We start from the raw sequence: 67,382 nt of genomic DNA on the forward strand, positions 1-67,382 counted from the left end.
AAAGCATGAAATCAGTCCGGCTAGATGTTACGTTATCAGTCTGCTTTAGTTTATAAAACGACTTACGGTTCGTGTAGTTCCTTGACTTTTAAATACCTGGCATTGAGCGTTCCTGATGAAGGTAAATGCAGAAATCGCCTCGGACGCATGAAACTCATTATGTGTTGTTTTAATATTTTGTTTTAAATCTGCCCTTTTCATCTTGAGCTAACTCGACATTTGTTTTTGATCAGTGAGTGAGTTTCGATATTGAATGCATTATTGTATTGTTTACAACAAAAATAGACTTATCTTAAAAATATAACACAGAAACCACAAAAATCTAAAATATGAATATCAAAACATGTGCACAAATAATGTACAATGGGTATTGGTGAACTATAGCTGTCCCATTGGCATATACCCAACACTACCTTCTGTACAAAATAACGAACTTTGCAGGTCTTGCTTCTCATTAGAACATCCAAAAAAGATATCCTCTTTTTCACTATGTTTTAACAAGCGGATGACAACCGTGTTCGTTTACGACTTGTATATAATTTATCTAACTAATTTTACGTCATCCGTGTATCATCTTACCTAAAATGGAGAGACACAGCTCCCTTTTGCTGCCCATTTTGAGTAATCCTCTTCCAAAATTGTCACCTGTTCTATGGATTTTGGGTTAATAAATATTTTTCAATGTCTTACAAATCAATGTACCTGTATTCATAACCACTGAAAAAGTCACACAACCCTTATAAGTATAAATAAAGCATAAAAGCCCTAAATTCCAAAACGTTTTGCAAAATACAGCTCAAATAATCATTTTTTTGGCAAATAATCCTCAGTACTGAGTGAAAAAAGTTCATTATGCCATTTTTCACAAAAGGGAACAATGCCGACGTATTTCCATCTTAAAACTAAATACAACTTATAATATGACATGATATGAAATGACAGCCAGTGACTTTTATATCTCCAAAAGATGAGTTTACTTACATATTGTATTTCTGATCATATACAGAAACAAGAGGTGTTTTAAAAATTCCATGTTCTTCTCAACAATGGCACAACTAGTTTTAAACTAAATTTCAACATGGAATAAATGTTGTACTAGGGAAATCTCGTAAATATACTAATATAGAAAGATTAAAGTGTGCGTTCGGGAAGTACAGTGGGCTTTTTGTCTAATTTACTGACGGGGTCATACTAATATTGTTATACAGATTTACGGAACATGTCTGGAGATCGAATCTGTCACATAAATCTGTATTTGAAAAAGATACGGTTAATCTCATCGTGATTTACTAACGTTACATGACTTCCAGTAAGATAATGTTTATTTCATGCTTGTTTTATGGTGTACAAAAGTTAACATTTTCTACATTAAGAACGTTTATATTTTTTGAAATCAAGTTTTTTATTTCGAAAATATAATAGACTTAAAGCGGGCCATTTGCATTTTTATATATCTTTTAAACACTCAGTTGTGTTGAAGGTCGTTAATCGGCCTCTAGATAACTCTTGGTTTCCTGTGGGTTGTTTATGTTTTGTTGGGGTTAAGGGAATTGTTATGGGTGTGTTTCTCACTTAATGAATTTCTTCTAACATTTATTTCTATTCAATCTTACTTGTAATACTATTGTGCCGAAATAAATTATAGCAAAATAAACCGTAAATATCAGTCTTTTCATTCGTAGGTTTAAAAGAGGTGAAAGAAACCGAAGGGACATTCAAACATAAATAAAATGGAAACATGAAAAGACAAAAGACTACAGGCTCTCAAGAGCCTGTCTCGATCACCTGATTCTATACTTGGGATTTTGAAATAATACTAAATAATGTAAAAAAAATTGTAACAAATACTAATAATGATGTTTTAGGCCATACCGTGTCAACTGGGAGATATACAGGTGCTACAAGAATGTTGCTACATAGAAATGAATCAATTCTTTCAACTTGTGTTTCAATTTTTAATTATGAAATTTGTGTAGAGGGTCCAATATAGAATGCTTAATACCAATGCAAGAAACAAAGAAACCTAGCGTGTATGTACCCTAAAAGATCTTTGAATTGTTTAAGTGTTCTCAAGAATAGATAGTTTCACAGTAACTTTGAAGTTCAGCTTACAAGTTATAGTTGCAAAAATTTATTTTGAACAGATACATGATTTATAAAATGCAACTTACATCATTTATCATAAAACGAATTTAAAGGTAATTCGCAAAAATAAAACAAACTTTAAAAATAATCTTTTAGTTTTTGCGAAATTGACGATTTTGAAACAATTCTTATAACAATTTTCTAGATTTTGTGTGCATTATATTTATTTAAGTTCATTGCCCAATAATATGTCACCAACAAAAGCGTTAACTATGACTATCAAACAGAGGTTTACTACTGTTGCCTTTATATAAGTATATCCGTATCTTTAAAACAAGTAGTAATTACTGTTAGGTGCAGCTTAAACTATAGCTGTGAATATACAGAAGCATCTTACATTTTTCAAAATTGTTTCAAGATTATAAACTCTGTATCGGATTTTTTAATAAACCCTTAAATAACAGAATATAATGTTTAATAAGATATGAAGAAGGTCATATAATTTCCTTCATCAGTACAATAGAAATAAGCAAATACTTCCACTAGTCTCATTGTATGGACATTTTACTTTACAAAAATACTGAATTATAGTTCGAGGCATTGTGAAGATTTATGTGGTGCCATTTAATCTATAAGGCTATTTTTTTTTTTATTAAAACAGTGTATTTATACTAATGCCAGTAATTCATCTTATCATGGTTGAGGTTTAATAAATGAGACAGTTTGATCAACAGAAAAACACTTATACTGTTCCAGTTTAAAAGGTGAAGTACCTTGATTGTATTGTAGATTTTATACTTTTATTTTCTGATTTACGGTTAACCTTTTTGACATGTTAAACTGTTTTTTTCTGATAGTCACCAGGAAAAGTTTAAAGATCATCAAACTCCTGATCTTCCTGTGTGACGTTACTTACATTTTATTTTAGTGGTTTTCAGTTTCCAAATAGATTTTATTTATAAATGTACTAGTTTTATATGGATTAAATCGAATTAACGAATGTTCATATATATTCAGAACTTCATTGGTGATTATGGAAACAAATTGTGGCAGTTCAATGTTCTGTTATGTTCTTCGAATGGCCACTTGCACGTACATGTTCTGGTAAATTGTAATAATAAAAACGGATAATAGTTTTAAAGTTATAAGCAGTTTTCACGTAATGTTATCTCGCATTCCACAATAAACAAACCAAATAAAAAAGGAGACTTTTGGAGAGAGTTAGCAGATCAGGTTTAATTTATAACTATGCGAACAGAATTACTAACGTATCAAACTCAAGTCTTTGCTTTTCATTTGGTTAATGTACCATGGAAGCATGCATAAACTCCGTTATTGTCCGAAGCTAGATAAGAGAATTCAAACCAGTTAAACAAATAAAATAAAAAATATGCAGCAAAGATTAAAACTCTTTTTTTTCTCCTTGACTAAGGGAATGTTTAAAGCAAAAATAGAATGTCAAATTGAAAGACAAAACCATTCAATTTTTTTTAAGAGTGTACAAAGCTTTAAGTTTTTACAGTAAATCTAACAAACATTCTAATATGACGTGCTTCTTTAGCTTTGTAAAGAAACCATACTTTATTATCCAATAAAATAAGTTTGCACATGCGTATATTGACTACGGCAGAAAAATGAATTTCGTCAAATTGGTATGGATGTAATGTTTTTCCTTAAAATTAAAACACTTTAAAACACTAAAATGATACATATTTTGTTACTAATACTTTTACAATAACAACAATGTGTTCATATTCGTAATTGAAAATAGTTGACCTAGATACCGCAACGTTCATGTTGGCTGTTCTAACTTCAAAACCCCTCCCTCTAAAACACGTTTCATCTCTCCTGTTAAAAAGGCATGTCATTGTATAGATAATAATTTCATTGAAACATATGTTTCGACTACAAAATATAAATAAAGAATAAGTTACTTTTACTGTTGTACTGAAGTGACAAAATTGTTTCATATTTCTGATAAAATAGATTAACCCTAGCAAGGAATCGAACCCCATTCTCCTATAAAAAAAAGAAAAATAGGCGTACTTACCAATATACCACCAAGGTTTCCAATCCATTTTACAAATGCAACAAGATTGTCACCCAGTATTAATTTTAATCTCATGCAGCATTTAAAATCGGCAGATGCACAAAGGCGTGCCCTTTGATCAACTTTACAAGGTGTAGCCACCGCAAGTATTAAATGAATCTCTGCCAAAGCCTCCTTAGTCTCGAATGTCAGCACAACTTTATAATGAAATCCTCTATCAGATATAAATTTTTGACAAATGCTACAATATTAACCAGTGGCCTATTTACGATTAATTTAGTAAATAAAGACTTACCCGATTCTCCTTGAATGTGCGTCCATCGCCATTGACGACTGACCTGAAAATGTGCGTGTCAGAAATTAACCTCAAAGGAAAAGACTGTTGAAATATAACTTCACTGTTATATTGTGACACAAACATTGTTTTAGTTAATAAATTGATTTGTTAATTTCTGTTCCAATTTTTGAATTTTAGAAAAACAACTCTGCCAAATTAAACTGGTTTGAACTAGTTGGATAAAAATCGACAGGAAGGTTGATGGAAGAGCCTACACAAATACCGTACACTTTAAACACAACGAACATAGATATTACCGTAATTGTCCTAATCAGAATCGAAATAATTGATGCCAGCTATACTTTATTGTAGTTTTAACATGGGTAGGTATTATATTCGTGTTATTTTAGCCCTCGCTATCGCTCTGGCAAAAATAATCACGAATATAATGCCTACCCATGTTAAAACTACAATAAAGTATAGCTGGCAACAATTATTTCTTAAATAAACAATAGACAGGTGTATCAACAACTTTTGTGGTTCAAAGTCTTCCTGTTTCCTGCAATCACAACAAAATGTATACGGGTTTGTCTACCATCTAACTTTGACTATAATAACATGTGCTTTTTGTCTTCTCGTCGTTATGGTCAATTCAGTCAACCATATATCTTTGTATTTTTAAAAATTATTTAACAGTTGATCTCGCATGAACAAGAACAAAACACGTTTTTCAAAGTATCTTTATTAATCACAGCTACTACCTATTGTGTGAATAGTACGGTGACGAATAAGGTAAATTAACAAATTAAATGGACCCAAATACCTTTTTGCTAATTTTGTTCATATTTAGAAGATAAATATAATACCCTTTGATAAAGGGCTGTCGTAGAGAAGATTTTTCAAAACGGTAGTCAAATATCAGAGGGGGGATTGTATATTTTTGTAAATTTCTCGGTAATCCTTCATGATAACTGAGAATAAACGCATCATAGATACCAGGACCAAGTGTTATATATACGCCAGACGCGTGTATTTCGTCTACAAAACACTCATATTAGTGACGATTGAATAAAAAAATGTTTGAAAGGCCTAATAAAGTACGAAGTTGAAGAGCATTGAGGACCAATAGTTTCTAAAAATTATTCCAAATACGGCTAATGTAATCTATTCCTGAAATAGAAAAGCCTTAGTTTTTCAAAAATTCAAAGTTTTATTAACAGTTAATTTATAATTATGAACATATCAATGATAACTCAAGTCAACACAGAAGTGCTGACTACTGGGCTGGTAATACCCGCGGGGAAATAAATATCCTCCAGCAGTGGCATCGACCCAGTGGTTGCAAAAAAAACCTCATCATAGATACCAAAACCACACGCCAGACGCGTGTATTTCGTCTACAAAACACTCATATCAGTGACGCTCGAATAAAAAAATGTTTGAAAAGCCTAATAAAGTACGAAGTTGAAGAGCATTGAGGACCAATAGTTTCTAAAAAAATATTCCAAATACGCTAATGCAATCTATTCCTAAAGTAGAAAAGCCTTAGTTTTTCAAAAATTCAAAGTTTTGTTTACAGTTAATTTATAATTATGAACATATCAATGATCACTCAATTCAACACAGAAGTGCTGACAACTAGGCTGTTAACATCCTCGGGGAAATAAATCTCCTCCAGTGGCATCGACCCAGTGGTTCAAATAAACTCATCATAGATACCAGGACCAAAATTTTATATTCACGCCAAACGCATGTGGGATTATTTATCAAAAACACAGCTTCTTTTTCTATTCCATCTTATACAATATTTGCAATTTCAAGACATCTTTTCGGCGCTTTGCAACAGGTAAGAAAACACCATTCCCTCAGTACTTTGATATATCTATGAATACTGTTCATATGGTTTAAGGTTTATGTGGACCTTTTGGCTAAAATGGGTGCATTTTTACCTCAGGCTTTACTCTGAGTACAGACAAACATGTGCATCTGGAAAGGTTTTCAGGTACAGCATGCCCTAATAAATTCAAATATGTTTCGTGCTTTAGTAAATAAAAACTTAACAGAATTTTGCAGTGCAATTTTTCATTCCTGCAGAATGTGTCAAAATAAACGAAGTTGGGAATTCAGGTAACAAGTCAGGTAATTATTTAAGTGAGCTGTATCAGTTGACATGAACAACTTTCAAGAAAGAAAGAGGTTGTCACCATACTATTGTACTCTTCGTCCAAATATCTATAAATATCAACAATTGATGAGCTCTAATAATTATATTGTTCTTGAAAAACTTTGTAGATTTATAAAAATTATAAATGTGAGGGTCACTCCTCCTGGTTAGTTTGTAATTTAATGTTTATTTTTGTATTGTTCAAATGTACTTTTTGAATTGCATAAGGTGTCGTCAATCAAAAAAGCAGGCGGGTTTATAGGTTGTATATGCTTGCATACTGTCCAGCACCAAAAACTTTACATGTATTCATGTCAGAAATACATTAAATATTGTACCTTGTCCAAACAATGAAGCAAAATATATTAAACTGATTGGCAATACCCTTTGATTACAATTTTGAAATAGGAAGAGATGTGTACTGTACTTGTTTATATACTCTTTTAATTTGTTACGAAGACAATTGATTTCTCATAGTCATGTATGAACATTATCTTCGCTGTGCCCCCAAAACAAGACAAGTAAAAACAAATTTTGATTTAAAAGTTGTTTAAAAGGAAACATAAAAAGGAGTTATGAAGACTTGTATTAGACATAATATAAAAAAGAAGATGTTGTATGATTGCCAATGAGACAACTATCCACAAAAGACCAAAATGACACAGACATTAACAACTATAGGTCACCGTACGGCCTTCACCAATGTGCAAAGCCCATACCGCATAGTCAGCTATAAAAGGCCCCGATAAGACAACGTAAAACAATTCAAACGAGAAGACTTACGGCCTTATTTATGTAAAAAAGAATGAACGAAAAACAAATATGTAACACATAAACAACAATACTTTCCCTTCAAGGATTCACACCACGAATTTTACTCTAGGATGAACGACCATCATTGGACTAATTTAGCCATAAAACAAGGTATGTTTTATGCTGTCCCCTAGTGCCTTACTGGTGGCTTTATGTTCTCTAACTAATTAAAATCAAATGAGATAGTTGATTTTGTATCTCATCGAGAAAAAGAGAGATACTTGTATTGTGGAAATATATGTTGATATGTAATACTACTGTTTCAGGTAATCGTGAAAATTGGCTCGTGCTAAATAAAGGCAACAGTAGTATACCGCTGTTCAAAACTAATAAATCCATGGACAAAAAAAAATTGGGGTAACAAACTAAAACTGAGGGAAACGCATTAAATATAAGAGGAGAACAACGAAACTAAGACGTAAAAACATGCTGTATGTGTTTGTTATTGTCCTAAGCCAAGAACATGTTGTTCAGCGGTTGTTGTTTGATGATGTGGTTCATAAAAAAACTCATCAAAGATACCAAGATTAATATTCAAGTTACGCGAGACGTGCATTTCGTCTACAAAAAACTCAGATATTGACGATCGGATCAACAAACGTTACAGAGAACAAATAAAGTACAAGTTGAAAAGCATTGAGGACCAAACAGTGATAAAAGTTTTGCCAAATACAGCTAATGTAATCTAGGCCTGAGGTAGAAAAGCCTAATTATTTCAAAAAATCAAATTAAGTTTTAGTGTTTCTCGTTTTTTATATACATGTTTAGACTGCTTACACTAGTCATTATTTTGCATAACTGTTTTAGTAACCCCATATTTCATCCTTGCAAAATATGACATAATTGGTCCTTAGGTAGTCGTTTATTTGTATTAGGACAAACGTTGAATAAAGCCTGTCGCACTTTAATTTCTGAATGGGAATGTATTGTTTATGATATTATATCCTACATTTTATTGTTCCGGTAATTTTTTTTAATAATAAATCAATTTTTCTGTTGTACAATAAAACTGCTGAATTCTGATTGTATTCGCAATGGTTACCAAGACTTACGTCTTATAACTAAGACGAGCGTCAACTCAAACAAGTTTATAACTTTATGAATATATTTCCTGACGTCGCAAATATAATTGTTGAAGAGACGAAATCGCTTTGTAAGATTTGATGAAATGTCTGAATTGAACATCATTTTATCATTGATATGGTTATATTGATAAATTAAAAGGTTACAGAATTTTGAATATTTGAAAAACTAAGGCTGTATTACCTCAGGCATAGATGATCTTAGCTGTTTTTGGCATAACTTTTAGGAATTTTGGTCCTTAATGCTCTTCAACTTCGTACTTTCCTTGGCCTTTTTAACTTGTTTTGATTCGAGCGTCGCTGATGAGTCTTTTGTAGACGAAACGCGCGTCTGGCGTATGTAAAGTTTTAATTGAATGAGAAGTGAACGCTTAATAACTTCAAATAAGTTTTGTTATGACCTCTTTGATGAGCTTTTTTATTTACCTGTTTTTTTTTGTTTGGTTCATTGCCTCCATGATAACATAAACGGTACCAATCATGCTATACCAGTTGCGCATTTCGACAGTCAATGTCTCTTCAGTGATACTCCTGACCATAATATTTGAAAATCCAAATCTTTTTAAAAAGAAAGGAGAAGTACTATCAAATAAAAAGGACAAAAAGTATAACACAAAGGTCGAGCAAGGAATACGAGCTTTGAATGATGGATAAATATTCCTTAATTCATAACATTTTAATAATCATCTAACTCGTTACTTGCATCATACTGTATACTTATACTAGGAAATGTGTGTTTTCTTTTGATTCACACGTCCCCAACTTTCAATTGACATGTTACTTGCATCTAGGTCAAGATGATGATAAGATTAACGTATTAATCAATATCCTGAATTTATGACAAAGTTTTGTTTCAGTTCTTAAATGTTACAGAAGTAACAGAAACAAGAAATGTGGTGTAAATTTGATTTTTTTGTTAGTTGTTAGTGGCTTTGAACTAGCTGTCAGATAACTGCGAGTACTCTCAGTCCTGTTCATTGCGTCTTTTTGTGTCGGGATGTATAAGTACCCGGCCACGTCAACTTGTATTTTTGTCCATATGATGGGTTAAGCCTTTTTCAACTGATTTCATAGTTCGTTCAAATGTTGTATAGTTATACCACTGTCCTAGGTTAGGGGGGTTGGGATCCCGCTAACCTGTTTAACCCCGCCACATTTTTATGTATGAATCTGTCCCAAGTCAGGAGCCTGAAATTCAGTGATTGTCGTTTGTTTATGTGTTACATATTTGTTTTTCGTTCATTTTTTTTTTACATAAATAATGCCGTTAGTTTTCTCGTTTGAATTGTTTTACATCGTCTTATCGATGCCTTTTATAGCTGACTATGCGGTATGGGCTTTGCTCATCGTTGGAGGTCGTACGGTGACATATAGTTGTTAGTGTCTGTGTCATTTTGGTCTTTTGTGGATAGTTGTTTCATTGGCAATCATACCACATCTTCTTTTTTATGTATAATGTTTCATTATAATTACTGATTACTTGATTTTTATTATAGGAAGTCTTCAAGTTAATCGGAGAAACACTTTCTTATTAAATAACATGAAGAAGTAAATTAAGTCTCGTCTTATATTCTGGAGCTCATGGTATGATCATAAAGAGATTTTCGGTATTTGAAAATAAGACAACAAAGGTGGATCAAATTGTCTGCCCATTATATATTTCAGGTTTAAGGCAATGCATGAAAGCATATCAGTTGTTGAACAATATATGGGAAAAAGGTTTGTATTATATAATATTATACTGTGTGAGTTAGAAAGTGAAATCATTAACTCGGGGTTGATTGAAAAGAGAGAGTTGATCAAGGAAAACACAGAACAAAACTACACGAACTCAGCGAAACATAAATTGATCTAAAATGATGATTTATTAAAATAATATGACATATATACAGACAGCCAATAAGATACGTTTATTTGTAAGGAAGTATGTTTTTCTAATTGTATTTAATATTAACTGACGGATTACCCAAATTAAAGAGATCCGGAGTTTAGTCAAGTTCCGTGTGTCAGCAAGTTTGCAGCCAGTTAGAGGCTTATATCATTGAAATTGAATTAGGTTATATTTTTTTTTCTTAGACATTAAAAAATTTACCCTTATAGAATTTGAAAAGGCTTTTTCATCTCAAATATGCCTTTGCTCTTACATTTCATTGATGATTCTAATCTCATATTATGAATTCCCTTATATTCCTTTGAATAGGTCAATTTTTTCTGTGAAACTACCTCAAACAAATATAATTATTTATATAGAATATTGTGAAGTATATTGCATTAAAAAAGGAGGAACGTAATGAATAAAGTATCTTTTTATAACACTTTTAAGTCAGAGATGATGAGATAATTTATAGTCCTTATTCCACTTATTTTTTAGTTTTTGTCTTTGGAAAAATATTCAATGTGATTAATAATCTAAGGTGTAATTTGTGTAATATGCATTGCATATTTTTGGCAGTAAACAGAATACTTGTTTAAAAACTTGGCACTTGTTCTTAAATTATAGATTTTGTAATAAAGAATAATGTACATATTGCATGTTTAGTATCAAATAGGGGTATAAGTTACTGTTAAACAACCGTATTCCAAAACAATTCTAAAAAGTACTATAGGCAAAATGGGGTAAGTCGTTTTAAACTTGAAAACGTATAATGAACTAGTACGGTTTGGTCGATGTAAAATCAACAAATGAATTGTAAACGTATACTCAAGCGGCAGAGTTAATTTTGAAGCAAATAAATAACTATACATGCAATTATTGTATTCAATTTAGTCCTCGGGTACCTGAACATTTGCATTCGTGATTTCATAAGATAGTAACTACTTACAAGAATCAAAGTGTTTCTTGTTTCTCGTTTTTTTTATCGATAAGACCGTTGATTTTTCCGTTTGAATGGTTTTAACCTATATATTTTTTGTGTCCATTACAAATTGCTGTTCGGTGTGAGCCTGTGTTGAAGATCGTACATTGACCCATAATGGTTTGCCTTTATAAATTGTTATTTGGATGGAGAGTTGCCTCATTTGCACTCATAACACATCTTCATATATCTATCCACTGATTTTATTAAATGAATTCTTAAGGTACCTGAACATTTTCATCGGATAACTACTACTCACAAGATACATGTAAAATGTGTTTTGGAGCTGATCTCCACAATTTCAACATCTGTACCTTTAACTCTTATGATTCAATGACACCAACAAGCTAAGTCTCCTATAGATGAACCGTGTCCGCCGTACGACATTTTAATATACAAATAAAGAAGATATTGTATGATTTTCAAGGAGATAACACTTCACAAGATAAAACTATCGTAGAAACTATATATAGATCACTGTATTGGTTTTGAGCAAAACCATGTGCTTCCGGGTGCTTTTCTGGACTTACCATATTCGAAATAGATCGAACCAGGTTAAAATTCAATTCAAATTGTTTCGTGAGTGAAATTTTGGCACCACTAGGTCAATGCCATTGATAGTGATAAATTACCTCAATAGGGAATAACAAATCTAGAAATCAGTAAGCTTATTCTGACATTTATTATGATTGATAGATCATGAAACACACAAATGTACTGATTATAAAAATTAATAAAATCATTAGAAAATTTTATATTTTCTAACTTAGATTGATGACCATAACCAGAGCTATGAATTTCAACACATGACACACTAGTTAATATAATATCTCTCCTTGAAATTGCATTTTTTAAATTTGATACATCTGGGGCAAATTTCGTGTTAGCCTCTTTCGAACATAAACCCAAATTTAAACGAATTGAAGTTTATGATGTATACGAAATTTGGATACGTAAGGTCCGATAAAACAAACAGGGAACTAAAAGATTATTCGTTTTAAACCAGGGTCAACCAGGGAAATTATTTTAAGATAACAAGCATCTAGTAATATTTGTCATTTTTTTGTTATTTCTAGTTTTCTAAACGTCCTTGTGTTATCCTTTATAATGTATGTGTTGGGAAACATGCATCTAACAGATGGACATACATGTAGTAGGACATCCGGTCTAATGAAAAGCATCCAATATCAGCTAAAACTTGTAGAGGAAGGCAATGGTAGATGTGACTGCAGCCACCAATACAGTATATATTAATTATTTAACTTCATCAATTAAGTGGTATTTAAATAGGAGACGTCAGTTTTGTTGTTCATTCAATAATAATTCAAAGCTATCAGTGTATATTACGACAATATGCTAATAATTTGAGTTGTAGATCGACTAATTTAAAAAATAAATTTCAGTTCAGGTTGGAAATAAAATAGAAAGTTGATATAAAAATAAAATAATACCACGACCGAAAACACAGACGTTAATAGATGCGGCTTGGTGCATAATTCGATCTATAATTAATGAAAGATCTTTATGTTTTTTCAATTTACTCATCTTGCTATTTTTTTATTTATAGATACGCATCAAATTGGATTTATGGTGAGAATGAAGTCTAGTTTTGCAAACAGACAAAAAGGATCCGTTGTCATATATGATGAGGTCATTACAAATGATGGTAATAGCTATAATCCATCAACAGGAATATTCACAGGACCTACAGAAGGACTTTACTCTTTCTCATGGACAACTACTACTGCAGCTAACAAATACTTCTACACTGATCTGACTGTGAATGGAAATATGATTGCAAGGAACCATGCTGGACACGATAATGTCAATCTATCAGCAAGTCAGACTGTTGTTGTTCATTTGAAGAAAAATGACAAAGTCAACATTAAGGTTCTTGATAGTAAGGTCGGACAGTATATCTATGGCGACGGATGGTCATCCTTTTCAGGTTTTATGATATGAGTGTGTTTATAGTTGCTTTGTGTTAATCTCAAATAGAATTGAAGCATATGTTTGCATGAATATGACTGATTTCATTCTTTATGTAAACTGCGTGTTAATTAACCTAAGAGGTTGCATAATAAAAAAAAATAGTTGTGCAGTTGCATTATAATTGTTATATTCGTGTAATTGTCCTAATTGAAGCGATTATACTGTATATGATTTCAGTATGAGTTGTGTTTAAAATTGCCTTTGTATATAAATAAGGCTGTTAGGTTTTTTGTTTGAATTGTTTTACATTGTCTTATCGGGGCCTTTTATAGCTGACTATGCAGTATGAGCTTTGGTCATTGTTGAAGGCCGTACGGTGACCTATGGTTGTTAATGTATGTGTCATTTTGGTCTCTTGTGGACAGTTGTCTCATAGGCAATCATACCACATCTTCTTTTTTATATTTAATACATCATTATTTTATTTAGTTTAAGTCACACGAAATACTGGTAAGGTGGACTTTTAATACAAGTCATTACACTTTTATCCAATTGAAATCAAACGATCTAACGTTTTATAAACACTTAGTACATCAGCCTCAACACGGGTGTCATTTTTTTATATTCGTGAAATGGAGAAATATACAGAAGGTGTCCATCAGAGTATTATCGAATTTAATGTAATCTTAACATATCAGCATAAATCTGTAGTGAGCATTTGTGAATACATTTAAAGCATCTGTGTTTTGAAATCAAATAAATGTAAGATAAAAGACTTGTAAATTACAAACTAATTTTCATCTTTAACCCATTATAAAAGAATTGTATCATTATTTTGCATAACTGTTTTAGTAACCCCATATTTCATCCTTGCAACATTTGACATAATTGGTCCCTTATGTAGTTGTTTATTTGTATTAGGACAAACGTTGAATGAAATTTCTGAATGGGAATGTATTGTTTACTGGCTATTATATCCTACATTTTATTGTTCCTGTTAAATTTTTTATCCATTTTAAAGTACTATTGTTGTACAATAAAACTGTTGAATGTTTAGTCTTATTCTGTTAGTATTCGCAATGGCAACAAAAATGTACGTCTTATGACTATGACGAGCGTCATCGCAAACAATTTTATAAATGTATAAGTCTATTTCGTGACATTGCAAATATAATTGTTGAAGAAACGAAATCGCTCTGTAAGATTTGTTGAAATGTCTTATCTGAACATATTTTTGAATGTGCATTATATTGGAGGAAAATTAAATTATTGCTTTGACGCTACAATTAAATTTGATACACACCCTTTTTTATATTACATAAGGTGTCGTCAATCAAAATTGGTTTGATACATACTTTTGCATCTACATTTGTAAGTTTTGATTTGTTCGCAATCTATATCCCGAAATAATGACTATATATATAAGATGTATATAGAAATGAGTACACAATGTTAAAAATCGTTTTTTATGAGAGGTGTATTGTGTGACTATTCCTGGAATTTTTCTTCTAACAAGCTTAATTTTAACTTGGAATTATTTTTAATTAGGAAATTTGCATAATTTCTCGTGCTCAAAATGTTCAATAAATTCCATGATTTTTCTCTCTGTATATTAGTATTCTGTTCGGCGCTAAACACTTTCTATTACAAAGAAGATAGCACATTTTCAATAGAATGTATTGTGCTGTGCACAACACTATCTATACAAAATTTATTGAATGGAAAGTGTTATGCACCGCTCAAAACATTATAAAACATTCTACATGGAATTTATTAAAAATTTCAAGCACAAGCAATTAGGAAAATTCCATAATTAAAAATAATTCCTAGTTGAAATACTAGCATGTGTTCTGCTATGTTTTGTACGTTCTGTGTCTTCACTCAATGATCGAGCTTGAAAATGTTGCATATTAATGTAAGACGGACACTACGATGATTCAAAGAAATATTCAGATATTTAAAATACACTTTCTGATCGAATTAAACATAATTGCACATTACACTACATTTCTCTATTTTAAAATGTCAAATGATTTACGAAAGTTTATAAAGGATGATGGTATTCATTATAGGCGAGTGTAATATTTGAAAAAGACGTCTAGTTAAGGACTTTAATGCACCCACCTAACACACGGCTAATTTTTTTTTTAAATGAAAGAATAATGATTTAACTTTGATTTTTGCCCGGTCGTCACAAAATCGTACGGTGCAGTTTTTGTAAAATTGACGTTTATTTCAGAAATTAGTTGAAATTTATAAAATTACGACATTTTTTTCAAGCAAAATAAATTAGTCGTATCTCTTCTTTTAAACATTATAACTAAGTGAATTATATTTTTAAAATAATGAAAAACAATATTTACAACGGTAAGTCCGCATGCTTTTGCATTCCTTCTAAATATTTGACATTTTGTACGAAAATTTTCATAATCCTGACCTTTCCGGATCTTCAATTAAATTTCTATTAAATGCTTTTGCACTCTATCGATTTTAGAACACACCAAATTACTCATCAGTAATCGTTTTTTCATTCAAGATCAAGACTTTATCTCAACATTTCTTAAAATCACGAATATCTGTAATTTTATGATGTTGGGTAAAATCACTATAGTTTCCGGAATCCCTTATCTATTTCGTTATCGTTTTTTTTACTGAATATATTAGTCGATTTCCGTGTACTTATAGTGCTATTAGAGTACGATAAATCATATTTAAACGGTTCTATCTCTATCTTTAACTTCAGTATAGCTTAAATAAATATAAAATCGTCCTAAATTAAGATCAAATCAAAATAAAACATAGTTTTTGAGTTCTGTAGAATTCACCCCTTTCTAAATAAGGAATCGTATCGGAAAATTGTAGAAAATCTTCCGCGTCGTGTCAAATTTTCACAGTCCAGTTCACAATGAAACCGTTCCTATGCTAAAAAGCAAAAACCTATCCATTGATTGACACAGATGCATGGTCTGTATCTACTACGTAGAAACTTTTTGGTTTAACACTTACATAAAGATACAGTTGTATTGCCGCAGTGGAAAAACGGAATGACGAAGTTTACAGAAGACTGGCAGTCAATGAATATGACTAAAATGAAAACATCCCATTTGAAAATACAAAATATCATAAGAGTTGTTATGAATATTTGAAAAGTAAGCACAACCTTTTATCTTCTGTTTGTCTGTACAAAGACTTTGTACTACATGTACCAATTCTACCGACCAGTCTCTTTTCATATATCAACGAGGGCAATAGATCTACAACTCATTCTGATTTGTCTGTTTGTATATTTTGCAAATGTATAAAGCCTATAAGCAAGTAACACAACTTCATAAGGTATCCTCTGAGGAGTAAACTCAAGCTGTATTGAGTGTTACTACATATATAATCTCCTACAATAATCTGATTTACAAAAGAACTCATGATAATTTTACTATTAAATCTTTATAGCATCGAGCTTGCATCGCTAAATATTTGTTACAAAATTTGAAATCAGAAGGTAAAGAGCTATTTAATTCTGAACATAACACAGCTTTTACTAACATTTCGACGATTATAGATGACGTGCCTGTACACAAGGAAGTATTCTGTTTAACAACTTTAATTACTTGATCAGTTATCCGGGCATGATTTCTGCCCGAGGATCGCCGCCGAGAAAACTACATAACATATTATCAGTTTCAACAATAACAAAAAATGTATGGCCAATTTATAGTCACATGTACACAGCCTCAACAAAACCAAGGCATAATATCCAATATTGATTCCAGTAGCTCTATAATTTTGTCTGATGCCGTAATGACGGAAAATTACCCGTTTTAAATGACTGTGACATACAGTCTGTCGAATTTAAAGATATGAGCAGTGACTGCGAAGCTGGTTGCAAGCACTTTATGCAGCTACGAGTATTTTACGGAAGCAGAAATAGGGTAAAGTTGTAATCCAATGAGATGAATATCCATTTTCTAAAAACATTTCACTGAATTTTTCAATTGAAATTATGCCACCTGCTTTAAGAACATTTCTGTATTGTCTTTTGGATGATGGCGCATCTGCGGCAGTTAATAAAGCGTACGATACTCCTATTGACAAAGTTCTTAGATGTACGGTTTTAGTAGAATGTATATTATCCATAAATATTTCTGTTTACTCTTTTTCATTTAGGTTTATCATTACACATGCACCGTTTTTATTGACACACCTTTGTTAACTATTAACAAGTTTGACTGCTTAGGAGATTAGAAAAATTGAAAATGGGGCATACATTCTACATGGCATTCTTTTTCTTCTGGGGTTCAAAACGTTATCCAAGACAATGTAGACCTACAGCAACAATAAAATTAAAGTTCTCCGTATGACTTTGGTTGGCTAAAAGGCAACATCGGTCCGGTATGATTTCAACCAACTTTCTACAAGATTTGATCTGTTCACGCATTGGCATAGGTAAAGGGGGAGGGTTGAGATTTCCTAAAACATGATTAACCCCGCTGCAATTTTGCCCCTGTCCCAAGTCAGGAGCCTCTGGCCTTTCTTAGTTTTGTATGATTTTTTATTTTAATTTCTTGAGTATATTTCGAAGCTAAGTATGACGTCAATTATCATTTCAAACTAGTACATTTTTGTTTAGGGGCAAGCTGAAGAACGCCTCCGGGTTTGTGAGTTTCTTGCTGCATTGATGACCCATCGTCGATATTCGGCCGTTGCCTGCTTTTTGAACGGGTTGGTGTCTCTTTGACAAATCAATCATGTCCATTCCCAATTTTTAATTCAATTTGTATATGTTGTGTCCGCTTTGAGCAAAACCTCTGCTGTACTGATAATGGTATATGCCCATGCGAAGGAAGTTGTCTTTGTATGTATATGTTGATGAAAAGAATGATGAGATAACAAGTTAAAATGGAGCTATAATATTCCGATATATCAATATTCCGGTACCTCAATGGTCCAACATCCCACTGGTCCGACGTTTCGACCATTTAGGTTATACGCTAACGGGATTTTAACATAAGAAAGCCAAATAATAGGTTCAATATTAGGATAACCTTGTCCTCCGTTTGAACCGTTGAAAAAAGATATAAAAAGTAATACTTAGTGCCAAAGTAGCCGAACGTCATCACTAGCGGAATTTTTAAAAAAAAGGTACAAACTACGTTGTCAAGTGTTGTTTGATTAATTAGATATCTCAAGATACACGGCGGCCGACTAAAGTAAAATCAACACAGTTTGACGTACAATGAGTGATCACATTTTCCTTGTGATGTTTTAAATCAAAATGGTCAATTTGTTGATATAAATATACTAGTAGTGCTTTACTTATTTTAGTAAAGTTAGTTAGTACTCTTATCATATCTGATTTAGAGATCCAGACTTAACATATTGCACTACAATAATAAAAAAAATCTGCCCTATGGTTGTATGATCTTGAAGCGGTTGGCAGGCTTAACAGGAGACCATACGCTTCCTCAATTTTAATCACGGTACAGCTCATCATGGGACTTTTCTAAACAATTAAAAATAAGTCATATGTTATATTTCCCCCTTGCTTCAAATATTTTGTTTCGGATTATTTATATCTTTGCAGATATATGTTTGTAAACATGTGCATTCAAATGATATGAAGGTATTATAAGATTTAGATAATGCAAATGCGACTACAGATATATTTGTGTGACTTAAAGGTTGATTTTCAAAGACTCCGAGAGAAAACGTTACGTAACATGCGTTACCGCTAAAATCAACTAAAATTAATTAATACTATGATAGAAATATATTTTCCCAACACTAATACAGCATTCTTATCAAATTGTTTTGTTTTTGCATTTGTTTTGAATCGATTTTTCTACTGGAAGTATCCGTGAATTGAAATTGCACCCATGACCTTTGACCTCGATTTAAAAAAAATGCACCATAATTTCTTTTGACGACCGGGATATTTAGAAAGTACACATTCTTAGCTTTCCAGTGATATATAATTTAGCCGTGTGTTAGGTAGGTGCATTAAAAATGTAAATTTGGCTCTCATATCACTCGCCTATTATGTTAAGAGTTGTTTTTTTTAAATCACGGATATTGTTATGTCGCACAAGGTGGACGATAAACAGCAATTACACTTGTGAGGGTTGATCAGCAGCGGTTTCTAATTATAAAAAACTCGTACGACTAAAATTAAGTACAAATTCAGCACGGTGCGAACGGAAACGATTTTATCATATGAAAGTTTTTTTGACATAAAGATGCCTTTTTTCCGGGATGCATTCTTCATAAAATGTTCCTAACATAGCCTTTTATCCTTGCTAGATATATGAACGATTATTTCGTTTTTTGCATGTTCTTTTATTTTCTTTTTTTTGGGGGTATGGATACAGTGTATACCCCTTACTTTTATGTTATGTAAACATAATTAAGTTATTCAAGTTTGAACAGAAATCTATAACGCGTTCAAAAATATGTATCCAAACATAAATATTTTTATAATCCGAGACCTATAATTAAACGCCGACCATTTATAAAGCTTTAATTATAGTGATAAAAGATATAGATGTATCCTGGAAGGATTTTTCAGAATACTCCAGACATACTTAATCAGGGGAAACAGCAGTTTACTGATGCTTTAAATCCATTAGAAAAGTACAAATTTAGTTTTTTTTTTAAATGAAGAAAAACTTAGGGATGGCAGCAACTCCAAAATAAGTGGCAACAGGAGAACAGCCTCCTGTTGTGTATGAATAACCTGTCAAACCAATTTACACACAACAAAAATGTCGCAATAGGGAAAAGTCAGGACACAATTGGTAAATTTTACAGATCAGCCTACTATTCTGGTATCTATAGATCTGAGATTGTTCCAAGATAATTGAAAAAATAAAAATAACAGAAATACTGAACTCTAGTTATAAACTTACTGCATATAAACTGTGTTATATCTTCTGAAATCATTAACGTATGTATGAGTTCATATAGCCTCGATAAGGTATACTTTTACTAAGACAACATGGTTTTATAGTTGGTACATTTGTACCTGAAATAATGGCTCAGTTCTCCCAGCTTTTGATCGACATTCCACTTGCATCTAGGTCAAAATGTTAATAAATCGTTGTTAGCAATATCCTGAATTTGTACAAGGACTTGTGTTATTTCCTTAATGTTACAGAAACAAGAAATGCAATGCAATGTTTCATTATTATGCTTGATTTGTCTAACAGGAAGTCTTAAAGTTAATCGGAGAAACATTTTCTAATGAAATGAAAATGAAGAAGGAAATAAAGTTCCATGTTATATTCTTAAGCTCATGGTGTGATTGAATAGAAAAGTTCGGTATATGAAAATGAGACTACAACCCAATGTTTGACCAGATTGTTTATCCTTTATATCTTTCCAGTTTTAAGTCAATGCACGCATTACTATGTAAGTCAGTTTTTGAACAACCAATGACAAAGAAAATATTGTAAATAGTTATCAAAGGTATCAGGCTTATAATTGTAAATACTATCCTACTATACGATGTGAAGCATTGTCTATTGATAAGTGAGAATCGTGCATGTACAGAGTCTCTACATAGTAAATCGGTTGCGAAATTTTGTGAGAATGGCCATATTTGGTAATGATTTGTCATCTAGTACATCCTTACCAAACATCGTGCATATAATTTTTAATTTATTTCAAATAGCTATTTTATGTATGAAGTTCGGATAAATATGCAGACCAGATTTCAATCGAAATGAGTTTATCCAAAACGTAAAATCACAAAAATACTGAACTCCGAGGAAAATTCAATCGGAAAGTCCCTTATCACATGGCAAAATCAAATGACAAAACACATAAAAAACAATGAACAACAACTGTCATAAATGTATTCCTAACTTGGTACAGGCATTTTCAAATGTAGAAAATGATGGGTTGAACATGATGTTATAGCGCTAAACCTCTCTTTTGAACGACAGTGTCTTCAAGTTGCTGTTTGCAATCTATTATTATAAATCTACTTTAGTCCTTGAACTATATCTAAATCTAATTAGACTAGTGTATAAAGTTTATTCTGTGATGTTAAAAATGGTAATTACCAATGTGCTACGAATGAAATTAGTTGACATAATCTTTGTGCTCCTAATCTCCTAATTCAATCTACTAAATTTGTTCAAAATTTATTTTAAATGACATTTTGATATTTCCTTGCAAGACAATATAATGCTAGCAGAGAATCACCTGATTTCTATTGCTTGATTTGCTTTACAGGAAGTCTATAGGTTACTTAGCAGGATTATTTTTAGCTCGTGTTACTGAACACGGTTCTTTTCATTTAATATGATCAAAAAAGGATGTCACGGAATTTATGATTCCGGAATGAATTAACCTCAATATTAAAGTGATTATATACAGAAATTTTGTAGCATTGAGTTCATAATTTACAGTTTCTACTAAGATTTCAGTTTTGTCAATGCTTAACTTTTGAGCAATACAATCACAATTACAAAAACGTTTGGAAATGAATGACAAATTTTAATCTGACCTTTTTATACTAGTATTATACAGAGATTCAAAGATATTCGCTCTTTGCGTATTTTCCCGTTAGTCCGGGTACCACTGGTTCAAGGTTTATAGTATTAGTCATAATAGTTACAGTGAATGGCTATTGAAACATTTCCGTTAGATTTAAGTGACCAATAACCATTCTAAACAGCAATGGTATAGATAAATACCACAAAACCATATGTTACAATTAACGACTAAATAAACGACAACATAGTTATTTGTCAGCTATTGTACATAGGACCTTAACCTCGGTAGATAAGCATCATCCTCGGACAACAAGTTGTGTCTAGTTCGTGGTCTTGCATATCATTATTTATTTATTTTATATGGATTTGTCTACAAACATATTGGTGACTGTCACATTACGTTATTTTCTATGACAAATAGTGGACAGATGGATTAAGAATAATAAATACTTCATAGAAATGATTAATTCTATTCACGAATGTCATCAGTCAACACTTTTATCTCAACACTATTATCATGTCCAGAACTTAACTTGATCCAAATTGTTCTGAGATGCTTTACACAGCAAATATGTTCAATGTTCAGTAGTTAAGCGACTTAAACCTAATCGCCACTAATACGGTGTTACAATGAATGACTTCATTGCCTATTCGTCTTTTATTGTGTCTTTAAAATAAACAGATACTCTGGATCAAACTCACTGTGTGATGTAGTAAAATTTAAAAAAAAGAAAAAAAAGGAGACTTTACTTACTGTATAATGGATAATGAGACAAATAAAACAACATTGACCTAATGACTTGGACTGATTATTAAACTATACGTCCCCGTACGGTACTCTTTTTAAAACAACATGTTAGGTAAATCATTATACTATTTCTTTTAATTTGAAATTCGCATCTTTACTAAATGTAAAAGATCTTCGTTACAATATGATTGCGTGACTTAATTAATTATATTTTTCTTTCATGACTGAAAATCCAAATAGTTACAGTGAATGGCTATTGAAATATTTCTTTCATGACTTGAAAATCCTATCGGATCACGGTTAACATTTGAAAAGCAAATATATGTATATGGTTAAAAACAGATATGTGAGTTCTGTTCACGGGAAATGTTTCACCCTCACCAAAAAGATATAAAAAAAACCCGACGTCCCAGTGTATTTGTGGAAAAGAAAGTGTTCTCAATACAATAAGAAGCTCATTGAAGCTTGATACGCTTTCATTTCCTTCAAAGTAGGACAATGTTAACCAGATTTTAGGTTTTTGCTTTGGTTGACACGTATACCAGTTCCCTGTCTTTTATCTGTTTGGCTCTTACAAGAGTGACAAATTTGATCGTATGTTGCAAGGGAGATAACTAGCCTAGGTTGAAATGGTACTAAAATGTTAGCATTGGAACCGTAGGATTAACCCAGATAAAATGTATTTGTTTGCTGCACTAACAGCCATAAAACTGTCTGTCACGAATTCTTGAGACTTTTGGACTCTCATTTTGTTTTTTTTTTCACTTTTTTTATTTCTTACGTCTGTGAAATCTATGCAAGCCAGTCCTGAAAAAACAAACTGTAAATCTAGTTATCTGTGTAATTAAACAAAAAAGTTAGGCAATCCTTGTTTTATCTTTTATTTAAAATATCTGTAAAATCAGACATTTATAACAGAGCAAAGATAGATCAATCCCTAAATGCTATGTAAACATGTCTCCTGAGACATATTACATCTTACAGATAGATGTAATAAAATACATTGTATCTATAAAGGGATATTAAATAAAGCCATAATCATACGTTACAGATCGTCAAGGCAAACAGTCATCTGATCTAGGATGGATAGATATATAAATGATTTCATTAAAACTACAATATATGTTTGAAGTTAAATAAACAGTTAGTACAAAGAAATCATGTACGCTATGGTAGCTTTTCTGGTTCTGTTGAATAATTATTACCACTTCTTTATTGTTCTTTCGATCATTCAATGAAATTAATGTTACTCAGCTTTTTCAAAAGAAAAAAAAATCTTATATCAATATATTTTACATGTCTACATAACGGGGTTGCATTCCTAACCAACATTTCTTTCAGGAATAAAGTATTTGATATTTTTCTAATATAACTAGCATTGTACGTATTCGGGATGAGCACACTAAACATAGTTATAATAAAACTAAACTCAACATGCATCATATTGTTTTGTTGTTCAATCTTTTATCTACCCTTCAATACGATATGTGACTTGACAAAAGAAATGGTGTTTCGTCAACCAAAACAAAAACAAAAACAAAAACAAAAACAAAAACAAAAACAAAAACAAAACAAAACAACATAGAAGTAGAATTGATTCACCTCTATGAAATGTAGAAGTACATGTAATTTCCGAAAATTAGACAGAAACTGTCAGAACATTTTGAAGTAAGGAACGTTCTTTTCTACTAATAAACTTGCACTTCTGATTCTTGTTTAGGAGGATTCTGAATGATTTATATTAAGTCATTAAACAGTTCGTTATAAATTGTATGACAAAAGCTTTCTTTTAACACTCCTACAAAAGTTGGACCTTGGTTATTGGCAACTTGATATAAAACAATAAATGAACAGCTCAATAATATAAAGAATAGAAATCTTATTATGACTAAACCTCGATTATTTTGAAATATTTAATATATTGATATATAGACAAATACATGAAAACCCATCGAATCATCGATCATTGTTCATATTCGAGTATGAACAAATCTTCCAGTATATGTCGTATTATTGGCAATGGAGATTTTTTCCATCAGAGAACAAATGACGCTTTAAGATTTAACAACTATATACGTCACCGTATGGCCTTCAACTCTGTTTACAGACCGCACTTAAAAATAAACATGACTTTAAGTCGAGCAAAAGGATAATAAATTTGAATAGATTAAATAAAGATCTTGTTTTTGCAAAGACGACAACTAAAAAACAAGATGTGACGTCAGATGATTAGAGCTTTCGCTATTGTGTTTTCAAGGTAGAAGGAAATGTCATACAGCTACAACTATTTGGCTGATTAGGGAGCTACCATTTGATTTTTATGGGGGGGGGGGGGGGGTTGGATGAAAAATTTTGTCCTGCATTTTTTTTAGCTCTAATCTCTGTCCTGTCTCTTCATTTTTCACTCTGTTCGGTCCTGCCTTTTTTTTTTAGTCCTGACTTTTTTTTACCTAAATTGTCGTCCTGACTTTTTTTTTTTTGCAAGTGTCACTAAAAACTCCTGTCCTGCATATATTTTTTTCAAATTTCATCCTAGCCCCTCCCATAAAAATCAAATGGTAGATCCCTTAGTAACTGACAGTAACTCGGATACAGTGCTTTTTTTAGCACTTGAGATCACCCTGAACAGCGGGTTTTTTTTATAGGGTTCGTGTTGCTCAGTATTTAGTTTACTATGTTGTTTCACTTTGCTGCTATTTGTCTTTTGAACTTTTTCATTTTTGCCATGGCGTTTTAAATACCAATTTATTTTCGACTTGTGGGTTTAAATAGCACTTTGGTATCTTTCGCTCTCTTATATATATATACAGTTTTTTTTTATGCATTTTACCTTTTGGTTCGATGTTGCTTTTTTTTCCAGTAACGACACAGTCCTGGAAGTTTGCAAAAGATTAGAAATTAGTTTAACCTTCCTTAAATATAATTACTTTGAAATTGACATGACCAACATCTATTTGAAATCTAATTACAAACGTTTAGCTAAATCTAAGATTTATAAGAGTTCAAAAACATCCTAATTCGAAAAAGTCATTAGTCACTAAAAACTTTCTATTACTGAATCAAGTATGACAACTTTTGTCCCTACCCTAGGGAGTAAATTGCTGCACCAACAATTACATTTTTGTGAAGATGCAATTTTCTACTTGGAAAATAAAGGAATTAATTTTCGTTTCCAATTTCAAAACCTTATCTGATTTCTTTTTTTCGAAATATCGATTTCGTGTTTCAGTGAACCATAATTATCTGAAATTTGTTTACATCTGTAAAAGGCAATTCGAAAGAAGATATTTTAATTACAGAAATTAAGATTAATTCAATTTCTAGTGAATATTTACACTAAAAGATGCATGAGTCGTTGGACGAAGCTAATCCTGATTAATATTCAACTAATTACTGACAATACATAAAATAACAGATCAAGACAATAAATAAAAAGTTTCAAGCAAGGGAGGAAAAAGTATCTAGTGTTACACAAGAAAACTTTTTTAAATATACAAATTGAAAATACCGACTGTTGATTTTTACAAATACGTATTACTAAATGCAAAATGCATGGTGTAGTGCAATAGGATTACCATCCAACTGCTGCACTCGAAAACAAAGTTTGGAAAACTATAAAGACTATAAAACGTTTACGAACATTTTTTTATATTCGCTGATATAACATGGGACAAAAAGATAATGTACTGCAATACAAATACTGTCTTTTTAAAATACATAGGAAAAATACTGCCTTTTAATGTTGGTGAATTTCAGATGTATTATATACCTTCCGTGCGGTCAACAAATGATTCTTTTATACCTCCAAGTACTTTTTAAATCAAAAAAGTTAGAAAGTCTTTTGCCAGCATATACCATGTTTGCCAATGATCTTACAATTAGGAGAGATAGACTTCATATTAATATGCTAAAGACTTTAAAGTTTCCATTCAGGAGTTGCTAGTATTCTTTGTCAAAGTTAATTTTAGATTTCCTTGTCTTTGCGCGTGTGGGTTTTTTTCTCTCTCCACATGTTTGTATACCATATACACTGTGGGTTTTTTTCTGTACTAAGTTGAATAAGAGAAAAACACAATATCGAAAAATTTGAAATCAGATTTCCCTTTAATCGACCCATGAGAGTAATATTTAAATAATACTTTCATGATCGACCTAACCACGAACATTCAATTTAACTTAAAACTGTTGACAACACCGACGCCAGAAATAGCACAACTCATTTCGTTAGTTGGTATAGACAAAAGCCTGAGTAACAATAACGTCAACTAAATAGGAATATTGAAAAACACTTTGTTAAGATGAAGTAACATATTTTTTATCGATATATTCGGTAGATCTTTATAAAATGTGGATATCATAATTATAATGGCAATACATGTATTTCGAAATGCCCTTTCACATTTTATTAGTTGGTCTGTGTTTTGGATACGCCATGAAATAATGAATGACGAATGGAGTACGTCTTTCAATTTATGTTGATGGTGAAGTCTGTACCATCTCTCTGTTTATTCAGGCTCGTAAATTACAAATAAATGGGTAATTACCAAGTATTACGTCAGGAAAGACAACAATCAAACATGTTATGTTCGTATCTTCTCGAATTGACAATCAAGACTGGCATAAAGTGGACGCTAAGAGATCTTAGGTGTTGGATTAATGTCTTGTTAAATACAGCATTAGTCTGAACATCGAGTACTTATGACAGACATTACTTTTACATGTTAATTGAAAAACAAATTAGTTGAAATTGACGTCACTGATTGTCAATCTACCAAAAAAAGGAAAACGAAAAAAAACCCTAATACATACATATAAAGTTAGAGATCTTTATGACTTCGATGAAAGGCGTAAGACTTGATACGAGCAATAGTTGAATCGTTTTTAGATTTTGATATATATTCACTTTGTATATGGCGCAATAAATACCATCAGAAAATAGAGAAGCGCAATTGATACATTTTCAAAACTGTTATTGGCGCAAATTGATCCTCCCCCAAAAATAACGCCATATATATTTTTTAAAGACATTTTTATTTCAGAAAAGCATACGAGTTTGTAACATTCTCAAATTTAAGTGGAATATTTAAGAGTAAAATCCTTCTCTGAAAGATATTCATTATACAACATGTGTGTTTTGTTCTTACATTTTATTTAGTTTTATTTATTGCTATTTCAGATTAAAGTGTATATGTTATCGTTGCTTAGATAACTCATATCAATAATTATTTCCATTTTGCTATAATCAAGCACTAAATTATCCCTCGTTACGTCCTTGATTTCAATGTTAAAAATGACCTCAAACAATGTTTTATTTCTATGAAGTTGCAGCATGTAACATTTGACAAAGTCATCGTTTACATGATGTCAGTCAAAATAAAGAAAGACTAAATGTAGCGTGCTTTCTCTTTGAATTGTGTTTCATTCGTGTTTGTGATCTTCGGACGCGTAATTGGATAAATATAATTTAATAATTACGTATTCATGCTTAGTGAAAAAGAAATGATTAATTACATCTTTGTTTAGTTGTTTACACCACAGAACACTTATTTCTCATTACTGACTGTCGTCATTAGCGAAAAACATGACCTCTGATGTTGAAATATACATATTCCTCATTCCAAAAGCAATACATCTGATAGGTATCAAGTACATAAAATTTAGAATGGAAACGGGGAATATGCAAAAGAGACAACAACCCGATCAAAGAGCATACAGACAACAGTCGAAGCCCACCAATGTTTATTGAATGCAGCGAGAAAATACCGCACCCGTTTTCAATTTTCTTCAGAGCTCGGTATTTTTGTTATTTTACTTTTTATAGTATACGCATCCGGAGTTTCGTAGATTAATGCACTATTATTTTAGTAATATGTATAGAATAAGAAATGCATAAATTGTGTTCCGAGACAAAGGAGTCTGAAATATAGTCAAAAGAGACGATTTATTATAATAGAAAATGATATTCAATTAAAGTGATTGACATAATATCATATGTTTGGTATTAAAAGTCTATAATTTACTTGCACTATCCAATGTTTTCTGACATTTGATGAAAGATTATGCAACAAGTCCAAAAATAGTATCCAAGAGAAACTTCAGCAATTAGATCATAAATAAAAGACATTGAAGGGTAAGTGGTGAATACTTTTTGCATTTTGACTATAGTATGCCACAAATATATTGTATATACTTCTCATTGAAGTAGCTAGGTTTCATTTAGGCTTTGCTCATTGTTGAAGGCCGTACGGTGACCTATAGTTGTTAATGTTTGTGTCATTTTGGTATTTTGTGGATAGTTGTCTCATTGGCAATCATACCACATCTTCTTTTTTTATATATTCATTACAAAACGCGGTACATTTTTCATAGAACTGTTACACAGTACTTATCTTTTCTCCATAATTCTCTACACCGTGTAGTAACCCTTCCTGGCGAGAATAGTGGCCTCGCTGTAATATGAATTCACAATCAGGATGATTAGAACATTGAGTTCTTTCATTTTCATCAAGAATACAAATATGTATCTTTAAAGTCAATGATACTAGGTTAACACACTTGGTATTTTATACATTTTACTGTTCTCTCATTTATGTGGAGAAGGTTAAATTTGACGGTCGTATTCTGTAATACTTATAGTGATTACACTTTACATGCTTGGGCGATGCTGGTTTTTAGCAATTCGGCTGCATGAAAATATCGTGTTTGCGCTTATGACGCACCAAATTTTCAAAGTGTTATTTTCATTTTTTAGCACTCGTCAATACATGAACCACTGCTGGTAGACTACAAAAATATGATCAGACGAAGTAATTTCCCATGTCTTATTATATTTATTAAAATCGTGATATTAAAGTGAGAAAACGTTGGTTTTAATGATGAAAGTTTTCTAGACGAAAAAAATGTATACAAAACATACTTTGATGAATATTGTTCTGACAAAATGGTTTGTAATGAAGCATTACATTGCAGGATGTGATTATATTTCCGTTTATCCCACTGAAATATGCAATAAAATAAAAGGTATTTAACGCGATGCTCTTAGCAAATGAAGAAAACAAGATTTATCAATCGCTGTTCATAGACACAATATTGCAAAATTATAGTTAACATGTTGTTATTATCGATAATTCGTCGTTTAGTTTACTTCCGGTTTGTTTGTACTTTAGTGCTGGCCATATGGAAAGCAAATATACAATTGATAAATGAAATATGAAAGTTTAATTTACAAGTCGTCATCTTGTCCACATAAATAAAATAACCAAGATTATTCCATTTCATTCAAAACCTCGTTTTTAGTACAGAAATTTGGTTGTGTTGTCACTATGACGACATACAAATGTCAAACCGGTATATTTACTCGTAGATATGAGCAGCAACTTAACCAAAATAATGTATGTCGTTCACATAAAAATCTTAATATAAGACATCTTGTAGCATAATATTACGGGGCGCCGAATGGGACTCTTGTGGTTTTGTACAAAATTCAATTTTATCACAACAAAATCATTTTTCTCTAACTTTGTGCTACAGACTTGTTTTATGAGAACTTCAATTTTGTGATGACAAAATTCATTTATGTAGAAGATATTCATTTGTGTAGACAAAATTAATTTTTGTCATGACAAAATTAATTTTTGTAGACAAAATTCATAATTGTCATGACAAAAGTCAATTTGTCAAAAAGGTATGCAAATAAAAACATATTTGCATACAAAATTGACTTTTGTTACCTGATATGGAAATTAAATCACAAAAGTCAATTGTGTGAGATAAGATTCAATTTTGTGAAACAAAATTAACTTTAGTGAGACAAAATTAACTTTTGTGAGACAAAATTAACTTTTTGAGACAAAATTAACTTTTGTGAGACAAAATTCGATTTCGTGAGACAAAGATCAATTTTGTGAGACAAAATCCAATTTTGTCAATTTTGTTAATTTTGTTGAGACAAAAATCAATTTTGTCAATTTTGTTGAGACAAAAGTCAATTTTGTCAATTTTGTTGAGACAAAAGTCAATTTTGTTGAGACAAAAGTAAATTTTGTGACGACTAAATAGACTTTCGTGAGACAAAATTGACTTTCATGAGACAAAAATCAATTTTGTTAATTTTGTTAAGACAAACTTGAATTTTGTCTCAACAAAATTGACAAACTTGAATTTTGTCTCACAAAATTGAACTTTGTCTCACAAAAGTCAATTTTGTCTCACAAAAGTTAATTTTGTGTAACAAAAGTCAATTTTGTCTCACAAAAGTTAATTTTGTGTAACAAAAGTCAATTTTGTGTAACAAAAGTCAATTTTGTGTAACAAAAGTCGATTTTGTATGCAAATTAGTTCACAGAATCCAAACTAAACTAATTTGAATACAAAATTGACTTTTGTCGCCCAATTTTCAAATTAGGTAACAAAAGTCAAGTCTGTGTAACAAAAATTGTCTGCTGATAGATAATTTTGTATGACAAAATTTTAAATTTGTAGTATGATACAAATTTTGTTAAACTGAACTCATTTTTGTTGAACAAAAGTCACTTTTGTCCGTACAAAATTGAATTTCGAGTACAAAACCACAAGAGTCCCATTCGGCGCCCCGTAAATATACCATCTGCTCACAAAATGTTAAGATCGCTCGAAAGACAGAGACTATATTACTTCAAAGACATGCATGGTATTTCGAGGGATGGTAAACTTTTCAAAAACTTTGTAAAAATTGATTTGTACTTTGAATAAAACAAAAATTCGTACTGATTTCGAACGACTAAAAGGGGTCTTTGCATGTGCCTGTCCCTAACCAGAAACCTCCTCAGAAGTTTAGAAGTTTTTATGATTAACACGACGGCAGGTTCTGCTTTCCAATTCGAGCACCTGAGCTATAGGGTTGGTGTTGTGCAGTCTTTAGTTTACTATGATGTGTTTTGTGTACAATGACTTATTTTTTTTCACGTTTTATTTGGACTTATTAGTTAAAAAATCCCTTTGATATAGTGAGCCTCTTTTTTGTAGCATGTGATATCGTTTTTCGTTCCTCTGGTAGCAAATCTACGATTGAATCTGTTATATAACTATTGTAATTATACATGTCTATTAGTGGAGAATGTTTTACCCTCTAGTCGTCTTATGGTTGTTCTTGTCACTTGGTCGTTGTCTCATTACATAGACACGAACACAACATCACCTTTTTTTGCTTTTATTCATAAGGATGAAGAAAAAACGTCATAAGATGTTTTAAGCCTGCATGATATTCTAAGGTTATATTTGAGGGGAAGGGTAACTTTTATAGTTAATTGTTTAAATTATCGATTTAAAGTCCAAATAGATATAGCCAAATGTGGAATAAGAATATATATCAAACTTACACCAATCGATACTAAGTATTGCAAATCATGAAATTATCATTATTGTAAATCTAAAAATGTGCTACAACGCTATACAATATACAACGGAATCTGGATAATTTCCATCTTAATTTGTTTTGTCAGTCACCTTTGATCAAGAATTAAATAACAATATATTCAGTTTTCTATTATTGCAAATGATAAATTAGTATAAGCCTATTGCATTACTTTATAATATTGAAAAACAAATATCTACTAAACGTCAGAAAAATGTGCTAAACATATTTGAAATTTGTTTGAAGAAGGCTTTCAAAGGGAGTACAAAAGAAATAAAAGATTTAAGAATACAATAATCCTTCTGTACAGAGTATTTAATAATACAATAAATTGGGAATAGCTTGTTTTACTAGAAAATGCATAAAGAAAATTAGATTTACATAAAAGACAATTTGTTTGATTTTGACACTTTTATGCATTTGTACGTTATTCGTGATGACGTCTGCACAGTTTTGGTAGACTTCTCTTCTGAGATAAAAACACCGAAAATAATACTTAAAACCACATCACGTATTTCACATATAACAAGCACATAGAGAGTATACATATCCCGTAAAAATAAAATAATTAATTGGAGAGCCCATGCAGTAATAAACAATTCACAGTTTTATAGTATGAGAAGCACATGCGCGGATCCAGAGGGGGGATCCGGGGGTTGGAACCGCCTTTTTTTGACGATCAATGCATTTGTATGGGGACATGTAGTTGGACCACCCCCTTTGTCCTGGGTTAGGAACACCGTGGTCCCCTTTTTAAAATGGCTGGATCCGCCCCTGAAGCAAATGTAGCATGGACAGGACTATTGCAGTATGTGTGATTTCCGCTGGAAATTGTTTAAGTAGTATGTGTGATTTTCGCTGGAAATTGTTTATTTGTGAAGCACCAAAAAACGTTCTGTATGTGCTTCACAATAAAACTTTCAGCAGTATGTGTGCAAGAACACTTATCAATATGTGTAAGCTTCGCAAGGAAATTTCAGGTCTTCACTGTAGTTTTCACAAGAGTCAGTGTTTAATTTACTAAATCCGATGTATATTTTCGGGAGTTTATGTAGACTCGATCAGGAGCAGTTTGTTGAGGGGCTTTGCAAGACAATTCAAAGCTGTATGTATGTTTCATATATATATATAAAAAAAAAAAACATCCAGCAGTTTTTGTGGGCTTAACAAGAAATTTTAAATATGTTACTGGTCTTCATATTAATACTCTTAACAGAATACGTGTGTTTCAAAAGAACATTTATTGTCTTATCATGGCTCAACTGACTTTCATAGTAGCTTACTTTTATTATTGAATTTTTTACTAGAATTAACTACAATTATTTTAAAAAGATTTACCGTCAATAGACAAGAAGGCTCTAAAATGACAATGTAAAACAATCCAAACGAGAAAACTAACGCCCTTATTTATATAAAAAAAAAATTAAACAAAAAACAAATATGTAACACCTAAGCAAACGACAACAACGGAATTATAGGCTCTTGGGACCGGCACATATATACATGCATACACATGTCGCGCAGGTAACTTGTTGCGTTACTGAAGTGATGGGTGAAACATCCGAAAGGAGATGACCATATTAACATTTAATAAAAACACGGTATGGGATGATATCGGAATAAGGATGTAATCTTTTCAAAATATTTCCTTTAATTATTCAAAATCAGTAATTACTTAATGTTCTTTAGCACTTGACAATGATAATTTTGAAGATAAATCCACATGCAGGTGTATTTCCTGGTGTCTTCTAGTATTTTATACTAACTTATAGTATTTTATATTACTAGATAACCTTGAAATAATCAATTTTTAAAATGAAAAAAAAGAGCATCTTGTCTGTTGAAAGAAAGACAACTCTGGTAAAATCTATCCAAAATCCCGATGATGAAGCCTCGTTTCATTCAATATTGCTTTCTACAAAACATTTTAGTCGTTGATAGGTTCGCTTCGTAGACTCATATTTTACATATTGTAGCTGAAGATGAATATCGTAAACGTTTTTGAGCAGTTCTTTGAATTATACATGTATTTATAAATACGCATTTATAATTCGTCGAGTTGCAATTAAAATTCGAAAAAAATATATGCAGCAAAAAAAAAGAGACCGACTAAAACAATAGAAAAACGAAAAACCACATAATGATTTTAACAGCTGATAACAAAACACTTCATACAAAAGAAAAGTAGTGCAGATCGATCAATAAGAACCCTACTAATAACCGGGATGATCTCAAGTGCTCCGGAAAGGACCTATTATACACATTTCTTGACTTAAAATAGACATTATTACACCAGCGTTTTCGATATCACTAATCAAAACTTTTACTAACTCTTATCATCGGTTCGTAAATATAGCTCAACATGCAGACGTCTTATACGTTCAGGTATTTCTGATCCAATTTTTTATGGAAATATTCTTTATAAAGCACAAAAATGTCAGTATTCACCTCAGAAACTAACAAAACCTTTAAATAGACTTATTAAGAAGGGATATAGTTACGATACGGTTGTCAGGTCATTAAACTAAGATTGCATATTTTGCCGTTAATATTGATTCACTTTAATAGGGTCTTTCAATTGCATCGGAACGAAACACATTTATTTAAAAACCAGTTGTTGGCATGACACAGGTTATGTTCTTCTGATATATGTTATGATGGTATGATACTTAACCCTTAACAGGAAGAATTGTGTCTTATATTCATACGATGAAATCATAATCTTTCAATCAGTTTAATTGAAGTCTGGAGCTGGCATGTCAGTTAACTGCTAGTAGTCTGTTGTTATTTGTGTATTACAGTCATTTGGTTTATTTTCTTTGGTTACATCTTCTGACATCAGACTCGGAATTCTCTTGAACTAGATTTTAACGTTTGTATTGTTATGCGTTCACTTTTCTACATTGGCTAGAGGTATAGGGGGAGGGTTGAGATCTCATAAACATGTTTAACCCCGCCGCATTTTTTTAGCCTGTCTCGAGTCAGGAGCCTTTGGCCATTTGTTAGTCTTGTATTATTTTTAATTTTAGTTTCTTGTGTACAATTTGGAGTTGAGTATGGCGTTCATTATCACTGAACTAGTATATATTTGTTTAGGGGCCAGCTGAAGAACGCTTCAGCTTCCGATGCGGGATTTTCTCGCTACATTGAAGACCTGTTGGTGACCTTCTGCTGTTGTCTTTTCTATGGTCGGGTAGTTGTCTCTTTCACACATTCCCAATTTCCATCCACAATTTTAACAAATTGCTTATTGGATGATTAAACATTTTTAATGATTGTATCTCTGGAAGTATCAATGCTACTAGAAGATGATTTTTTTTTAGATATCCAGACGCAGCTCATAGAGTTCTCAAATATACAGACAATATCACAAACATTGATCACATCCTAGTACGAATACACAAACCAGTGTTTAAAGTTTTATGACTGCTAGAATCACAAACGTTCTTCACTAGCGCATAATGTTCTCACACAAAATATAAGTTAAAGTGCAGTCTTGGTGAAAGTGAATCCAGAAAAGTGCCACTTCAGGCACACTAAATGTATAAAGTGTAATCTTAATTTGGTAAACAGTCGAATAAAAATACGAAACATAGATTGACTGAAAATGACTGTTTCGTTGCACTATAATTAACGTGTTTTACATACGTTCTGTATGTAAAATTGAGAATGGAAATGGGGAATGTGTCAAAGAGACAACAACCCGACCAAATAAAAAAACAACAGCAGAAGGTCACCAACAGGTCTTCAATGTAGCGAGAAATTCCCGCACCCGGATGCGTCCTTCAGCTGGCCCTAAACAAATATATACTAGTTTAGTGATAATGAACGCCATACTAATTTCCAAATTGTACACAAGAAACTAAAATTAAAATAATACAAGACTAACAAAGGCCAGAGGCTCCTGACTTGGGACAGGCGCAAAAATGCGGCGGGGTTAAACATGTTTGTGAGATCTCAACCCTCCCCCTATACCTCTAACCAATGCAGAAAAGTAAACGCATAACAATACGCACATTAAAATTCAGTTCAAGAGAAGTCCGAGTCTGATGTCAGAAGATGTAACTAAAGAAAATAAACAAAATGACAATAATACATAAATAACAACAGACTACTAGCAGTTAACTGACATGCCAGCTCCAGACTTCAATTAAACTGACTGAAAGATTATGATTTCATCATATGAACATCAGGCACAATCCTTCCCGTTAGGGGTTTATTATCATACCATCATAATATATATGAGAAGAACATAACCCGTGTCATGCCAACAACTGCTTTTAGAATAAATGTGTTTAGTTCCGACGCAAAGACCGTATCAGTGACTCAATATTAACGCCAAAATATGCAATCTTTAATGACTTGACAACAGTATCGTAATTATATCCCTTCTTAATAAGTCTAGCTATTCAAAGGTTATGTGTCTGTCCCAAGTCAGAAGCCTGTAATCCAGTGGTTATCGTTTGTTGCTTTATATCATATTTGTTTCTCGTTCATTTTTCAATTGTTTTACATTTGTCATCTCTGGTACTTTTAAGCTGACTGTGTTGTATGGGTTTTACCCATTGTTGTAGGCTGCACGGTGATCAATGGTTTCTAATTTCTGTATCATTTGTTCTCATTGGCAATTGTAACACATCTTCTCATTTTTGAATATACAATGAATGTCAAAATTATGATCTTATTTTATTAATTAAAAAAATGTAACTTATGAAATAAATTATATCATAGGCTATAAAGGTCATTGTCCCATTATGATACCCAAAGCATATGATTTTATGAAAGAGGGAGGTCCTGAAGAAAAAGTTACGTATACAGTGAAACCTGGCTAAACCGAATCCTGCATAAACCGAAAACCTGTATAAACCAAACACGTTCTTAAGCACCATCATATCAAATTGTATGCGTTGTAAACCTGATAAAACCGAACATTGACCAAAACCGAACAAAATCTCAAGTCCCGAAGAGGATCGGTTTAAACAGGTTTCACTGTATATCAACGAATGAAGATGAATATGTCATCCTCTTATAGACGGTATTGTTGTTAAATGCGGAAACTATAACATTGAGTTCAAGTGTTTTCTTTGTGTCTCGAGTATTAAGACAGCTTCAAGTAGATTATATAATCTTAACTTAAAATAGTTGTTTATAGCCACATATTACTTTTGTGCGTTCTGCGAAGTGATAAAGCAAACTTAAATATTCAATTTCACCTTTAGCTGGCCGGCTTATTTTTTTGAACACAACTATTTTCTATACAATCTATGGAAGTATTGTTCGTAGTTCTAACCGGACCATGATGTTCACAACCAAAATGCACCATAAACACAAATGAATAATCAAATACCAAGTACACCTAGCTATTTATCCAGCAATTGTTTTATTCCAACCTGACCTGTTTCTATACTGGATACTCCGACCATACTTTGTAAACGTGCTTTAAGGTGCAATGATTCGTTTTTCAGTTTGCTGACATGTATGTAGGACCCGGGTTTTTTCATCAACCTGTATGTCTAAAATTAAGGTCATACAAAACTAGATATCACCAATATTAGTATTGTTTTGTAAGTTTGTATAGATAAAAGTAAAGCATTTATTTTTCATATCATCGAGCAGTTTTGATTTTAGTTGCACCTGCTCTCCAAATGCAAATATTACTTTATTGCAGTGATAAATGAGCTTTTACGTCATTTGGTATCGGCTGATATCTATCTCATTGTCGTTTTATATTACATACTGTCCGCCGAGTCAAAATTACTTCCCATCCACTGGATAGGACAACTCTCAATTCATGTTATACTTATGATAAGTTTACTCATTTTTTTAAAAGACAATATCTCAAAACCATTTTACACTGCCAAAACGCTTTCTGTTTGATACAAGACAGTATTTGTGGACTTTTTTTGTTCTTCTTGTCAATGCTTTATGAAAAACGAAGGCCTTCTCTGACATAATTATTACATTAGATGTATGTTTCATTATATTACTATATTCTGATTGGCTAACTGCACATCACGTGTTATTGCGTAAGCAATTGCATCACTCAATAAAACTTTTCATTCACGATAGCACGTGGTCCCACAATAAAGTGCACAGGTGAATAAAATAAAAAAGAATTATAAAATTCGTGTTTTCATGATCATAGCTAAAAAAAATGTAATTATAAGTATTGAATGCTTCTTTTTGTAACTTCACAGGGTTATAAAAGCGTTGACCGTGCGCACATTTTAAGAATGAAGCGCTCCTGCGCTTCATACAAAATGTACTTCGGTCAACGCTTTTACACTCCAATAAATTTACAAAAAGAAGCATTCAATTCTTAATTAATAATGTGTGCCTGCAAGTGATTCTCTATCTTTTATTGCTTTCAAGATAATAGACTAAACCTCTAAAATTGTTTAAAAAATAATTTAGGGGAACTAAAACATATTTTCTGGTGATTTTTTTTTTTTATTTCAGTAAGGTTTAAACTAGTTTACTATTGATCTTGACATTCTTAGCATTTATGACCGTGTTAGATTTCTTTTTATCTACAAACTTTTTTTTTTAATAATTATTTGTTTTAACAGTTATTAGTTTTTGACCCTCTCATTCTATTGATATCAACGTCGGTCACTTGATTGGTTAGTGGAGGTAATAACACAACTACTGTGAAGATCATGTAGGTCAAGATAGGTTTAAAAGATTGGTCACGTGGATTCAGATGTAAAAAAATAAGAAGCTGTGTGTTTATTTGCCAATTATCAAACTAACTATGAATGTTCAGTTTAAGATTTAAATTAGACAATAATAGGCAACCGTAAGTCCTTTAACAATTAGAAAACACATTCCGTATAGTGAGGGGGGCAAGGGATTTAGCTGTTATGCTGTTATGGGGCATTTTGATTCTTTGTTATCTTTTATTCTGAAAATATATTTGCTGTTAGCTGTTATTGTCTTATTCTTTGTTAGCTGTTATTGGACTTTTAGTTTTTTTGTTATCTGTTATTGTGATAATGTATTTGCTGTTAACTGTTATTGAAAATTGGAATGTTAGCATTTTTTGACAGCCAAATTTTCGGTAGAAATTGAAGATCATTCATTGGACATAGGGGTCTACCACTACTAATATGTTTGTCCCGTATTCAGAAAAGGATTCCATTAACATATACCCATCACAGATGTGAGGTCCAGGACAATTCCAGTATATCTTATGATTATCCTTTGTAATACATTCCATTTTTTCGGGAACATTTATTTAGAAGGATCTTATTATTTTGTATGAGGATAATGTTCCTTGTTTCCCGTACGAACATATTAAATTAGAACAATTTTTAATATGACAAAAAAGAAAACATATGGCCAGGAATATCTGACAAGTATCTCAATTAAGGACTAGATCGTAACAACCAGTTAACCTTCTATATTATATGTGGTACATAGACTCAGCTCTTTTCAAAGCAGAACCAAATACATTGTACAATGAAAGTTCCCACCATGTACTGGGTTCCGAAGCTGCACAAACATCATTACAAAGATTTATTTCGTCTTCAAGCCATTGTTCCCCTACTCAACTATGTATTCTACTTACTAGTAGACTTGGTACAATCAAAAACCTGATAACAACATTGTTCAAATAAGGCCTTTGAAAGTAATGGAATAAACTACTTTTGGAGTGTCAAAAGTGTTTCGAGATACTTGATTAATTGCATGCTTATAATTGGTGCTTTTGATTTTTTCTATCCTATATACAACTTTGCCTCATAGTCTTATTCAGAAAAATTCACACACCTCATTAAATGGGCATTTAAAAAAGTCAGAATGCGAATATATATATTCAAACTCTTTGAGGTCTTTTTTTAGTAGCAACAAACATAAGAACTATGTCAATTGGACCTACTTTGATACTATAGCTGCCCTTGAATTTTACTAGATATCATTTTTGTCTCTTTTACTTATTCCTCATTTCCATTTTATTACACACTATTTAAATTACCAGCATGTGCGAGTTTCTATAACTGTACACAAATAAATGCTGAAAAAAGAAAAAAGTATTATATAACAAATAAACAGCTACGCCATGAGCGCGCATGATACGCCCGTCGCCTTTTTGAAATATTCGAAAACTCCTAATTTCATATCAGATATTTGTAAAAACTGAAAGGGAGCTTCAGTCAATATATGTCATGTATATAAACAATACATCAAAGTATCATGAGAACTGCTGAAAACATTTTTTGAGTTATTGTCCGAAAACTGAAAATTACCATCTTTTTGAATGAATAAACCTTTAACTGAATAATATAAAATCAAAAATTAATAAAAATCGAAAGGGCGCTAACAACAATAGATATAAATCATTCAGAGAACTGCTGAAAACGTTTTTGTGATAATTTCCGAAAACTAGAAAATCACCCCCTTTTTAATTGATAATAAACAGCTGATACGCCCGACGTCTTATGTGGAAGTTATATGCAATAATCATAAATAGTTTCTGAGAAAGTTTTAAGCAATAAACATATATATAGTTTTTGAGACACGGCGGGAAACCCCCCACCCTGTTTTTAAAAAAAAAAAACTAAATATCACTAAAATAAAATTTTGAATCAAAACCAAAAAGTGCAAAATACAGATCTTTAGATTAATATAACAAAGAAGTGTGTAAAGTTTTAAGCAATAATCATAAATTATTTTTGAGATACGACGCGACATGTAAAAAAAACCTCCCCTGTTTAACAGAATACTCAATAACTCAAAAACAAAATTTTTAATCACCACCAAAAAGTATACAGATCTTTAGATCAATATAACAAAGAAGTGTGTAAAGTTTTAAGCAATATTCATAAATTGTTATAGAGATACGACACAACATGTAAAAAAACCCTCCCCCTTTTTTACAAAATACTCAATCACTCAAAAATGAAATTTTGAATCATCATCAAAAAGTATACAGATCTTAAGATTGATATAACAAAGACATGTGTAAAGTTTGTAGCAATAATCATAAATCGATTTTGAGAAAAGGCGCGACATGTAAAAAAAAACCTCCCCCTTTTTTTTTTTTTACAAAATACTCAATAACTCAAAAATGAAATTTTGAATCATCACCAAAAAGTATACAGATATTACGATTAATATAACTAAAAAGTGTTTAAAGTTTTAAGCCATAGTCAAGAATCGTTTTTGAGATACAGTGCGACATGTGAAAAAAACACACCCCTGTTTTAGTTACAAAGTGCCGTAAATCAAAAAGTTTAAATCTAATTTTCACCAAAAAGTATACAGATCATTTGACCATCATAAGAAACAACTATATTAAGTTTCATGAAATTTGGATAAGTCGTTCTCAAGTTACGGTGCGACATGTTTACGCCGGACAGACAGCCGGACGGACGGACGGACGGACAGACGGACGGACACCGGACATTTGTATACCATAATACGTCCCGTCTTTGACGGACGTATAAAAATCCTTAACTCGGAAACGTTACATCTGAAATTTATAAAAATTGAAAGGGAGCTCATGTCAATAGATATAAACAATTCACCAAATTTCCTTGCAAATTTTTGAAAGGATTTTTGAGATAGTTTCAAAAAAACTGAAGAAAAAAACACAATTTTTATTGAATAAAACCCCATTACTCAGAAACTTAAAATCTTAAATTAAATAAACAAAACAATAGGGAGCTCACGTCAAAAGATATATCAATTTCCTAAAGTTTTATGTAAATTGGTTAAAGAGTGTTTGAACGGTTAATGTCCGACATGTTGACAACGAACGGACAAGAATATACCAAATACATATCTAGATAAACAATTTTAAATACCATGTTCATAGAAAATGGAATTCATTATATACAAAAGGATTGTACCCGTAATAAGAAATACTGGATTTGTCAAGGATCCGACTTATTTTAATATTTCATTTACTGTTATCTGTTTTTGTCCATTTTAATTCATTGTTATCTGTTATAAGCAATCTGCTGTTTTGCTGTTATTGGGCCCCCCTTGCCCCCTCTATATTCGGTTTTAAAAGGCCCTATATCCATATACCAAACATGAAAAAAGGAAACAATTCAATTGAAAACAATAACGGCCTAATTTATAACCAAAAACATTACGAAAACAGATATGACAGACATGAACCAAAGACAACCGCTGGACTACATGCCCCTGACTTAAGACATGCACATAAAGAATATGACGGGGTTAAACATGTTTGTTAACGCCCCCTTCCCCAAAACATAATAAATCTGTGACACTGGTTTAATAGGACAACGTAAGAACAATCAGAGCCAATTATTAGTAATAACTGACATGGCATATTGAGTCAGGTTTGCTTTAACGTGAATTTGTTTACTTGTGAAAGAGGTCGATAGGTTTGAGGTATAATGGCCTTATAGATTTGAAAATGATCAAATTCACTCATCTTTCTTTTGAAATTAACACAACTTTAAAACATATATATGTATATGTTGTGTACAAGTTATCATTTTGTACAAATTATAATTTGTACAAAAATATTGTACAAATTATAATTTGTATTTTGACTTTGTACAAATTGTAATTTGTACAAAAAGTGCTTTTGTACAAATTACAAGTTATCATTTTGTACAAATTATAATTTGTACAAAAATATTGTACAAATTATAATTTGTATTTTGACTTTGTACAAATTACAATTTGTACAAAATTGGACAAAAAATCACTTTTAACTTGTACAATAATTTATCATATGGATTTTGGAGAAACAGCATTGATACACATTATTGAATTGCTATCAAATGACAACACATTACACCTAGGTTTAAAAATTCAAAAGTCAGTACTTTATCATTTGTTTGAGCAGGTGATCTAGTGATTTATGGAATCTGATATTGCAAACCATCTTTTCACTCTCAATTCGATGACGACCTGTTTTCCCCTTTAGCTGCTTCACATATATAGAGCAAACGTTGAAGCTCAGGAACCGTTGCTGTGAATGAACATGTGTATTTGTTTATTGAAAAAATAATATTTTATGAAAATAAACCATTGCAAAGAGCGTACACCGGCTGGAACCCCTGGCTTCAAATAATAGACTGATTTTATAAGTTAACTTTCACGTAATGATTTAAAATAACTACCCAATCCATGCACCTCAGATTAAGATTTTCTGCTCTTTTTTAAAATTGTTTTTTTTAATATTATACGTTTATGAAGGATTTAAAATATCAACTTTATGTGCTTGTCTCGATTTTGGTGATGTACTATGAACTTACTTACTATTAGTCACAGTGTAGATACTATTCTGTACGCTATCCGGAAGTCGCGATTTTCGAAGCGAGGATTTCAAACTGGCTAACAGAAAGGTTTTGTTTTCGTGCTTTTTCTCATCATTTATTTACTTCTATATCTATAAAGTGCTTTGCACAACATAAATGTATGTATAGCATCATAAATATGAGTAACTGTAACAAAAACATGGAGTAGAATATAAAATATACGTGTGCATCACACCAACTTCATAGAAAAAAGTGAAATCGATTGACAATTTTGCTCTCGAAGTACAAAGCAAATAATCTTGTATTGCTAATATTTGCGTCAGTTTACAGTTAAATATATACTGTTTCAATATTCTTACCGTATTTAAGTAGAATGGTCGTATTTCAAATAAAAAATATGCTTTCCTTGAGGATCCCAAAATAAATTACTGTACGATCAGTCTAAAACTGACTGTATTCTAGTAGCGATTTGAGTTTGTTTGTCTGTATGATCAGTCGTGATGTTGAAGAAAAAAACAACGGCAATTTGAAGGTATAAACGTGTCTATGTGATATTATGAATGTTTCCATGGAACTTTAACGTGTAATTTCTTTCATCAGACAATACAAATATATTTCTGATGATTTTTGTAGACTTTGTATTAGTGTGTCGTTGAAGTTATCTGTTTTACTTTTACATTTTTAAAGACTATTTAGTGACAATACACCGTCTGCCGTTGACCAATTGGTGATAAGATACATCAAGCTTGTCTCTTTTAAAATGACAAAAAAATAGATAGAAAAAGCTTTGTTTAAAAACTTTAGGTATTTAGGAAAGAATTAACGAAAATTATACCCGCCACTTCTATAGTTCATGTTTTTGAAAAAAAATAAACCAACAAAAAAACCAAATTATAGATGCACAGGGGCATCATATAATAACGAATATGAAGAAGTTTTATTAAAATATGGTAAGTTTTTTAAAGTTGCGTATACTAGTAGTAAACGGGTACCTCCCAATAAGGTAGTGAAAAAGTCCTTATCATGGAAATAGAAAACTGATGAATTTTCAAAAAATCAAAATTAGAGGTGCATGAGTGAATTAAATGATAAGGAATCTGAAAAAAAAATCATTAAGTTATGACAAGTGTCTGAAGGAAGTTGTAGATATAAAATAGGTACGCCCAATATAAGGTTATAACAAAGTCCGTATTTAAGATATAGAAAAATTAAAAATATTTTTACCAAAAATTCGAAATTGAAGGTCCATAATACATTAATTGTTTAAAAATGGAGCAATTGAAGAAAAGTTTAACAATTGGTTTTGAAGGTCATAGTTGGAAATACCTGATGGGGGCCCCCATATAATGCAATGTTCAAGTCGGTATCTTATATAAAGAAACCCCGTAAAAGATTTTTAATAAAATTCGAAATACAATCCTTTTTTTATATATAAATAAGGCCATTAATTTTCTCGTTTGAATTGTTTTACTTTGTCCTTTCGGGGAATTTTATAGCTTACTTTGTGGTATTGGCTTTGCTCATTGTTGATGGCCGTACAGTGACCTATATTTGTTAATGTCTGTCATTTTGGTCTCTAGTGGACGGTTGTCTCATTGGCAATCATACCACATCTTCTTTTTTATATTGTCATTTATGATACGGAATCCGAGAAAAAAATAATTAATAGTCAGTGATATTGTTTGCCTTAAATTAATGGAGAATAAAGGCTTTTCCCCCTGGAGGAGAATCCAAATTTGAAAACAATGGCTTAAAATTATTTCCAAAAAGACAACTTTTTTCCCAATCATTGCAGTTTCAGTAGACTAAGTGATTGTGCATAGATTCGAACTAAAAAACACTAATTTATACTTTTTTTCAGGCCTAAAATTACTACACGTGCAGATCATTGAGGGTCTATTTATGTATCATCACTGACAAAAAGGGGTCTTATTTCAAAGCAGGGTGTGACTCTTGAAATGGGATCTGTAAATTGAAGTTTCATTCAAATTCATGGTTTATTCTAAAATTCCCAATTTGATGAAAATTACGCATATTTTCCCCCCAAAAAAGAGTATAGGTAGTTTTGATAAAAGCCAACAATATCACTGATAGTTATACCAGTGACGGATTCAAAAAATTGGGATCCGGCGGTTTGAAACTCTTTTTTTAACTTTCAATGCATTTGTATTGGAACATATATTTGGAATCCACTTTTCTCCTGAATTGGATCCCAATGTATATTAAGTGGTTTATGAGGAGATGCGCTTACGAAACCGGCGAAACATGTTGTACCGGTCCAACGGACGAACGGAAAGACGGACTTCAATATCACTATAATCCACCGCTTTACAAAGTGGTGTACAATTGAGTGTGAAAGAGACAGATCTACATCCAAAACAAAGTGAAGAAACCGTGATCAATTATAGGCTACAGTACGGCCACGAATGTTTGTAAATACATGCATTTTTATATAACAATTAAATCTGTGTTTGTACAATTTTAAGTATAACGGAGGACATTTCCGAAACTTATACAAACAAATAAGACTTCCTCTTATTTCAGCAACATTCAAACATCCTTATACTTAATGTAGTGAGTCGAGTACACCCTATCAAGCTAAAACATGTTTGATAAGTTTTCAGGATGTGAATTTATTAAAATATATTAGTGTTATTTAGAAAAATGCCATCTTCTAATATATCGTAAATAACTTTGAAATCACCACTAGAATACAGTGAAATCAAGACTGATCATACAGATTCAAAATATACAAGCGAGACTGATCGTACAGTGAGAAATTCAAACAAGTGTAATTTTCTTATTTCTGGCTTCAAAGATCTGGCTGAAACTTTTACCACCACTTAAAATATACTTTATTTAGTTAATAAAGTCTGGTTTTTAAGTTAGTTTGTACAGTAAGGGTGCAAAAAGATTGTGTTTAGGTTCACCGACTGATTTTTCTTAGTGATGCACTTCAAAATCTCTTGATTAAGATAAAGATATGAATAATGAATGTGCTAAATTTAATTATAAACCATTTGTGAATATCGATGTCAGCTGAATTAATCATTCAGCAATGTACAGATGAACATCTTACCGTTTAATATAGTATATCCAACAAATTTTAAATGTGATCCAAAAAGTTCTCGCTTCGAAAATCGCGACTTCCGGATAGCGTACAGAATAGTATCTACACTGTGTTAGTATTATATATGTAGTTTTGAATAAAAAAAAAAACCTCAAAATAACGACAAGTACTACTCAAGCACTACTTTCAAATGATATTTTTTTAAGAAAAAGTAGTAGGTATTAACAATTTAAAAAAAATCCTTTTTGTTTACTTTTTTTTCTCACAAAAATTTCGAAGATCTAACTGCCTTTTGTATTTGTGTAAAAACGGTGTATTTGTTAATAAGGTTTGGTGTGTAGTCAGTTAACTTCAATTCTATTGTGTGAATCAGTGCAATTTTTCACCAAAATTCATATTTGAAACTGTTGTACAAGTTATAAGTGAATTTTGGTCAAATTTTGTACAAATTACAATTTGAACAAGCACGTTTTGCACAAATTATAATTTGTACAAAGTCAAAATACAAATTATAATTTGTACAATATTTTTGTACAAATTATAATTTGTACAAAATGATAACTTGTACACAACATATATACTTATATCTACATCCAAAATACCGTCTCGTACATATAGATTTAACGCTGTTAATTATGCAATGATAGACTGGTACAAACGTTGCCAAAATAGATGTTGAAATTGTGGAGTATTTTCTTCTGAAACGTATTCTTCAGCTTCTATACATGTTACATTGTTCCAGATTCGAAGAAGAGATTTTGGCATGTCCTCTGGTGGAATTTTTTCAACTAATATCACAATTAGAATATCCTTATTCTCTCTAAACATTCGCATTCTTGCCATGTCTAATTCATATTCGCACCAAGTACTTTTCAGAAAACTTTTACCGACGATCAAAATAACTTTCTTACTTTGTGAAATTGCTTCAAAAATATTATCTACTATAAGACTTCCAAGAGCAAAGTCTCGGTCATGTAAACACAAAGACAACTTTTTTTCACCTTCGAGGAATGACGTAAGCGGTCCACATACCCATCTGTAATTGTCATTGTGGTATGCGACAAAAGCGCTATATTTGTAATCGCTTTGTTCGTCTAGTTTTGAATATATTTTGTATCTACTCCGTATGACAAGGTACCAGTATTGAAGAGTTATTCTATACTTAAAGACAATGCTACTGATTATAATAATAATAATCAACAACAGCGTCAAACATACAGATGTTATAAGCCAGAATTTTGATGCACACTGCTTTGTCAGTTCATCTATATTTTTTAAAGCGTATGCTGTAGTTTTTTTACTCCCATCTATGTAGCCGCACGAATAGTTACCGCCTTTATCTAATTGGATCTTTGTTTTAAAAAGCCATTTTATAAAATTAAGTGATTTACAATTGCACTGTAGTAAGTTGCGATCTAGACGAATTTTCAAATGACCCTTGACCCTACTCTCAAGGTCATCAAGTTCGTTCGTTACTTTTTCATTAAAACCAATTATTTTATTATTCTCTAAATTGATATAACTGAGATTTTTGAATTCAGTTATCTTGAATGGAAAATCATCGAAGTTATTATTTGACAGATCTGCAGAATAAAGCGAGTTATACTGAGATTGAAGTAATTCGGGATTTAAATTTTCTAACCCATTTCCAGCAAAATCAATAATTCGTAATTTTTGCAAACCTTTAAGAAATATCCCATTAACATCATGTTGTAGTCCAATATTTAGATTTGCACTCCTACTCTGTAGTTCCTGTAGATTCTTAAAGGATGATATCATTTTTGGATTTAGTATTTGACAATTAAAACCGGACATTCCAAAGAATTTCAAATTGTCCAAACCAGTAATTACACCATCACAGTTACTGAATGGTGTCCAGTTTACATCAACGTATACAACATGGCTACCGAATTTGAAGTTGACATTCGCCAATGGAGTACTACGTATACTTAATCCTGATGCGTACAATCGCTCTAAGCTAGGTGGCAAAACTACACTATATGATAGAGAATACTTCGAATCTTCTGAGTTAAAAATTTCATTTTTGATTTTACTATAAGGGCCTTGTGCAGTTGGTTCCTGTTTTGAAATATCAAGAACTTTTAAGGCTGAAAGTTTGAATATTTCAAAAGCTGTTTGAGCATCCCCGTAGATATTATTCCGCGAGACGTCAAATTTCTGTAGACAGTTCTTATATTTCATTCTTGAAATTGATCCTCCCTGAATTATGCAGATTTGATTGCGACTAAGGATTACTTCTTTAACACAAACACCACCAAGATATGAAAAAGACTCACTAGATATTATATCAGCACCTGTTCGGGAACGGTAATTTGAGGAAAAATCAATCAGCGACATGTTTCTATCCCTTAAACTGCTCAGTACCACGAGAAGATCCGAAATTCGTATTAAATCACTTTCCGATATTGCAAGTGAACGGATAGACTGAAATGGCGCTAATGCTCCTGGTTGAACTTTTTTTAATCTACATTTGAAATTAAGATTTAGAATTGGTAACCCTTTGAAGCTCATGAACGTGTCATTTTGTAATTCATTTATCGAGCAAGGATCCAAATTTAAACTGGTTAAACTGGTCAGATACTTAAATCCGTTTCCAAATACAGCGCCATTGATGCCACTCATGGATAAAGTCTGAAGATTTGTTAAGTCTCGAAGAACACTATCAGGATATTCCTTTGAAATGTGAAATAAATTTGAAGCAATATTCAAGTACTGTAATTTTGAAACAGGTCGGAATAATCCTGGAGGTAACGATTCCTTTTCTATAAAATTTGATGTAAGATCTATATACGTGAGCGAGTCTAGTCCAGAAAAAGCACCACCCTCAAATAATGTTATTTTCGATGATTGAAGATACAACGTATGCACCTTTCCAAGTCCTTCGAAAGAATTGTTCGTAACTAATGTCAAACTATTTCCAGATAAATTAAGAATTGTTGTTTCTCTTGGAATCTTTCTTAATGGAGTTCGTCTGAAATTCCTTGAAGAACAGTCGCATGTAATGTCCGTTTTAGTTCTTGTAATGATACAATGAGTTGTCAAAGAACATTTAAACAAAGCAAATAAAAACAATAAAACGATATAATTCATAGTGTCTCCCAAGCGTGTTAAGACAACCTGAATACTGATATGTTGTTCATCTGAAACAAACATCCGGAAACGGATACACTTATCTGTTAGGTCATGTAAAACTCTGTATGAATAAATCACTTTCTAACACCGTGGACATGAGTGCCTTTATTTATACTGAGTGAAAGAAGTTTACTTACGAATATTTTTAATTTTAGATTCCAAAAATAAACTTTTATTCTTAACATAAAAAATGTAAAGATTGCCGTGACAAAAAAAAATAACCATAAAGTGACATATTTAGAAACAAATCATTAGAAACTTATTTCTGCAATTTGAAAAAAAAATCAAAGTTTTGTAGTCAAAGTATATGTTGCTAATCTTTTTTCACTCGATATGACAGTATTTGAAACTGACCAGCACATGTACATTTCATAGTATAACGTTTGATACCGTATACATGTATGTTCAATGAAATAGATTTGTCATGATTGGTGCAGCAGGTCATGACATCTTTTATGAGCTCTTCTGAACAACTGTCTTTTAATTAAGTTCTTTAAAAATTATCACTTATTGAATTCTAGTCACAATAAATTATATCCCCTGTAAAAGATGGGGTATGATTGCCAATGAAACAAATCTCCACATTGCCAATCAAATCTTCAATATTTAGCACTGTCTGACTTAGCTTACAGGAATCATTCATGATAGTTGTAATGAAAACAAATGCTAATAAAACGGAACTATCGCATTATTTTATTTTCCTCCATTTGTAACAACTCACCAAAAATACCAGACCAGGTTCGTGAAAAACGGACAACACTAAAGCAGCCTATCCCAAGGGGAAAAAACATTATATACATACAATAGCACTCTGCCAAAATCTACAAGGAACGTAACGATTTACCAACTCAACTCATTGACAATTAAATCATAGCCCAAAAACTTCCAAAAACTAGCTAATATGAATTTCGAGATATTGAATTATTTAGGAAATAATTATATATTGGATTGGTTTCTTTTATCTCATTTGCTGAAAGATTCTTATTTTCTTTTAAATATCCTATGCATTTTGTTCTTAGAGGTAAAATTAGAAGAACATTTGCAATTGAAAGCGAGACTCTTCAAATACATGTCACGTTACAATGTCATGTCTCATTGGCGCCAAATTTACAGAAATTGTTTTAAAATATGCAATACTTCCAGTATTATTGGTCTCTAGGTCAAAAATTTATTTTCACGGACAATGCTACTGGAAAATATAAATAAAATTATTATTGGGATGGAGCAAGATTGGAAAGATGGTTAGATCGGTTATAACTAAATGCCAAATGTTATGTTGCACAAATTTTAAACACTCTTATTATAACTCAGGAATAGGTCAATATATATGTGAAAATTGGCAAAATTTAGCCACTGTTTTATATTTGGTCTATTGATGACATCATCATTTTGATATTATTAAAATCCCGTTAATCGGGGGTATACAAACAGAACTAAGTCACCTAACTGTTCCTATTTTTCTCAGAATGTATATTATACAAACTAAGTGCCAATGAGATAACGTTTAACTTTTTAAAAAATTGGTATGATGTGAGACAACACTTTGTTTGCTTATCTATTGGTCGGTGCCCTATTGTTACAATTTTCTCCAAATTAAAGTATCACCACTTCTTTTAAGTTGAGTAATAATAATGCCTCTTTATTTTTTTGTTCATGCGCATATTGAATATTTCTTTGTATTTTTAATTCTATTCAGTCTTTACATGTTGTCTTTGTAATATTTTACAATTTGATTTATATTTAATCCATCATAAACTACTCATACTTTGCATTATTTTTAAAAGTAATTATACGGGCTTATTATCTGTTAATGCTAGTTCACTTGTAAGTTTATTCATTTATTTGTTTCCTTACATACATACATATCTTTAAAAAAAAAAACAATCCCTTAAACATACAAAAGTCATTTAAGATTGAACTTAGGCCGTGTTCACACCAAACGCCGTGTAGAGTAAACATGTTTACAATTAGTTTAGTGTAGTGTACACTGGTTTCACATTACATTTGTTCACATCTATACACCTTGTTTAGCTACCTGTACATAAGATTTGTTCCCGCTTGTAAACTTTATGTCATTTTTAAATGTTCATTACGTAGTACTGAACTCAAAATTTTTGGACATTTTTTCTAGCGGTAAGGGAACAAACATTTGACTACAAAAGGGGGGTGGGGGCTGGGAATGGAAATATTCCGATCCCCAATTTGATAAAAAAAAAAAAAATGGTCATACAGATGATAAAACAAATATTCTGAATCATGAGTTTCCCCATACATTATAGTGTTAAATATTGAAAAACAATGTATTTGATCACTAGCATCGAAAAAAAGGAATAAAAACGTACGCGCGAAAAAAAAACTGACTCAGATAAAAAAAAAATAACCCTCCCCTTTTTTAATTTAAGTGGTTGCTACTTTATGAAAGCCATTTTTATAATTTGCAGTAGTTTGAATATACTAGAGATGTCTCGATTACGCACTAGAAAACGTTAGCTGCAGCAGCGTGCTTACAGCCGAAAAAAAGGATTGAGATATTAGGGATCACTACATTTTTATCTTGTCTGTTTGTTTCAAGTGGTATTTCTTCTCCTAGGAGTATTTGGTAAAAGAATAGGGTAACGTTTTTTTTATTCATTTTAAGTGTTATTTAACGGATCTGAGATACTAGACAAACATATCATTTACCCCACACTTTTTTTAGTCATGCATTTATGCGTGAATCGTTGTTTGAGTAAAGACCAGTGGCGAATATTTCTGTGTACGTCAAGTCGATTCGGGAAGACCTTTTCAAATGAATTAGGCAGCAACTATTTACTTCATTTTTTGAGGAGGGGGAGAGAAAGGGGGAAGATAGAGGGGCGTGGGCTATTGATTTTTTTCTGGACAAACTTTGGTGACAAGTCGAAATCAATTTTAGAATTATATATAGTGGCAGCTGAGGATGAAACAAACATTTTTTTTTTTCAGGGCCAAAAACTGAAAACATTTTTTTGTTTCCAAAACAAAATCCATAGCTCACCACCCCACCCCCTTGCCTTTATGTTTTAGACTCAACTATAATAGCCCCCCCTCCCGAAAATCAATTGGTTGCTACCTTAAGGGTTCGGCAATGATTCTGCTTTGAGTCTTCAAGTTGATCAGGGGTTAATAAAGTACGTGATTTTTTTTTTAACAAAAATAAATAGTCTATAAAATTTAGACAACATTTTCTGTAAAGAACTATACTAATAATTATCAAAAATATCAATTTTACTTCAAAATAGTTTCCTCCTTAAATATATACAAGGTTAAACTAATGTCCTAAATGCCTAGTTTTGTGTACACAAGGCCTACCTTAACTATCGACTGTGTGTAGATAGTCAATGTGAACACGGCCTTAGATGAATATATTTGTTACACTGTTTTCTTACATATTACCTAAAAATTATAGGTGAAACATAGCTTTACGTAAATCGCTTGTTTTACTGCCGTAAACAAAAAGGTAATTTATGCATGTCCACGTTTCGTCTGCGGATTCATTTGCATTCAAATACTCCTTTTTATGGCTTTTTGTTTTATACTTTTTGTTATATACATAAAATAAAAACAAGCTGATACGTAACCGGAATGACAGCAGATTGCTCTTATATCCATGCGAATAAGCTCAGACCATTTCTAGCTTCACAGGTAAAGTCACTTTAAAATACTTTCTCTTCGGAAAAATTAAACGTAGTTTTTGTTTTGCAATGCTGGAACTTTTTTCATGACTTCAGCTTTGAGTCATCTTTATTTTCTATTTTAAGTGTATATCATATGCTTACATTGAGTTATTTAGTGATTCTGAGTTGATCTTCTACATTTTACAAATTTGCTACAGGTGAGTTTAGTAATACGAAAGTGTGCTCTTTGTCATTTGTTCAACCAAAAATCAGTATAACGTATTCAGTGATCAATATTTTAATTCAATTGTTGTTCAACAAATTTAGAGTGTAGTATAAAAGACAAATCAGTGGCAGCGTCAATGTAAGAATAAGACGGCGTGAGCTCCTCTTTGATGGCAACACAATATTAAATATCTTGTTTCGCAGGACTGATTTTTAATGGCATAAATTTGTCTCTAACTTTCGCTTCGCTCTGCTCGTCAACAAATATTAACACTCACCCTCTTTCCACACTTTACAAATTCAGCATCCTCCCCTGCAAATAATGATTCATTTTTCAATTAACTGTCTTTTTTGGATGCAATTAGTTCATCTAGTCTTAAGATTGAGTTTTTTCAATCAATCCGAGTCAACCTTAAAGGGCATAAACGGATTCCTGAGATAAGGGGTAGGCTCTGTCTAAACAAAAAACATAAGAAGCCCACTTTGCATCAAAAATGTAAGTTCCGCAATTGTACATTTAAAACGCGATATCGAAGATAAAATAATCTATTGGGGACCATAAAGGATTTCAGTGGTTTAAAAAATAAAGTAAGCTGAAATAATGAACGACGGCCATTTTAAAAATTTGAAAAAATCTCTCAGTGCTATGCATATTACGTTAACTGCTATAATAGTCATTACAACATTTCATGATTCATTCAGTGTTAACCGTGGTAAGGAAATATTTCAAGCATCATTGGTCATTTAAAAGAAAGGCGAAGGTGTATTAATTCAGGAAATGAAAAAACGAAAAGATCTTCACTTAAAATAACAATACAAACATTTAAATAAGTTTTTGTCTTATGATTAAGTAGTAACATCATGTTTGTACTTTGATATGTATGCTTTATCCCACACGTTAAAGATCCATGTGAACTTCCGCACTCTTGCTTTCTCAACTTTTATATAAAATATTCGCCCTTAACTCGAGGAAAAATATGATCGTTACTTAAGGCTTTTACCCATATCGAAATACGAAAAACACAAAACATAAATAAGAACTTATCCGGTTTTTAAATTAATAAGGGAGTTTGAAAGACTATATCAAATATTTATGACAAAATTTAAAAGTAGATATTATATCAAATGTCTACCCAAGATCTAAAGTTTTTTTTAAATGACGATTCTCAGTAAACAGAGGCTTAAAACCAATTATCTTATAAATTTTAATTCGAAAATTGTTATAGGACAATGCAAATCATTTCGGGGTCTTTTATAGCGGACATTGTGGTATGGGCTTTGCTCATTGTTGAAGGGCATACGGTGAACTGTAGTTGTTAATGTCTGTGTCATTTGGTCTCTTGTGGAGAGTTGTATCATTGGCAATCATACCACATCTTCTTTTTTTTTAAATAATCACAAAGATATACCAAATAAAGGTTTAACATCCCTTTCACCCTTTTCATTGTATTTCGATCATTTGTGTAACAGAAGATACACTTATTTAATGAACATCATACATCTTTTAAAAAAAAACACCATAGTTTGATGAAAATAAAACGAATTGTAGAGGAGAAGGCATGATTAGGTCATAGCCACTACTGACTCTTAGATTAAAAACCAAAAAGTGTATTCTAATTTAATGATTAAATTTTATAAATTGATTAAGAGGTACCATACACAAACTAAGTGAATCGCACGAAATCTAAAAAGAATGACCGTGTGCACAGAAAGGGTTAATAATGTAAATAGATTAGCGGTAGTGTGTTATTCTGTGCATGTACTGCTTTCTATCATATAAAGATAATGCCATCGGTAATACTGCGGATTCATTCATTTTCGTGGTCACCAATTGTCGTGGATTGAGGAAATATTGCATATTCGTGGATATTTAATTTCGTGGTTTTGGTAAAGTCTGCATACATTCCTTAAGAAAATTTGTATTTCGTTGAACATTTAAATTCGTGGTTCTCCTATATCCACGAAATCCACGACAATTGGTAAATATACAACGAATATTAATGAATCCACAGTATGTATACTATCTATATATGAATCCACAGTATGTATACTATCTATATATGAATCCACAGTATGTATACTATCTATATATGAATCCACAGTATGTATACTATCTATATATGAATCCACAGTATGTATATTATCGATATATGCGCCATTAGTGAACCTCTAAACATATTTTGCTATAGTCTGTTTTATTCAAAGATGTTCAATGCGTAAACTGTTTGTTTGGAATAGCCTGTAAACCATATTTGTTTTTGTCAGTAGAACGCCCTGGAAATATGCCAATTTCAACATTGGTTTTGATGTAATAAGGGAAATATATTATTATCGACATTTCTGCACTGAATTATCAATATAACATCACCTTATCAATATAATGAAATAAAATTTTGAAAGATTGAATTGTTCTAAAAAGTTCATGGACCGAATAATTATGTCCTTACTATGTTATATGGTTATGTTTGTGCTCTAAAGATTTACAATTACATAAAAAAAGAAATTTAATATATTGCAGAGCCCCTCATCATGGTCCTAAAAGATATGTTGCTGTTATTTTCACTCTTGGTTTCATTTCAATCTACGATCAGGGCGGAAACCAAAATGAGACAAATTGCAACATATCAAGCCGAATTGTATCCTGAATACTGCAACCCTTTTGACGGTTTTGGTACAGTATGTTCGCTTTATGAATTCAGAGCGAGTTACGTCGCCGATGCAGTGAAGTCAAGTTTAGTTGATACTGATGTAGTATGTTTACAAGGAGTATACTACGACGTAGATCTCGACACAATTGTACGAGGGACTGAGAAATTATTCCCGTACTCCTTTAGCTTCAACCACGATCCAATGACAGGAAGTTATGAAAAATCTACGCATGCGCCATGTTCAGATGACGACAGGGAAGGAGTAGAACAGGTGGCAGCGTGTGAAGATCACGAATGTCATTCTGAAACCGAGCGAGATGAATATATAGGTTGTTTGGAAGACAGTTGTAAAGTAAATGGGTCAAGGTCTATCAGTGATGTTTTTCTTGAACTATCAGAGACCTGTGTTGCGTGTATTGTTCTAGGTACGAAAAGAAATGCCATGGATTGTTTTGAGCAAAAATATGCCGTCAATCCAACCGGTCTTCTTTTACTGAGTAAACACAACATAACTCATTTTGGAAGAGAGGAATTCCCACATAAACACGAAATTGTAAGACACGGATTTCTTCAGGTTAAGGTATGCAACAGTATTTAGTTATTTTCCGAAATTTGGTTATGGTTTCAATTTTCATAGTAGTAATATTTCATAGTAGTAATATTTATATTTGTGTAAAAATAGACAAATAAGATGTGGTATGATCACCAACTATCCATCAAAGTTTAAATAAATTGGATGTAAGCAACCGTACGGACTTCAAAATGAAGAAAAACAAAAACCGTATAATCGGCACAAAAATGGTCCCGACATTTGACAAATTCCCTTATTTTAAGTATTATTGTATGTGGCTTTAGCATTCCTCTCCCCCCTTTTTAACGCGTTATGGAGTACGTCCGTCCGATCTCGTTAGCGCTCTGAAATAACAATTCGTGCATGGTTTTTAAAAAATTGATGTCTAAGGTTTATAAAAGCAGTTTCTCGGACAAACTAGAAAATCAGTTCTAAGCAACTTTTTTGTAAAGGAGTTAATTCTTTATTTACTACAATACAGTTTATCAGGAGTTATGTCCATTTGAAAAATAAATACACGTTTTTGAGGATTGTTTTGAAATCTATAAGCATTAATCGGCGCTGATCGCTTATTTTACAGAAGTTATTTCCCTTAGAAATATCTTTTATAGAAAATTGCATTGTAAACGTTCTGAAGTGTACAGTTCTGAATTTTATCAGATATATATATATCATTAATATCGCGAACGAGTTATAAAAAACAGCATTGATTAATTACTGAGACATATTCAAATAAAAATTCGATATAACTTAACATTTAATGTGCTCGTTTGTGTAATATATTTGCACTATAGGCACACTCACACCTACATTTTATTTTGAATTCTTATAAAGTTTATATCGAAGGCTGATCTCAAAGAAGTTACCCCCCTTGGAATTAGAATTATATGTAAATTAATTTTGTTAGCGATATCATAAAAATAATGTGATGATGTTATAATTTTGCGGCTGTAAAAAACTTATCCACAATAGTGAGAATGTCGAAGATATAAGCAAAAGCAAGTCGTCGTACGGCATTTAGCAGCGAGAAAAATCAAATACTGTATAACCGTATACTAGTAATAAAGTCGGTTATTAATTGCCTGGACATGAAAAATATGAAACAATTCAGTTGAAAAAATAACGACACGTCTGACAAAAATACGAATTAACAAAATTCAAATATAACGGACATGAAGCGACGACACTAAATGGGTTGATATAGTTATCAAAAGTACCAGGGTTATAATTTTATACGCCAGACGCGCGTTTCGTCTACACTGGTTAAACATGTTTATGGGCGCTCAACCGTCTTCTTTGCATTGAACAGTTGTATAACAGCACAACAGTACACATGAACACACCGTAATAAATCTGGTACGAATTAATATTTCTTATAAGATATTCAAAGTATAAAATAATAATTGTTTCGGTTATTGCCCCTTGGCAAATAAAATGTGTGTAACGTAGTGAACATGGCTGGTGGACTATAATTAGTCCCCGAGGGTATTACCAGCCAAGTAGCCAGTACTTCGGTACTGGCATGAAAATACGGGTTTTTTTTTGTGTTTTTAAAATTTGCTGTTACAAAATGATAGAAATTATTATAAATTAAGGAATGTATCTCCCTCATGCAAAGCTCTGATTCTTTTCACGGATTTAGCTACACTTTTATAGCTCTACGTCTTTCATATTAAGCTTTGGATTTCAAATATTTTGGCCACTAGCATCACTGAAGAGACATGTATTGTCGAAATGCGCATCTGGTGCAAGCAAATTGGTACCGTTAATTTTATTGGAACTTTTTCATTTACCTTTTTACATTGTGTGTTGCAGATTGAATATGTTGGAAACGTAGTATGTACTGTAATGCAGGCAAACCTTGGAGAGAAGTATATTGACAGTAAGTGTATTTAAGATTTGAAGTTCACATGTGTATTAATCCATTTTCGAAACAATATTGTGATGCTCACCAATTTTACTGTTAAAGGCTGTTTTATAAAAAAATTACACAATTTTAATTTCATGGTTTTGTACATTATTGAACGACGTCATTTACAATAATAAATTGATGTGTATGCCAAACCACAGGCACTTGTTTCTATTCATAAGGAGGTCGACTTCCATATGAATAGAAGTATATGGATAGTCGACCTTCTTATGGATAGAAACAAGTGCATGTGTGCCAAACAATATATACCACTTTTTTTCCTATACTATTTATATCTAGTTTCTAAAGTTTATCATCCTTATTCACATTCTGAATATGATGAAATTGAGAAGAGAAATGGAGAATGTGTCAAAGTGACAACAACCCAACTATAGAACAAACAATAGCAGAAGGTCACAAATTGGTCTTTAATGCAGCGAGAAACTCTCGTACCCATGGGCGTCCTTCAGTTGGCCCAATAACAAATTATTTCAGTGATAATGGACGTCATACTTAACTCCAAATTATACAGAAGAAACAAAAATTAAAAATCATACAAGACCAACAAAGGCCAGAGGAACTTCGTACGTCTTTTCACCTGTCTTGATTTATATACATCCCTGGCTTAAAAAAAAAATGTATTCAGCTGTTTCTAATTACGGGTAAATTCAGAAAAATGCTTCAAACGCATGCTATGTTTAAAGTGTTTTTTTCCATTATAAGCTGTTTAGAAATAGACATTATATTGCAAAACCTAAAAGCAAACACATGATAATGTAATACTATAACTTAAAATGAAGATTGCAAGACAATTTATTTTAAATGAATCTGGAGTGTTAAAAACTCAGGTGTAATTTGCCTTAAATCGTTTGTGTTAATGTCTAAGGACTTTTTTTAAGTTACAGAAACAACAAATTCGTATACAGCAAAGAACCTCCAAGAAGCTCAATGGCTCGTACAGAAGACTAATGAAACCGAAAATGTCATTATAGCTGGCTGTTTGAATGTAAGTCCGATATTGACTAAGGGAGCAATTGCACCCCAGTTTCCGTATTCAATGGACTCATTCAAGTCAGCTGGATTCCGTGACCCAATCAGCGAATCATATTCCGACGAATTTGCCAGCTGTACATACTGTTTCTCTGATGATTATGCAAAGGAAAAATACGATTTAGAAGATTACGACGGCTATATTTTTGACCATGTATTGGTCAGAGGGTATCATGTTATAAGCGAAAAGACTTTTCATTCGAAAGGATCTAGTAAAATTGTAAGTATAGTTTGTTAAATTACCTAGGCAATCTGAAACTTTTAAGTGAAGTTCAAAATCCGCGGAATAATGGTCTGAAGACAATAACAATTAAAACCAAGGACTAAACAAAGAGTTATAAAAACAATAGACATTTACATCATCAGTTACAAATAATAAATAAGAAACAACACAAACCTCACTAAAAACCGGGAGTGAAATCAAGTCTCCGGAAGGGTAAGCATTTACCAATTTGGTCATATAACTCTTAGTGTTGAAGTGGTTTTACACATCCCTGACGTAAATATATTTAAGTTTCAGCTTTCTTGTTGATTGAAGATAAAAAAAAAAAAAAAAAAAAAAAAGAAAGCGCTTCAAACGCACACACTTTATAAAGCGTTTTTTTCCCTTTTATCGAAGGGAGTTGTTATTGTCCATTAAACGATGTAATAATAATTTTTTTAATTAGAAAAACCCTATTCAAACCTCTTTTGTAGAACCTGAGAGTCATTATGCACGAACCAGCAAAAGGAGATGAATTTAAAGCGATATCTGCACATTTTTGCGTCAGAGTCTACATTGAAGTAGATGATAAAGATTGGTTAGCTGATGAAAATTAATTAGCTGATGAAGATTGGTTATCAAACGTTTAAATGTAATTATCTTCAAATAAACAGTGTTTCATATATTTTTTTCTTTCTTATATTGCACCTACCGGTATTGGAAATGAAAATAAAATGAAAAATATACTGTACAAAATGCAATACACAAATCAACGTAGATAAATAAAAGAAAGTACATTTATATTGCATGGAAGGCATGCAACTATTAGTTCCAATAAAAGGCATCTTACACGAGATCATATTCTGTGAATGTAAATGACGTGTTTATACTGAATCCATTGGATGTTCTAATGTTGTCTCATTGGCAGTCATACCACATCGTTTAGTTTTTATATTCAACTTCTTCAAACCCCAGAGATTATTCTTGATTTACAAATTAGTTGGTTCGATTACTAGAAAATGGCACGGATCTTTATATAAGCGGTATACTACTAGTTTGACTTCATTCATGACTCATGACTTGACTTAGCAATCATTTCCATGTCTGTTGATAAGAAAAAATCAAGAAATCAGAACATAATTAAAATTCCCGAGTAATAAATGAATTATCGCTATTTTACGAAATGTTCGTATGATCTTACTGACCGGTGATTTCTTCTCTCAGAGCAGTAGAGTGATGGGGAAAATTATCGCTAGAAACTAAGGTAATAAAATCAACAACGTCGTCACAGGTAAAATAGCGATAAACAGATAATCATTGGTCATCTTAACTAAATCCTCACTTTTGTCGAAAGAAAACCAATCTCGTTGAGATGATCAGCGATAATCTATAACTATAGAAATGGTACTTAATTTGTAATCTGATGAAAAATAGTTTTAAAACATGTAAGATATAGAGATTTTAAATAGTTTTTTTCTTCTTCATTTATTCATTAGTGCTAACCAAGGCATTTGATAACTAAAGTTTTTTCAAACGTGGAAGGTCAACTCTCCCAAAAGTATGTGCCGAAAAAAAGCAGACGTGGAATTTGAATTCTAATAACTATATCAAACACAATTTCAGTTAATAATGGGTGGCTTTATTCTTATTTTCACTTTTCAGTGTCCAGAAGCAGATATGCAATTTTCCTGGTAAATGTATGAATAATTTATTTTAGAGGCAAAGTTCAGTGAAAGCGAATAAGCATCAATATTTCGATGTAAACAACCTTATCAAACAACAAGTTAGTGTCTACACCTAATATATATGTTGTCTCGACTTATACTGTTTTTATAATATCATGAGAGAAGGTTTTATTAATCCTGGTTAAACCATTTGATAATTAATATACAAAATTTACACAGTTAACCAACACTACTAGTTCGATATTGACAAAACATATCATTGATAATACCTATAAATTGTGACCCTCTAGTTTAGATTCTGAAATACATGATTATTTTCAAACTACATTATTACAGAACATATTTGATCGACCTCTGACAACAAAACTATTGATTAATGCGAGTGAAAATATCATAAAACGTCTATTTAAGAATTTTCGGTCATATTGTTTTCGACGTTGCTGCTGATTAAAATTTGAGTTATCCTTCTTTCATTACTGTAATTTCAAAATCAGAAATTATTGTGTACATAATAACTTTAATAACTTGACAAACATGCGAGATTAATAAAAATAAAGCCAGCAGCAAACCGCAATCATAATACCCTTTTGTCCAATTGTTTGATGATTTCAATTATGCTCTCCTTTATACAATCGTTCATATTTAATAATCCACAACTATTGAAGGCAATAAAGATGTTTCTAAGTTGTTTGGGTTCCCGTTTTAGCCTTTTTATTAATGTGAGTCACTGCTTATAGTTTGCGTAAAACAAAATGTTAGGTCAGCACATATCACCCTTGTCTATCGTAGAGGACCGTCACTTTACCTCTAGATTTTTTTCTGTGTTGATTATTTGCTGTTTCATTTTTTTTTAATTTAATCGCTGTGTGATTTAATATAATTGTTGCATTCTTGTTACCTTTATGGATTAAAACAAATTAGTTGCATACACATTTATAACAAACTTAAAAAATCATGGTCGATTTCAGTACATATTGCACTATAGCTTTCTTCCTGCGCCGTAAACGCATGCATTGTGACTAAAATTTCAAATTCAGATTTAGTGTTCAACTTTACGTTTAAAATGGATGTACTATAATTTTTTAGACAAAATCATACTAACAACTATGTTCTGGCTTCTAGATAGATGACACACGTGTTCCTTGTATATCTATGAACAAAGATTAAAACAGTCAAACATAATAAATGTGTGAGAACCAAAATTCCCCAAAAAAGGTCCAACAACAAAATCGCTCAACCCGTCTAAAGTCAACTTTATCTGAGACAGTCACATCCTGGTTTCTGTATATCTACATAACGTTAAAAATGTGGAATAAGCAGGCGAAATGTATCCTCCTCTATACCATGCAAACACTGAAGCACAAGCTACTAGGCAGTTACAGATCGAACCATTTGTTGGCCCTTAATGCTCTTCATTTTCATTGTTTATGTTGCATTATTTATTGTTTGATTGATTTCAGAGTCACGCGTGTGTCTTCGGTGGGCGAAATGCACGTATGGCCTACACAATTATAAACCTGCTTTCTTTGTTGAATTACCATAAAAACTCATCAATGATAAAATTAAAAAAATATTACCAAGTTGAAGAGCATAAAGGGCATCATGATATGATTTAAAAGACATGCACTAGATAAACGAAAGCAATCTATCCCATAACATTTTCGATGATAGATGTGGGGCATACAGTTATAAAACATAAGCACAAAACATGCTGTAGAGCTACTACGGAAAAACTCAAGCGATTTTAATATTAATAACAACTGTCTAGGGCTATAATTTTCTGAAATCAAGAAGCTGCACTGTAGTATGTTGATATATGACAAAAATAAGTTTGAAGGTGATTGAACTAAGAGTTACAAAAGTACTTCATGTGAGTAGGATTCAGCGTCAGGACCAGAAGGTAATGGAAGTAACGAGTGAAAGAACGAATGGATGAACGAGCACAACTCACTACACATCTGACCGCTGCAAAAATCTTCGGAGTTTTTAAACTTTATGTGATCATTCCGTCATTGTGTTATTATGTTTTGGTGTATTTTTGTATTCTTGTCTTTCGTCATTTCTAAAGTGCTTTGTCTATATGCCTTTTTGTTTTTCGTTGTAACACATATGTTTGTTTTATAGTGATTTAAATTTTTACACAATGTTTACTATTATAACTGTATTTTGAAATCTTTACCCATTATGTCTGTGTGATTTGATCATACATTACTGTCAATAGAATTGAATTGTATGCAACTGTCATACAAGTGAAATGTTTAGCTAGCTATAAAACCTGGTGTAATGTACCATTTTCTACATAATAAAATGCCTGTACCCAGTCAGAAACATGACAGTTACAGTTGGTACCCATTTGTTTGATGTGTTTGAGATTTTGATTTTACTATTTGCTTAGGAACTTCTGATTTGAATTTTCTTAGGAGTTGGTGTTACTGAAATTTTTCCTTTTTTCTAATAGACAGGTGTCTATTAAATGTGCTAAACTTTCTTTCGGCCTAGCTTGAAGATAGCTAAAAATAAAGATTATGATAATGTTTACATCTTAAATGAGAATATTTGGATAATAACTTGTGTCTTTGTACTTTTGAGGCAATTTACGGGAGGCAAGCAATTACATTTAAACTTTACATAAATACTAAGTAATCATACATGTGTGTACGTTCCAAAGTTTCAATATTTAAATGCAGCAGGATTACATTTGTAAAACTAAACGCTTAGAATAGAATGAGAACAAAACGAATTTGTCCAATATTTATAAAGCACATTTTAATCGTAAATGAACAATAACTACCGGACAATTAACACCACTTTGGCAGGGTGTATTTACGAAATCAATTTGTCTGGTGTATATGATATAGTATGGAACTGTTTGACACACACACACACACACACTTTTCAGTTATCAATTAAAAAACTATACAATTTTGCAGTTATACCAAGATTTTGTTCACTTCTACGCTCTCATCTACTCTTTCGCACGTTATATTGATCGTCTGAATACATCTTCTAATAGCACAGTGCAGTTACAGAAATGGGAATCGAATGCAGGCCTTGAAAACTTTCCTATTTGAAGATGCACACTGATACCAATAACATATACAACCAAGATAAAAAAAAAATGAATACACAGGGCATTTAGTTCGACAACATATTTTAATTTGGTTGATACATATTTTAGCCATGGTGTTGCCAATTTATTTTCAATCTATGACTGTCCCTCTGGTCTTTCGTCCCTCATTTTTCGACAAACATTACAAGTTAATGTGAAAACCTACTAACCGATTTTTTTTGTAATATATGAAACAATAATTAAACAAAACCGTCGCAAAAAGAAACAAAAAACTAATTGTCCCGTTCTTTAATATCGCTTGTCATGTCACTAAATTAAGATTCGAGCATCACTGACGAGTCTGTTGTAGACTAAACGCGCGTCTGGCGTATAAAAAAATTTAGTCCCGGTATTTACGATGAGTTTATTTACAACAACTAGGTCGATGCCACTGCTGGTGGAGATTCATTTCCCCGAGAGTATCACAATCCCAGTGCTCAGCACTTTTTGTGATGACATGAATTATCATTGATATGGTTATATTTATAAATCAATTGTTTACAACATTTGGAATTATTTGAAATACTAAGGCTTTTCTACCCCAGGCATAGATTACCTTAGCTGTATTTGGCAAAACATTTAGGAATTTGGCTCCTCAATGCTCTTCAACTTCGTACTTTATTTGGCCTTTTGAACTTTTTAGGATTCGAGCGTCACTGCTGAGTCTTTTGTAGACGAAACGCGCGTCTGGCGTATGAACAAAATTTAGTACTGGTATCTATGATCAGTTTATTCACACCCTGTTCAATCGGTGTTTGTATATTTTATGATTCTGTAAACTTAACATAACGTGATTCACCAGGTTTTGTTTTTAACATGAGTGTATGTTTTAAATGGATCCAAAATAATTGAACATCTGTAAGTTACTGTTGCTCATAATTATGAAATAAGTCATGGTGTTCAGTTCAATTAACGATTTTTAATGTTTCATATTGGCGTTTTTCATTTAACAGCAATATTTGAAAAATAGTTTTCATATTCAACCATTTTCCTACGGTTTGCAAGCGAGAACTTTGAAAGTGCAATGAAGATAAATCACATTTTGAAGTTGTGTATCTGCTGTTATGATTTTGTTTGATGAGTGTTTTCTGTTTTTGTCAAACCTTTCGATTTTAGCCATTTTTAATTCGCATTTTATTTTTGCGGTGAAATCAAATGTATATTGTAGACTATTTTCCATTGTACATGCACCCCGAAGATTTGATCATCTTATTCTAAAACATGATTTAATTCCAACAACGGACATATAAATCTATACAACTAAGTGTTACCACTGAAACATGTGTTTCACATTTATATTGTGACAAAGTATAAGAGAATTTGTTATCAGATGTTACATATCAATTATGACACAATTGACCAATTAAAATTTATTATGAGAAGTTCGTCTATGAATGGTGGCTGCTTATTTTAATATGTTTTTTATCCGCGTCATTTGAAGACGGCAATGTGGTGTCGAGACCAAATATAGATAAAATTGAGAATGAGAATGTGTCAAAGAGAAAAAAAGCTGACCAAAAATCAGACAACAGCCGAAGAACACCAATAGGTCTTCAAAGCAGAGAGAAATTCCCTTACCCGGAAGTGTTCTTCAGCTGACCTCTTAACAAAAAATTATATCATTTCAGTGATTATAGATGTCATACTAAACCAAAATATACACAGGAAACTAAGATTAGAAAGTAAGGATTGTCGTCTTTTAAGCTATACAATATTACAGTGTTGTGTATTCAATTTAGAAATATTCAAATATAAAAAAAAAACACCTCGACATCATATAAATAAATTAATCTGCAATACATTTAGCTATTAATTGAGCTTCAATTTTTATCAAAAATATATTATATCGTTATTAAATATTTTGTGTTTATGATCAATGAGAGAATACAATATGAGTTAATAAGTTTATTAGATCAATGTATGATCTGTTCAGACGTAATTATATCACCAGCATAAAGAAAGTGTTATATCCGACCAGTATAATTTAAATCATTCAGAGAAAATTGAAGTTTCTCATTCTACAAAGTATTGTCATAGATCAATATGTCTGCATTTAAATCTTCGTCTTCTTTGTTTACGCACAAGTTTCGAAAAGTTTTCCCACAACAAGGCAGAACAAAATTTGATTAACACCTCTACAACTCGCACCTTCAACTCACTGTGATAGCCCATCAACTAGAAAAGCATTGATCACATCGGAAGAGTTCCCCCTCTGTGATTGCTAAACAGTTTATAAATTCATTAGGAAAGAATTGTTAAGCCACCAAGGGCAGAAGTGTGTAATGAAAGTATAATTAATACGACAGTATAAGGTGTGAAAACTTAATAAACCTGTAAGCATAATCTAATTGTAAGAAGTAAATTTTTAATGGCTCTCCTTGGAGTCGTTTGTATTACGGAATATATATCTGAAAATATACACTAAACTGATTTGTTCACAACTCTACTGTTCCTAGCCTGTCGGAAAACTGTAATAAAACTCTGGCTTGTCAGGATTTCAAACTACATAATACATCACTAAGGTCTATGGTAACGTATTATATCACCGCATTGGGAAATCAAGACGAAGGACAACAAATATGGCTGCTGTGATGGCGATGACAGAGGCGATTAAAGTAATGATGATGATTATGAGGGACATCACATTTAAGATCATGTGATCCAAGGGACTTTGTTAAAGCAATATATCAAACTACATTTTTGTTAAAACATTTTACCTAATATACGAAAATCGTCTGGTTGCTCTGCTTACATATTGTAGTCAATATAATGGAATTATATGCCACTGTAATACAATTGAGATATTTAGCTAGCTAAAAAATAAGTTTAATCCAACATTTATTGCAGAAGGAAATGCATGTACAAAGTCAGAAATCTGACAGTTGTTTCCATTCGTTTTATGTGTTCGAGATTTAGAGTTTTTGTCATTTAATCAGGGAATTTAAGTTGTAAAACATTTTACGAATAGACATTTGTCCATACAACGTAAAACT

General features: G+C 31.8%; 3 protein-coding genes across 4 annotated transcripts; 2 read left to right on the forward strand and 1 right to left on the reverse strand.

Annotated features, from left to right (window-relative positions):
• Positions 1-12,407: 12,407 nt before the first annotated feature.
• On the forward strand, positions 12,408-13,325 carry LOC134714119 (heavy metal-binding protein HIP-like). The gene is made up of 2 exons (XM_063575366.1): positions 12,408-12,569; positions 12,894-13,325. Exons 1-2 carry the CDS (start codon positions 12,434-12,436, stop codon positions 13,286-13,288), a joined length of 531 nt encoding a protein of 176 aa, XP_063431436.1. The 5' UTR covers positions 12,408-12,433; the 3' UTR covers positions 13,289-13,325.
• A 22,981-nt stretch (positions 13,326-36,306) lies between these two features.
• Positions 36,307-60,485, forward strand: LOC134715784 (uncharacterized). Of its 2 annotated transcripts, none has more exons than XM_063578229.1 (5): positions 36,307-36,350; positions 55,734-56,443; positions 58,250-58,316; positions 59,243-59,613; positions 60,090-60,485. In XM_063578229.1, exons 2-5 carry the CDS (start codon positions 55,745-55,747, stop codon positions 60,210-60,212), a joined length of 1,260 nt encoding a protein of 419 aa, XP_063434299.1. In that variant the 5' UTR covers positions 36,307-36,350; positions 55,734-55,744; the 3' UTR covers positions 60,213-60,485. The 2 variants fall into 2 exon arrangements, with proteins under 2 accessions (XP_063434299.1, XP_063434298.1); XM_063578228.1 differs by lacking the exon at positions 36,307-36,350 and adding an exon at positions 52,872-53,018.
• Positions 46,783-49,354, reverse strand: LOC134715783 (toll-like receptor 4). Its single transcript, XM_063578227.1, has one exon. It carries the CDS (start codon positions 49,311-49,313, stop codon positions 46,836-46,838), a length of 2,478 nt encoding a protein of 825 aa, XP_063434297.1. The 5' UTR covers positions 49,314-49,354; the 3' UTR covers positions 46,783-46,835.
• Positions 60,486-67,382: the final 6,897 nt, after the last annotated feature.

This window comes from Mytilus trossulus, chromosome 4 (assembly GCF_036588685.1).
Source record: "Mytilus trossulus isolate FHL-02 chromosome 4, PNRI_Mtr1.1.1.hap1, whole genome shotgun sequence".
Lineage (NCBI taxonomy): Eukaryota > Metazoa > Mollusca > Bivalvia > Mytilida > Mytilidae > Mytilus > Mytilus trossulus.

What these genes read in the sequence shown, in the direction of transcription:
- LOC134714119 (XM_063575366.1), top strand. Translation starts at nt 12,434, where the DNA reads ATGTATGTGTTGGGAAACATGCATCTAACAGATGGACATACATGTAGT. An exon ending in TGACTGCAGCCACCAATACA is followed by an intron (nt 12,570 to 12,893) that starts GTATATATTAAT and finishes TTTTATTTATAG; the next exon opens with ATACGCATCAAATTGGATTT.
- LOC134715784 (XM_063578229.1), top strand. Translation starts at nt 55,745, where the DNA reads ATGGTCCTAAAAGATATGTTGCTGTTATTTTCACTCTTGGTTTCATTT. An exon ending in TGGAGAGAAGTATATTGACA is followed by an intron (nt 58,317 to 59,242) that starts GTAAGTGTATTT and finishes ACTTTTTTTAAG; the next exon opens with TTACAGAAACAACAAATTCG. An exon ending in CGAAAGGATCTAGTAAAATT is followed by an intron (nt 59,614 to 60,089) that starts GTAAGTATAGTT and finishes CCTCTTTTGTAG; the next exon opens with AACCTGAGAGTCATTATGCA.
- LOC134715783 (XM_063578227.1), bottom strand. Translation starts at nt 49,313, where the DNA reads ATGAATTATATCGTTTTATTGTTTTTATTTGCTTTGTTTAAATGTTCT.